The 72,089-nt window shown below is 46.8% G+C and overlaps 3 protein-coding genes across 3 annotated transcripts; 1 reads left to right on the top strand and 2 right to left on the bottom strand.

Annotated features, from left to right (window-relative positions):
* The first annotated feature begins 11,159 nt into the window (after positions 1-11,159).
* Positions 11,160-14,566, top strand: LOC123169841 (receptor kinase-like protein Xa21). Its single transcript, XM_044587706.1, has 2 exons — positions 11,160-13,935; positions 14,017-14,566. The coding sequence occupies exons 1-2, from the start codon at positions 11,193-11,195 to the stop codon at positions 14,373-14,375; spliced, it is 3,102 nt and encodes a 1,033-aa protein (XP_044443641.1). The 5' UTR covers positions 11,160-11,192; the 3' UTR covers positions 14,376-14,566.
* A 3,893-nt stretch (positions 14,567-18,459) lies between these two features.
* Positions 18,460-23,821, bottom strand: LOC123168816 (protein NRT1/ PTR FAMILY 5.1). Its single transcript, XM_044586683.1, has 3 exons — positions 23,588-23,821; positions 23,271-23,488; positions 18,460-20,132 (listed from the first exon to the last, which is right to left on the bottom strand). Exons 1-3 carry the CDS (start codon positions 23,694-23,696, stop codon positions 18,666-18,668), a joined length of 1,794 nt encoding a protein of 597 aa, XP_044442618.1. The 5' UTR covers positions 23,697-23,821; the 3' UTR covers positions 18,460-18,665.
* Positions 23,822-41,881: 18,060 nt separating this feature from the next.
* Positions 41,882-46,750, bottom strand: LOC123165591 (elongation factor 2). Its single transcript, XM_044583264.1, has 3 exons — positions 46,594-46,750; positions 45,123-45,251; positions 41,882-44,498 (listed from the first exon to the last, which is right to left on the bottom strand). Exons 2-3 carry the CDS (start codon positions 45,211-45,213, stop codon positions 42,058-42,060), a joined length of 2,532 nt encoding a protein of 843 aa, XP_044439199.1. The 5' UTR covers positions 45,214-45,251; positions 46,594-46,750; the 3' UTR covers positions 41,882-42,057.
* Between the last annotated feature and the right edge of the window lie 25,339 nt (positions 46,751-72,089).

Below are 72,089 nucleotides of genomic sequence, written 5' to 3'. Positions count from 1 at the left end.
CTGCCTACAGGGCTATGCCTGCCACGTGGCAGCCACTGGGAGGTTCTGGCATATCTATGCCGACGGCTAGATCTGTGTTTTTTCCCTGTTTTCTCTTTTTCAATTCATTTTGACAGCATTTCAAAACAGAAAATATGGGATTATGCAGAAATATGACAGTTCATCATCTAAACATACTCAAGATCATCATCATCATTTAAACATACTCAAGTTCATCATCTAAAGATCATCATCGGCAAAACTTCATGAACATAAATAGTGCAAGACATGGAAAATCGTCATCTAAAGAAACTAACAAGTAGGAACATGGAAGGTATGGCACGACGGCCACATGCAAGACCACCACAAATGAAAGGTATCATCACTGACATCAGGCAAGACCGCCGCCGCCAAGACCACCTCCGCCAAAACCACCACCGCCAAGGCCACCTCCGCCAAAACCACCACCGCCAAGACCACCTCCGCCAAAACCGCCACCGCCAAGACCAGCACCACTCTGACAGATCGGAGTGACTGGGGTCGACGAAGCAGGAGTCGAGCCACCGGTCCCCTACATGTTTGAGAGAAGATTCTAACGGTAAATATGATATGATAGTGTTGAATGAACGAGAACTAGTTTGTCAGTAGTTAGGCAAATGTACTAACCGGACTATCACTGCCTAGTGCCACCCATTCATCGAACGTGGGCACGTGTGGGGGTTCTCCCGCAGGTGGTGGTGGTGGCCCCATTTGTGGTGGATCCATGCGGTTACTCCAAGACGCCAACATGGCCTGGATGTTAGTTAAACAAGCAAACTAGAAGATCAGAAGGAATGAAAGTGCAAAAATTTAGCTTGGTTTTAAGAGGGCAAAACTAACTGTCATCATCTGACGGTTGTAATCATTGTTTGCCTTCACTCGTTGCAAGTACTCCTGCACCTCGAGATTCCTATGCTCGACAAAGGCCTTATATGCCTACAAAATTTAGGTTGTTTCGAAGTGAGCAATGCTGAAAATAAATTGAGAAAGTTAGAGAGAAAGAAGATAAAGGGGAAGTACTTACAGCATGCTGGCGGGCTAAGGGAGGCTGCGAACGACCTGTACTCTCTAACGGGCTCGGGTTGGTAGCCCGAAGCCATGTGTACGAGACCGAAGGAGTGATCAAGCCATCGAAACATGGATACCGGCCATGGGGCTCTTCCCCTGGATGGCCACCACAGCTGTGTCGTCGATCTGAGACTGGGCGACGTCAGGAACATCCGGATGCAACCTCTGAAACTGCTGAGTGTAAGACTCCAGGTGCTCCTCGGTCTTGCCGTAGTACTGGCTCTCGCCGTCCTTGCAATCACTCCGCTCGCGGGCCAGCTTCCATGACTCAATGTTTGAGAGCGGCCTCTTCAACTTGTCCTCCTGCAACGTCAAACAGAAGTTAGCCATACACAAAGAACATGACGGTAAAGAAGAACAAAAATGCATCATGCATATAGATATACCTTCATGGCCTTGAAGCCCCAGTGGTTCCTATTTCCTTGGCCGTGTGTCCCGTCTTTTCCATGGTTAGCTCGGGCCTTGCTGCTCTTGGCAGCAAACTCTGCATCATCGCCGAGCCACCTATCCACCAAACTCGCCCATCCGTCATCCTTTCCATAGCACCAACGAGGAATAACCTATGCAAATTTTGGAAGCATGACATGTGAGCACGAATCATATACTTGACTGCTTGAAACAATGAAAAGTCAGTAATAGTTACCTTCATGAACTGCTCCCTGCTCAAGGTAAGTCGTTGCCTCTGCGCTTGAGTTTTGGTCATCTTTTGATGAAGGTAGTTGTGGTAGTACTGCGAGATGGCAACCCAGCGCACCTTGTACCGCAACTGACGAGCTTTCTTCTTCGCAGCCGCCAGCAACACCACGTCGGCTCTGGCCATGTGCTCATCAAGAACTCTATAGAGTTGCTGCAATCATGCATAAAACCAGAAGCAAACAAGGCATGAGTTGAGTGATTCAATGATAAACTATGAACGAAACTGAAGAAAAGTGATTCAGAAGAGAACTTACCCAAAATTTGGTGATCACGGCCTTAGCGGCCGTCCCGTACTCCGCGTGGCTGTAAGCCTCATAGTGGGCCCAGCTCGTGGCCAAAACCCGCAGCTCCGGGTCCCTGTCTGGCCACGGGAAGAATAGGCCCGGCCAAAACTCCTTCAATAGGACAGTGATAAGGTTGTTCGGTTTACGGCCCTTTCCGTGAAGGATCCAGTTCCTGCAAAAGAATCAAAGAATTGCCATGTGTACAATAAGAAAATGTTGTCATGTGTTGAAAATATGATTGAGAGGCACTTACTCTGTCCCCGCATGTTCAACAAGCCACTTGTGCGCCTCGATAGAAGGTGGTGTAGGTACTCCGGCAGTACCACGCAGCCACCCCTTCGGAGCACCCGGTGGCAACCCAACCCACAACTCGGGGTCAACCTCCCCTCCACCACCCTCCTCGCCCTCCTCCTCACCCTCCTCCTCGGCCTCCTCCTCCTCGCCATCAGGAACATACTCCTCCTCCTCGGACTCGGAAGGTGCCTCAGTATAGGAGGGCATCGAAGAAGATCCTCCTATTTCGGACATGGCCCGGAGTTTTTTGCCCCGGGTGCCTCTCCCCCCCCCCACCTCCTCCTCCTCTAGGGGCTCTCCCCCACCCCCTCCTCCTCTAGGGTCTCCTCCCCCGACCCCTCCACCTCCCTGTGAGGTGTCATCCTCTCGTAGTCGGGAGGGAACCTTGTGGGCTCGTCCACTCCGAGTAAGTCCTTTGAATTTACTGAGGAAACTGGTGCCGCTGGACTTGCCCATGATTAGCAAACCTGCATTGAGAAGAGAATAAAGAATTAGTAAGGATATCAAATAAACAAGCATAGAAGAAAGAACATTAATAACAGAAGAGCACATTAAGCATACAGGAAAGAACATTAATAACAGAAGAGCACATTAAGTATACTATTGTGATGATCATTGAAAGGACTTACATTTTCTAGAACCCATATGAATCATCGCTATTGTAATCTATTTGTCAACCGGTCTCATCATCACTATCACGCATATCTTCTTCGTTGTCTGGCGGAGGTGGAGGCTCTTCTGTTGGGGAACGTAGCAGAAATTCAAAATTTTCTACGCATCACCAAGATCAATCTATGGAGTAATCCAGCAACGAGGGAAGGGGAGTGCATCTACATACCCTTGTAGATCGCGAGCGGAAGCGTTCAAGAGAACGGGGTTGATGGAGTCGTACTCGTCGTGATCCAAATCACCGATGATCCTAGCGCCGAACGGACGGCACCTCCGCGTTCAACACACGTACGGAGCAGCGACGTCTCCTCCTTCTTGATCCAGCAAGGGGGGAGGAGAGGTTGATGGAGATCCAGCAGCACGACGGCGTGGTGGTGGAAGTAGCGGGATTCCAACAGGGCTTCGCCAAGCGCTGCGGGAGGAGGGAGGTGTGTCACGGGAGGGAGAGGGAGGCGCCAGAGCTTGGATTGCTGCTGCCCTCCCTCCCCCCCACTATATATAGGGCCAAGGGAGAGGGGGGGCGCAGCCTTGGCCCTTCCTCCAAGGAAGGGTGCGGCCAGGGAGGAGTCCTTCCTCCCCAAGGCACCTCGGAGGTGCCTTCCCCCTTTAGGACTCTCCGTTTATCTTATCTCTTGGCGCATGGGCCTCTTGGGGCTGGTTCCCTTGGCCCATATAGGCCAAGGCGCACCCCCCACAGCCCATGTGGCCCCCCCGGGGCTGGTGGACCCCTTGGTGGACCCCCGGACCCCTTTCGGCACTCCTGGTACAATACCGATAAAGTGCGAAACTTTTCCGGCGACCAAAATAAGACTTCCCATATATAAATCTTTACCTCCGGACCATTCCGGAACTCCTCGTGACGTCCGGGATCTCATCCGGGACTCCGAACAACTTTCGGGTTACCGCATACTAATATCTCTACAACCCTAGCGTCACCGAACCTTAAGTGTGTAGACCCTACGGGTTCGGGAGACACGCAGACATGACCGAGACGACTCTCCGGTCAATAACCAACAGCGGGATCTGGATACCCATGTTGGCTCCCACATGCTCCTCGATGATCTCATCGGATGAACCACGATATCGAGGATTCAATCAATCCCGTACCCAATTCCTTTTGTCAATCGGTATGTTACTTGCCCGAGATTCGATCGTCGGTATCCCGATACCTTGTTCAATCTCGTTACCGGCAAGTCTCTTTACTCGTTCCGTAACTCACATCATCCCGTGATCAACTCCTTGGTCACATTGTGCACATTATGATGATGTCCTACCGAGTGGGCCCAGAGATACCTCTCCGTTTACACGGAGTGACAAATCCCAGTCTCGATTCGTGCCAACCCAACAGACACTTTCGGAGATACCTGTAGTGCACCTTTATAGCCACCCAGTTACGTTGTGACATTTGGTACACCCAAAGCATTCCTACGGTATCCGGGAGTTGCACAATCTCATGGTCTAAGGAAATGATACTTGCCATTAGAAAAGCTCTTAGCAAACGAACTACACGATCTTGTGCTAGGCTTAGGATTGGGTCTTGTCCATCACATCATTCTCCTAATGATGTGATCCCGTTATCAACGACATCCAATGTCCATGGTCAGGAAACTGTAACCATCTATTGATCAACGAGCTAGTCAACTAGAGGCTTACTAGGGACATGGTGTTGTCTATGTATCCACACATGTATCTGAGTTTCCTATCAATACAATTTTAGCATGGATAATAAACGATTATCATGAACAAGGAAATATAATAACAACCAATTTATTATTGCCTCTAGGGCATATTTCCAACATCTTCCTCATCGTCAGCGTCTTCATTTAACTTTTCAAGCATAATTATGTCTCTTTGATTCACAACTGCCTCACCATCAATCCGTGCGTCGTCGTCGTTTGGGTCCAGGTCAACATAACCCAAGTAATCATCCTCCTTGTTTCGGACCACGTCATCATGTTCCTCTTGAAAGAACACTCCCTCGTATGTCATGGGGTTTATGTTGTAGTAATCATCATCGTTCGGGTCCGGTAGCTTACCATGTGGCCACACCTTGAACACAACTTCCCAACCCTTTAGGTACTCTTTCTGGCATGGGTAAGGCAGATAATATAATTGTGTGGCTTGGGTAGCGGCGATAAAGAGATCAGCTCCGGCATAGACGGTTGATGGTTTAACTTCAACTAAACCAACAGAAGGCGTATGTCTCAGACCCTTTTTGGGGTCGAACCATCGGCATTTGAACACAGTGAGACTTAGGTGTTCGCGGCCACGTTTGAATGTAAGCTCGTATATTTTTCCTACCCTTCCGTAGTAATCTACTTTATTATCTCCTTCGGTGAAGACTCCAGTATTTATAGTTTTGGGATCAGGCCGACTGTTCTGGTGCTCCTCTGTATGGAAGCGATATCCATTCACATCATACTTTTCGCATGTCATGACGGCAGGGTCAAAACCCATGGAAACCCATCTCAATTCTTCATCCATTGATTCGTTCGGATCATTTCCCTACAAGTTTAATTGAAATTATAGGGTGCATGAGTTTAATTGGAATTGTACGGTGAAATAGGTAATAGGGAAGTGTGAAAATTTACTTTCTCCATGAACCACGCAATGAAATTTTTCCTTCCATCAGCACCCTTTCGGAGAAGAGCAAGTGCCTCTGCTTTAGTAGGAGGCAGCATTCCCGTCCACTGTTCATCAACGAATCGACTACAATAAGAAAAGCGGTATAAGAACTAGGCAAAGTGAACATAACGATTGACTAAAAGAATGGTGCAAAGGTATTACCTCACCCACTCATCCTCAACTTCCTTGATGTTGTGCAAGATATAGAACATGACATCCTCCCACTCATCTCGTGGCATGATATAAGGTGTCAGCATCCAGCCCTGCCACCTTGCCCGATGAATAGAGGCAGCTTGGGTTTATACTTGGGTTCTTTTGTATTGTATCGAGACACCTTATTGTGCAGCGTGGGAACATGATCCGGATAGTAGGCTGTCCTGAGGTCTTCCACCTCCTCTAGGATAACTGCCTCAGCTATGGAAGCTTCAATCTTAGCTTTGTTTCCACATTTCTGTCTCAGATGCTTGTTCTGTCTCTCAGGGCCGTACTGCCAACGATTATGCATAGGGCCCCCCAACAATACCTCGTTCGCGAGGTGCAAAATGAGATGTGTCATCGGAGTAAAGAAGCCTGGCGGGAAGATCTTATCTAGTTTGCATATCAACTCCGGCGCCTTCTTATGCATTTCTTTTATCATCTCAGGACATACTTCTTTAGCACAAAGCGTGCGAAAGAAATGGCTTAACTCCGCAAGCACGCGCCAGACACGCTCGGGAACATAGCCCCGAACCATCACCGGCATGATCCGCTCAATCCATACATGATAGTCATGACTCTTGAACCCGGTCACTTTGCCCGTTGAAAGATTGAACCCCTTACTTATATTCGACACATAACCATCAGTGAACTTCACGACGTGTTTCAGCCACTTGAATGCCTCCATCTTATGATTCTTTTTAAGTACGAAGTCATCATCGTGCTTGAACCAAGATTTTTGACTGCCTGTGGGAGGCTGCATGTGTAGACGTGGTCTATCACAAATATTCTGTTGATCGACTCTAGCATTAACATTATCCTTTGTCTTATCAGGAATGTTGAGGATCGTGCGAAAAAGGGACTCCGCGACATTCTTTTCGATGTGCATCACGTCGATGTTGTATGGAAGTTTGAGGTCCTTAAAATAGGGAAGCTGCGTGAAGGGGGTAATGTGAGTCCAGTTGTGCGTCTCACCATATCCTTCAAAACATTTTTTTCCCTTTACCTTTTCCTTTGCCCTCACCCTCGTCTTTGCCTGTGGCTTTGCCTTTGCCTTTGCCTTTCCCTTCGCCGGCAGGCTTAAGAGCTTTCAGCTGAGCAAGCACATCCGCACCAGAAAACGTTGGAATCTCGTTTACTTCACGGACAAACTTTGCCTTTTGTGAAGTTCTTCTTGTCTTCCCTATCAGGATGGTCTGGAGGGAGGAACTATCGATGCAGGTCAAAGGCAACATGCTTGCCACCCTTCTTCAGCCAAATGAAAATCAAGGCCTGCATGCACACTGGGCAAGGAATCTTCCCACTTGTACACCATCCGCAGAACAGGGCATAGCCGGGAAAGTCATGCATGCAATACTGTAGCCAAACTTTCATCAAGAAATTTTCTCGCAGATGCCGGTCGTATGTCAACCTTGGGAAGTACCAAGAATGGTGCAAATCATCCACCAACGGCTGCATAAACACACTCAAATTCTTCCCCAGATATTCAGGCCCCGGAATTATACGCGACAGGAACATGGTCTTGCGTTGCATTATGGCGCCGGGAGGGAGATTGAGCGGAATAACAAATACGGGCCAGCAGCTGTATGGATTAGACGACATACCATATGGATTGAACCCATTTAGCTCCTTGTGGGTTCGACACTCCATACTTATCACTTCCACCTTTGGAAATTGCTACGTTGATTCCCTGCACTTGGGGATTATCAGGCGGCGGCGACAAGGGGCGGGGAGTCGGCGACGGCAGCGAGCAGTTGGGGTCGTCGGGGCTGGGCGCTAGGGGAGAATGAGTGGACACGGGCAACCGCGAGGGGATAAGGCGATCTATGCCGACGGCTGCCGTCGGCATAGACGCCACAACATCGATCCGTGTCACCCCGTCCCTATGGCCACAACTATGTCGACGGCTTTGCCGTCGGCATAATTATATTTTTCCTTTTTTATTTCATATAGAATTTTTTATGTATTATTATTTGATTAACTTACATGTAGCATGTGTAAATATAAGTACGGCGTCTCTAGAGTGTGCAAACGCCCGTCAGGCATCTCCGGAGTGTGACCCCCTCATGTTCGGGGTTACCGCAGAACGTCCAGTACCGTGCCATCGCCGTCCGTGAGGAGGGCCACACCTTGGAGACGCGTGCCGCCTCTTCAGACATGCCACAACACCACCCAGCATGTATGAGGGCCCGGTACGACGCTCTGGTGGCATTGCTACCCCCTAGGGCCCCCGTCCCACCTAACCCTGGAGCGGTTGACCACGAGATCTAGCCTTTTGACTTCACACGGACGGGCTTTGACCAGTGGACCTCTCCACCCGGTTGTGTTAGGTCAGCCCAGAGGGACACCTGGGAGCAACATCCGGGCCAAACCCACAGCTACATCCCCTCCGTGTAGACTCGACGTGTTCGTTTCCCCCTCTAGATACCGGCGGCGGTGCCGTCCGTGAGGGGGCACACCCCGGAGACGCGTGCCGGGCGTTTGCAACCGCCACAACACTTTCACACTTGTGAGAGGCCACGTACGCAAGATTGCCGGCATGTTAGCCCCCGGAGGCCGCCGACCACAGTCGTAGACATGCGAAGGGCAATCCGCGTAGAGGGAAGTGTTCGGATACTTCTCCATCACCAAAAACTATGAAAAATTACCATCATTCCTATAGCACATGTGCCCACGTCGTGTAAAAAACTCATGATTTAATCGCGATCCAAGTATTTAATAATATTCATGCCGCACCGTTACCGTAGAACGTCTACTACTGTGTCATCGCCGTCCGTGAGGGGGGGGCACACCCCGGAGCCGCGTGCCGCCTCTTTACACATGCCACCACACCGTACGACATGTATGAGGGCCCGGTACGACCCTCCGGTGGCATTGCTATCCCCCAGGGCCCCGTCCCGCCTAACCCTGGAGCGGTTGACCACGAGATCTAGCCCTTTGACTTCCCACGGACGGGCTTTGACCAGTGGACCTCTCCACATGGTTGTGTTAGGTCAGCCCAGAGGGACACCTGGGAGCAACATCCGGGCCAAACCCACAGCTACCTCCCCTCCGTGTAGACCCGACGCGTCCATTTCCCCCCTTCAGGTGCCGGCGGCGGCGCCGTCCGTGAGGGGGGGCACACCCCGGAGACGCGTGCTAGGCGTTTGCAACCGCCACAACACTTTCAGACTTGTGAGAGGCCGTGTACGCAAGATTGGCGGCATGTTAGCCCCCAAAGGCCGCCGACCACAGTCGTAGACATGCGAAGGGCAATCCGCGTAGAGGGAAGTGTTCGGATACTTCTCCATCACCAAAAATTATGAAAAAATACCATCATTCCTATAGCACATGTGCCCACGTCATGTAAAAAACTCATGATTTTATCGCGATCCGAGTATTTAATAATATTCACGCCGTACTGCCACCGCAGAACGTCTACTATTGTGTCATCGCCGTCCGTGAGGGGGGCCACACCCCAGAGACGCATGTCGCCTCTTCAGACATGCCACAACACCACCCGGCATGTATGAGGGCCCGGTACGACGCTCCAGTGGCATTGCTACCCCCCAGGGCCCCCGTCCCGCCTAAACCTGGAGCGGTTGACCACGAGATCTAGCCCTTTGACTTCCCATGGACGGGCTTTGACCAGTGGACCTCTCCACCCGGTTGTGTTAGGTCAGCCCAGAGGGACACCTGGGAGCAACATCCAGGGCCAAACCCACAGCTACATCCCCTCCGTGTAGACCCGACGCGTCCGTTTCCCCCCTCCAGGTGCCGTCGGCGGCGCCGTCCGTAAGGGGGGGCACACCCCGGAGACGTGTGCCGCCTCTTCAGACATGCCACAACACCACCCCGCATGTATGAGGGGCCGGTGCGACGCTCCGGTGGCATTGCTACCCCCGAGGGCCCCTGTCATGCCTAACCCTGGAGCGGTTGACCACGAGATCTAGCCTTTGACTTCCCATGGACGTGCTTTGACCAGTGGACCTCTCCACCCGGTTGTGTTAGGTCAGCCCAGAGGGACACCTGGGAGCAACTTCCGGGCCAAACCCACAGCTACATCTCCTCCGTGTAGACCCGATGCGTCTGTTTCCCCCCTCCAGGTGCCGGCGGCGGCGCCGTCCGTGAACTCATATTCGCCGAATTAACTAATTATTGGAAGCCTCTTTGGCTTAGCATACACTGCTCATTTCTTTTCTTAAGATTCATGGTAAATGAAACTATCTATTTTTGTAGAAATACGTTGAATTCAGAGTGATTTTAGGTTTAAAACTAAGAGCACTGGCAGTTAGTGATCTCCTCAAACTACAAAAGTAGTTTGAGACTTTCAGTTATTATTAATAGCAAAGGTTCTGAAACATGAAAAATATTACTGTTAGATGCTATGATATTTACACCACGCATCCATCTATTGAGAAATTTAACACAAACAAAAACACATGCTCTCCTCAGATCATGTATGAGAATTTCAACAAACGAGATGCCAATAAAACATCCTAAAAAGTCGCTAAATATGGCAAAAAATGTTAACCTCCCGAACTGTTAGCAGTACAACAACCCGATATATCAATTTAGTTTACCAACTGTTTACATAACAATGGCACAAAAAAAAAGAACTGTATACATAACAACATCGACATACATGACTCTGTATGGACTAACATATATCGCTAACATGAAAAGTGAGTGCATATATCACCCCAATCTCAGTATGCAGCAATTAAGTAAAGCTAGTTGCAAACATATACTGTCAAGGCATGAGGTTACTGCTGTTCTGTTCAACCCCGTTGTAATCATGCAGAAATGGACGCCGCTTCAAAGCAGAAACCTTGAGCTTTTTCCCTTCATAGTATTCTGAAGGAACAACCCAGGTGGACGCAAGAGTACCTATGGATCCATCATTCTACCCACATCAGTTCTGAAACAGAAAATCATTCTACCCACTGGATTTCAAACCGAGTAGCCAAACTCAGATACAATCACATTGCTACAAAGGAATCTAAGATTAACCAACCTACCATCTTATCATATTTGTCTACACTTACCGACGAAAACCATCTCACCAACTGCCATGCTGATTGACATTATCCTATTTAGCAACCATTGTTGACGGGTGGATAACACCTTTGAAAACGTCTGCATGTTGGACAGTTTTGAGATTTAGGAACTGTCAAGTTGTCAAAAGAGGACAAAAGGTCTAAATTATTGCTGGAAAATGAAAGTGACGGGACATAAACAGCGATTTAGGAGTTGTTGGAATATTAGCACACCGCTTGCAACTGGCAGAAGGCAATAATGCAAGACCAAAAATTGTATATATGGAGCAGGCTACTGCTACTTGCCAACCAAACCAAGAGGGGCATGGCAATGGGGGTCATGAGTTTCCTATGGTCATTACCAGCCGTCCTGATGATCGTCATGGTGATCGCCAGCGATGAGGCCGCGTTGCTTGCTTTTAAAGCACAAGTCAGCGATGGCAGCTCGCTGGCCTCCTGGAACAGCAGTGCTGATTTCTGCAGCTGGGAAGGCGTGACATGCAGCCACCGGAGGCCCGCGCGGGTGGTGGAGCTGAGCTTGGACAGCAGAGCGCTCGTCGGAGTACTCTCCCCAGCCCTAGGGAACCTCACGTTCCTGCGGATGCTCAACCTGAGCTTCAACTGGTTCCATGGGGAGATTCCAGCAAGCCTCGGCCGCCTCCGTCGCCTACAGAGGCTAGACTTGAACGACAACTCCTTCTCCGGCAAGTTCCCTGTAAACCTGAGCTCCTGCATCAGGCTGAACAAAATGGGACTACACAACAACAAGATTGGCGGCCACATCCCAGCTGAGCTCGGCGAAAAGTTCATATCCCTGGCAGTGATCTCGCTGAGGAACAACAGTTTCACAGGTCCCATCCCGGGGTCATTGGCCAATCTGTCCTATCTACGATATCTTGATTTCTCTGCCAACCAGCTAGTTGGCTCAATCCCACCAGTGCTCGGAAGCATCCAGACCATGCGGTTTTTCAGTCTCTCCCAAAACAACCTCTCTGGTATGCTTCCACCTTCTCTCTACAACTTGTCGTCGCTGGAAATTTTTGATATAAGTCACAATATGTTGTATGGAAGCATTCTGGATGATATCGACAACAAGTTCCCCAAGATAAATGGTCTTTACTTGGGTAATAATTACTTCGCGGGGACCATCCCTTCCTCAATATCTAATCTATCTAACCTCATACAACTCAGCCTGGGGTTCAATAGATTTAGTGGGTATGTGCCTCCCACATTGGGGAAGTTGCAAGCTCTCCAACATCTCCACTTGTCTGACACTAAGCTTGAAGCAAATGATAACAAAGGGTGGGAATTCATCACTTCTTTGGCAAACTGCAGCCAGTTGGGCTTCTTGTCACTCGGCGGCTACTCTTTCGAAGGATTGCTGCCAGCTTCAGTTACTAACCTCTCGACGACTCTTCAAGAGTTATACTTACTGGACAGTCGGGTCTCTGGAGTTATTCCTGCAGACATAGGCAATTTGGTTGGTCTCACCAGGCTTGCAATAGCAAACAATTATATCTCCGGAGTGATCCCAGAGAGCATCGGTAAGCTGGAAAACTTGGTTGAGCTAGCCTTGTATAACAATAGCTTGTCTGGCCTCATACCGCCGTCAATAGGGAACCTTTCACAGTTAAACAGGCTTTATGCATACTACGGAAACTTGGAGGGGCCCATTCCAGCAAGCCTGGGGGAGCTGAAAAACCTATTCTTACTTGATTTGTCAACAAACTACAGACTTAACGGTTCAATACCCAGAGAGATTTTGAAATTATCTGGCCTTTCTTGGTACTTGGACTTGTCATACAATTCCCTTTCAGGACCCCTTCCTAATGAGGTTGGTAGCTTGGCAAACCTCAACCAACTGATTCTATCAGGAAATCAGTTGTCTGGCAAGATACCGGATAGTATTCAGAATTGCAGAGTCTTGGACTGGTTATTATTAGACAATAATTTGTTCGAGGGGAGCATACCTCGATCACTGACAAATATAAAGGGGCTCAGTAAACTGAATCTGACCATGAATAAGCTCTCTGGTAATATTCCCGAGGCCCTTGCTAGTATTGGAAACCTGCAGGAACTGTACCTAGCACACAATGACTTTTCTGGATCAATCCCGGCAGTTCTACAGAATTTGACTTCATTGTCCAAATTGGATCTATCCTTTAATAATTTGCAAGGTGAGGTGCCAGATGGAGGTGTTTTCAGAAACATCACTTATGTAGCAGTTGTTGCTGGGAATATCAATCTGTGTGGTGGTAGACCTCAACTTCACTTGGTTCCATGTTCCACAAGCCGCATTAGCAAGAATAGAAAAAGGATGTTGAAGTCTCTTGTAATTTCTCTAGCAACAGCTGGAACAATCTTGTTGTCACTTTTGGTTATTGTTCTTGTTTGGATACTTCGTAGGAAGCTCAGACAAAGCCAGAAGACACTAGTGCAGTACTCAGTTGCTGAGAACCATTATGAAAGAATCCCCTATCATGCATTATTGAGAGGAACTAACGAATTTTCAGATATTAACTTGCTTGGGAGAGGAAGTTACGGTGCAGTTTATAAGTGTGTTTTGGAAAATGAGGACAGAACATTGGCTATCAAGGTGTTTAACCTCGGTCAATCCAGGTATTCCAAGAGTTTCGAGGTTGAATGTGAAGCCATGAGAAGGATACGACATCGTTGTCTCATAAAGATCATTACTTCTTGTTCAAGCGTCGACCACCAAGGTCAAGAGTTCAAGGCATTGGTGTTTGAGTTCATGCCAAATGGTAACTTGGATGGTTGGCTCCACCCAAAATCTCAAGAGCCCACTACAAACAACACGCTCAGCCTTGCCCAGAGGCTTGATATTGCTATCAATATTGTGGACGCAGTAGAATATCTGCACATCTATTGTCAACCATTGGTAATCCATTGTGATCTTAAGCCAAGCAACATTCTTCTTGCTGACGACATGAGCGCCCGCGTTGGAGACTTTGGCATATCAAGGATCCTTCAAGAAAATACAAGCGAGAGGGTGCAAACTTCATATAGCACAATTGGGATAAAAGGTTCCATTGGCTATGTTGCTCCAGGTAATTGAAATATCTTCTGATTTTATCTTTACTTCGCACGCAAATATGGCATTCTAACCACGAAATGTTGCATAATTGCAGAGTATGGAGAAGGCTCTGTGGTCTCAACTCACGGTGATATTTATAGTCTTGGCATATTGCTGCTTGAGATGTTTACCGGAAAGCGCCCAACAGATGACAGGTTCATAGATTCACTGGATCTGCATAAGTTTGTCGAGGATGCTCTTCTAGATAGAACCTTGGAGGTAGCTGACCCAACAATCTGGCTGCACAACGAACAACATGAGAACAATAGTATTAGAACACAGAAGTGCTTGGTTTCAGTGTTGAGGCTTGGCATATCCTGCTCAAAGCAACAGCCTCGAGAACGGACATTGACCGGAGATGCAGCAGCAGAGATGCATGCAATTAGAGATGCATACCTCGCGTTTGTTAGCTAGGTTACAGGGGAACCTGAAGCAGGGAAAGAAGCCCTGAATCAATAAATTCAGAACAGGATTGAAAAAACAAGTTTGTACAAGACACGATCCTGCAATTTATATGTAGCGCCTTAGTTAGTACTATAATTGTTCTCATTCTGGGAATTGTGTTTCTTTACATCTGTATCAAATAAATGCAAAGTGCAGAACCATTTTTTGTTGTTGCAATAATAGCAAGTTCTAGTCATGCCAGAAATGATTTCATTCTCAAAACGGCACACATGCTGGGAACATCAGTTCATGATTAAGATAGACCAGTAGACAACAACTGAGACTGCACTACAGAGCATGGTTCATCTGTAGAAAAACAGTAGACGTGGAATCCAGTAACAGCAAATGGATACATACTAGATTATACGATAAGCAAGCAGAGCAGCATAGATTCAGACACCACAAAAAAGCTGTCCAAAAGAAAGAAAAACGCTCACGCACTGCAAACGCATCAGTACTATTCAGACATACACCAGGCAATAATTTCATAAGTAGCAGCACATCAATGCATAAATTCCCAGAATCACTAACGATACTACAAGGCTCACGAGTCACGAGCGGCAGTAATTAACACCGACGGTCAACCAGACGAAACCTAAGACAAGAGGGTGTGATCTTGGTGCGGCGTGCTTGGCGAGCTCGCCGGGTAGGGTGAGGCGAGCGGAGGTCCGGATCTTGCGAGAGAGATGCGGAGGACTGGTGGAGGGATTCACTGGCGGAGGGGGCGCTAGAAGGCAATCTCCGGGGATCGAACTAAAATATGCACATCTGGGGCGGTTCTCCATTGGGGGCCAAAGAACATTTTTTTTTTAACGATAACAGGAGAGCGAAAATTCCTTTCGGAGGCCGAGCTCCAATGAGGCTGGTTTTTGAAAAATTCAAAATTCATATTTTTTCATTTCAAAAAATTCCAAAAAACATAGATATAGATGAAGGCATAATGCATAAGAGGACGAAATACATTGAAATGAGGGCTGTGCAAAAAAGACAAATCTCATTTCAAGGTCATGAATTTGTCTTTTTTACGCTGAAATGAGTACGAAACACATGACAATATTCATTCTTCCAGGCCATGAATTTGTCTTTTTTACAGATCGCATTTCAAGGTATTTTATCCTAAAATTTTACACACATACGAATACCATCCTTATTTATTGTACATTTTTTTTTAGATTTTTTTAAATTGAAAAGTTTAAATTTTAAATTTTTCAAAAAAGGACCTCCATGGAGGCCGAGAGCCAAAATGCCTCACTCACAGGAGAGCATTTATATACTCCCTCCGTATGAAATACTTGGCGGAGAAATGGATGATCTAGATGTATTTTAATTCTACATACATCCATTTCTATTCATATCTCCGACAAGTATTTTTGGACGGAGAGAGTACATTGTAAGGAGAAAGACGGTACATGAACCTGATTGCTCGGTTTATTAAAGGAAAACAGGGCAAAAACCTAAACAACGACAAGCCACATGGAGGGTGGTGAAACCACGAGGGCTTGGTCGGATAACTGGATATCCAGTAATGAAATGTTGCGCCTTTATGGTAGCTGCTCGAACAACCCCCGGGAACATGTCTCTGAGCTAATTGATGACAACTCCGCGACCTGGAACTTGGAGCGCCTTCAGGAGGTTTGCCTCCCAATGGACGTGCCAGCTATCCTGAGCCGCTCTATGCACCATCAACATGGCAGATTCATGGGCATGGCATTTTGAGAAAAACAGAATTTTTTTAGTACATTCGGCATATAGAATGATGATTGACACAAAGATAAGAAGGGAAGCATGGCTCGACGGGACAACATGGTCATCAAGTAATGATCTAGACACGGCCTCCTGGAAGCTCCTTTGGAAAATGCAAGTGCCTGGCAAAATTCGTATGTTCTTATGGCGTTTGGCAAAACAATCTCTTCCTACTGAGGATGTGAGAGCTTATCCGGACATGTCCATGACGAGCACTTGTGGACTATGTGGTGCAGAAGACTCATGGCGTCATTCCCTGCTTGAGTGTTTCATTGGCACGATGCATCTGGGCATTGGTCAATGGGGAACTGGCGGAACATCTATGTGCAACAACTGAGCCGAACGCGAAGCAGTGGATTTTCTCCATGTTCGACTCGGCATCGCATGCAACGTTTACCCGGTTGGCAGTGACACCATGGGTGATTTGGTGGGCGAGAAGGAAGGCAATACATGATGAAATCTTTCAAAGCCCCTCGGCCACTCACCAGTTCATCACACGTTTTATTTCCAAGCTTGAGATGTTACCAAGCAACACAAAGATAACACGAGGTGTGCGAATTCCAGCAAGGGTCAGACCAAAGGTGAAAGGTTCCTCCGCCAGGTTTCTCGAAGGTCCATGTAGATGCTGCAGTATCAAGGGCTCATAACAAAGGAGCTGCCGCGGCGGTTCTGTCGAGATGACATGGGAAATTATGTTGGTAGTTGGGCGCTGGTGATAGAAGGGATAACCGATGTAGCAACTTTGGAGGCTATAGCGTGACGCAAAGGACTTGCTCTTGCATAAGATCACGCAGGCTCAAATTGTGAGAGTCGTACCCCTCGGGTCGCCCCCGCGGGCGACCAGGGGGAAACCCTAGCCGCCGGCGCCCGGACTCCCCCGCATCTCCTCCATCCTCGCCGCCGCCAGCAGCGCCGCCGGGCGAAGCCAGGCCGGCAGGGGCGGCGGCGGGGCTCCCTTCTCCTTCCCCCGAATGGGCTGGCGCGGGACGGCCGTTCGAGAGGAGGCGCCGTACTTTTGCGGGGTGCGGCGGCGCTGTAGATGGATCCTGGTCGCGACGTGCGCAGCGCGCCGGCGGTTGGGGTTCGTGCTCGCGGCGTGGTGCGGCCGCTGGATCTGGTGGTCGCGTGCGCCGTCGGTCTCGGGTCCGATCCTTCTGGATCCGGTGCCTGATCACCGTCGGCCGGCGCAGGATGGTGGCTTTCGTCGCTGACCAGGTCGGGTCTTCTTTGATCCGGCGCCTGGATGGATCTACGCCGGAGGTGTTGAGCCTTATGGTGCTTCCCTCTCTGGAGTTTTCGGGTCTTGGCTGCTGCCAGATCCAAAGCAGATGGAGATTGGTGGTACAGGAAGAGGACCGGAGGAAACTTTGGTCGGCTAGCTCGGCCCGACATCGGCGACGGCTTTGACGTCCTTACCCATCTTGATGGCGAAGTCGAGGTCCCTCCTATCCGCCTTCGTCCCGTTCCCGGACGAAAGTCCAAAATCCGTCTTGGATTGGACGGCGGCGATGCCCTTTGCGTCGTAACCTCCATGGAGGCGCCGTCTTGGGAGGCTTGGGCGTTCGGGGGAGTTGCTATGGGTGAAGGGCTTCGTGTGTCAGCTCCAGCTGCGGCAATGGTGTGGAGGTTGGCAGGAGGAGCGGCGTTCTAACCGCGTCAGATGCGTCTGGTAAGAGATGTCAAGTCATGCCTGGCCGACAGGTGCTACGCTGAGTCATGCCTAGTCGGCAGGTGCTACGCACGACAGATCTTTCAGAGTGTCCGCCTCGGGATGGACGAGCGCAGAGCGGTGGAGCTGTCTGGCGTCGTGGTGGCGTCGACGGTAGCTAGACCGTGCAAGGTTGATGCAACAGTACAGCTCTGAAGATGGTTTGGTGGCAGGTGGCTGCGGCGGCCTCATACCCGGCAGGCGTCCTGGTTGAGGAGTGCGCCGGACTGGTAGGTACCCCATACCCGGCAGGCGTCCTGGTTGGGACCTCAGGTCTTAGATGTTTAGGTTTGGCTGCGATGTCTGTTTGGTATTAGGCCCAGACTATCAGCGCCCCTTCATCGATTGGATAGGTATAGTGACAGTTGTTGCTTAGAAAGTGGCTTCAGTCTTACTGTTGTATGACTTTGTAAGATCTTGTGAGAATAATTAATAAAGTGGCCATATGCATCGCCCAGATGCAGAGGCCGGGGGTCATCCTCCTTTTCAAAAAAAAAAAAAGATTTGATGATCCACAATTTTATAATTGCATCGGGCTCCAAGCAGATGATCAACGACATGGACAAAGCTGCTGTGGAGGATACAGTGCGATCATTAGAGAAGTTAAACAAAGATCGTTAGCTTTTATTGTTTCCTTTACTTTCGAAAGCAGAGCAACTAATTGCAATGCCGATAGGTTAGTCAAGTTCTCACATTCGCTGGATCGAGGTCGATTGAACCTCATGATCCTTTTTTATTCAAGTACATGAGGATTTTGTTTAATAAAGCTTGGTTTAACCCCTAAAAAAAGTACTCTGTACAATATACTACTACTCCAGTATATATGCTCTGTCCCTTGTTGTGTTGTCAGGCAGACGCGGCAGGTCCGCCTTCGCCTTGCCGCCGGCCACCATCTCAGTCTCCCTCTCCGTCTCCATTGCGCCGCTGTCCTCCAAGAACTCTCTCTTGTACTTGTACCTCATGGCCACCCACACGAAGAGCGCCATGTTGGCCACGGTGAGGAGCAGCAGGAACGCGTAGTAGTAGTCGAGGTGCGAGTCATTGAGGTTGTCGCCGATCCAGCTCCCCCGGGTGGCGGTGGCCCGGTCGACGAGCGTCACGAGCAGGCTGTTGAGGAAGTTCCCGGCGCCGAGCCCGCTGGTGAAGAAGGTGGTGCCGAGGCTCCGCATCCCCTCCGGCGACTGGTTGTAGAAGAACTCGAGGATGCCCACGGAGTTGAACACGTCGCCGACGCCCAGCAGCACGTACTGCGGCAGCATCCAGAAGACGCTCATCGGCACCGTGTCGTGGGGGCCGCGGGCGCCGCGCTCCCGGATCACGCGCATGCGCCGGGCCTCCACCAGGCAGGCGCAGGCCACGACGAGCACCTGCAGCGCGCAGCCGACGCCGAGGCGCTGCAGGAGGGTGATGCCCCGCGGGTTGCCCGTGCGCCGCCGGGCCAGCGGCACCAGCACGCGGTCGTAGATCGGGATCGAGACCAGCATGGAGATGGTGACGAAGCTGCCCAGGGACGCGGCCGGGATGCGGACGCCGCCGACGGACCGGTCCAGCGTCGTCCCTTGCTTCACGAACAGGGTGTTCACCTGCGCCCAGATGGTGCAGGGCACCAGGGTCACCAGCCACACCACGATCATGCCGGCGATCAGCTTCACCTCCTCGACCTCGGTCACCGTGCACGTCTCACGCTCACGGATCGCCGCCTTGTCCAGGCACCTGAAATTACCCTCCGTGTGGAGCAGAAGCCGCTTCCCAACCGCGGCGTACCACGCCTTGTCATGCTCGTGCAGCTCGCCGGTGAGCGGGCATCCCCGGTTCGCGTACGCCACCCTGAGCACCTTGCCGATCAGCCTCGCCGGGCCGGCCGCCGTGCTCCGCGTGACCGGCTTGTGCCGGTAGAAGGGCGTGCCCACGTAGAACAACACGAGAGACAGGGCGAGGCCGACCGTGGGGATCGTGTACCCGACGCCCCAGCCGACCTCCTCCTGCACGTAGACGAGGACGAGCACGGCGACGAGGCCGCCGGCGAAGGAGCTGAACAGCCACCAGTTGAAGAAGGAGGCCTTGACCTCGCGCTCCCGCGCGTCGAAGTCGTCGAACTGGTCCGCGCCGAAGGTCGAGATGTTGGGCTTGGTCCCGCCCGCGCCGATGGCCATGGTGTAGAGCGCCGCGTACAGGAAGGCGACCTGCTGCCGCGTCGCCGGGGCGCAGTCGCCGCCCGCCGTGCACTGCGGGTGCAGCGGCTTCAGGGAGACGGCCAGGGTTATCAGAACCATTCCCTGCAACCATATGAATCATCCGACATTTACTAACCACAAAATTTTCCCTTTTAATTCCCCATGCTCTTTGAAAGAAAATGGTGAAATATTGCTTGTTTTTACAGCATGTTGAATCTTCCATTTTTGAATCACAAGCTCGTGTCCGTTACTACTAGCTTTGTGCAAGTCTATTTAGTTACCTCGCAACATTGTGTTTTCCTTTCAGAAAGTGAAATGGAACTAGTTGAAAGCCCACATTAACTTCCGTTACAAGATTTTTGCTGGAATTTTGTCGAAAGCTGAAAGCTGGGTATTTAAAGTTGTGATTCAAGTTTAGGAAAGTTGTGTACGTAAATTAGTTGAAACTTGAAAGACAAATATTCTAAAAAAGTGTGATTGATGTTTCTAAAAAGCTAGACGGCCCGATTCGCTGAGAGACGATTTTTTCATATGTGTTTGATTCATTTTGTGGAAGGCTTTTTGTACAGAGACCTTTATGTCATTAGTGGAAATCTCATTTTCAAAGTTACACTTATTTGGGATTTACTCCCTCCGTCCCATAATGTAAGACGTTTTTTGACACTACACTAACGCTTTACATTATGAGCGAGGGAGTAATTTTTATCAGTGGATTAGCAGCAACCTAGATGTAATATGTCAACTATAGGCTAGACCGCTAGAGCAGTTGTCAAGGAAGTGTCCTTTCATCCCAAAATACAATGATCACACATATTCTATATAGCGGTCAAATGTCACATATATATTGTGCGAGGGGAAATAATTGGCGCGCGGTGTCGGTAAAGGAGCGCGGGAGGCAATCTATGTGGCCACATCGAGGGCATCTCTTCGGTCTTTTTTGGCTTCGATGGTATGTACGTGGCACCACCCTAGGGAAAGTTTTGTTTCTATTTTTTTGGCTGGAAAGACATCTTTCCCTAGAGGGTCCTGTTCATTTCTTTTATATCCCTTGAGTTAGCTAATGAGCTCTAGATAAAGAGGTTGGCTCTAGGTAAAATGTGGATTTCTAGTAGTGTATGACAGACTTGACTTCGTATTTTTCTTGTGAAAGTTATGTGAAAAACGATTACACGGATACATAATAACACCTGCATTTAAAAATTAAGAGTGCTAAAAACAAGTATTTGTTAGGTGGCTTGGTTTGGGATTTTGTCCACCAATCGATCACATCAAATAAATCGCAAAAACACACGCTCGAGGATGGCTGGCAAAATGTACCTCACATACCTTTTTGTTTACATTTATCAATATTTTTGGTGTGGCCTAACATCGGATCACATATGATCCTCTTAAAAGAATTGGATCAGCCCCCGCATCGCTCTTGACGACATGGCGGCGCCTCCAGGCCGACACCACCAATGCCCTCTCCTACTTGCACCTCCCTTCACCACTGCCCGTGTGGCACTGGGCAAATCCCTTGTGGTGGGTGGTTGCGGGGCGACCACCATGGTTGCACATCGGAAGGCGGCAGCGGTTCTGGTGGGTCTATGTGGCGCAAAGGCTGGATGCGCGGAGGAGGCAGGCCAATGAGCAGGTTCCTGTCGGGAGGCTCGACGGTGGGCGTGCTGGGGTCGGGAGGCGTGGCATTGATATGGAGGTTGTGCACTCCTGATCTAGCGATAGTTGTGCTCCGCGCGGGCGTGTGTCGGCGATTATCATATGCCTTTTGTGCCCCATTTCCGGTCATGTCGGCCCCTGGGCTGACAGGCCTGGTAGGGCTTTGTCTAGGTGATATTCAGTGTTGGTCCTTGTGGTGACCACTCCATCCTGTGGCGGCTTCCTCGCTATGGATTGCGGTGGTCATCGAAAGGTCTTCGTGAGGGTTCCTTCTTTCAGGACCCGGTGGTTGAATTCAACGGTGAGATGCAAACAATAGACAACGGCTTGACACACAGAGATGGTTGTGCAGTGTTTACGGTCGCACGTCGCATGTAGCTGCTGGGATAGCTGAAAAGTGGCGGCGACAACCCATGATTGACGTTGATAGTGGTGCTACTCGAGCACCCGGTCTCGAGCTTCAGGGTGAAAGCCTAGGTCTGGCCCATGGTTATACATGGCAATGAGGATATTTTTACGTCGTTACCTTGTTAATTCCATTGCTCGGATATGCTCGGACTGATTCTACAGGGTGAAAACTTATATTCTGGCCTTGGGTGGCTAGATCCTGAAGACGTTGTTGTTTAAGAACCGTGTCGTCCATATAGTGTCATTAGATGGTTTGTACGATGCGGTCATTGTTGTAGTTTGCCGATCGCGGATTTGATCGCTTTGAGTTTTTTTTTCTCGTATACACATAGCTTTGGTTTTACATGACTTTGATATTTGCTGGCGTACTTTTTTGTGCGCGCGCGTTGGTGTTAGTTATGTGCATCATATAACTATGCAGAGGCCGGGTGTGTGCTTATTGTGTTTGTATCCTCTTGATGCTTCATTTTAAGCCAATAAAATTCATCGGCTGTTCAAAAAATATTATTATTGATGTTTGTACTAAGATATATGAATACTACTAGTTTCGTCTCAAAATGTAAGATATTTTTCTAGGCTAGTTCTTGCCAGTAGTATTATTGTCATGGACGGTGACGCATGTGAAGAGTTTTCCAGCTGTACTAAATCTGGGTTCTGGATTGGCATGGACATGATAGCCTTTTGCCATGCCTGGGTACAGCGATCGGCATACGTCTTGTGTGATGGATGCCGGTGGGGCCGCCGTACGTGTAGCGCAGAAACAGAACAGCGAAAGCAGAGTAGTAGTGGCTTTTGCCCACGCCTCTGCCACGTCTTCCAGCCGAAAGATCCCGGAATCCAAATGCGGTTTTCTTCTCAGGTCGCAATCCTAACTGCCATGACAAAACACTGGTCCTGGTTGGTTGGCCCGAGCTGACAACGATTGTCCGTAAGAATCTTCTACCTCTACCCATTTTACTTCGTGATTTCTGCTAGTCTTCTAGTATTACACTGTGTTGTTTTGGGTCATGAGAGTTGCTACTAATAATGCGCTGTGAGTGAAACCATGTCTGAGGATGAGCTCCCAGTTTCAAGGACGCGTCGATTGAACATGCTGGACCGCGCGATTGAACTGGACTCATCTATATCGGACTGAAGATCAATCTAGGAGATGATTTTTGCTAGCCTGGTACTGACCGAGAGGTAGATGAGGGAGGAGACGGTGAAGGTCCAGAAGCGGCCGAGGAAGGCGTCGGCGACGTAGGCTCCGGCGATGGGCGTCATCCACACCGTGCCCGTCCAGTTGTTGACGCTGCGCACCGACGGCACCGTCTCCTGCCGCATCTGCGTCGTCAGGTACACCACCAGGTTCGACGCCACCCCGTAGAACGCCATCCGCTCGAACGCCTCGTACCCTGCACCCATCCATATGCGCGCGGCGCGGGTTCATCAGAAGGAGAGTCGGACTAGATCGATCCATGGTGGACGGAGGCTGGCACTGACTGACCACTTACCGACTAGGAAGGAGCAGGCCTTCCAGCGGCCGGTCCGGGCGGCGACGACCGGCCGGCCGCGGAGGTCGACGGAGCCGTCCTTTGTGAACTCCGGCTTGAGCTCCTCCATCGATGGCCGATCCGACGATGTATGCTGTAGACTCTAGTGCGCGCCTCGTGGTGTGTCGAAATGGGCTTGGCTGGGGCAAAATGATCAGAGTTTATGTGGAGTGGCGGATGGCTACTTGCTTCACCTCCGCCTTTCGCACATGTCGTTGTCAGGAAAATGCTAAACTTATGGGAGATTACCTCTACAATTTATTTATTTATTTTGCATCTAAGATTACCTCTACAATTGAATCCCTCAAATCCTATCTATACATCCACAGACCCGGCCACGAAATTGCCATCCAACTAGCCCCTTAAACCGGCCCTTTATGTCCGGGTTATCCGGCACATCTCAAACCCAATCTACATATGGGACAGATATGAAGAGACCCGGACGTGCCCGACATGTAAGACTGACAGCCGGGGCCATGTAGGAAGTCACGTGTCTGTCGGACGTCTCCTCCAATTCAGTGAGGACGCATTCATGAGCCACTCTGGTGCGCCGCCCGAGAGGTCAAGCCCGGCTATTTAAGCCGAACGGCGAGGCAACCCTAGCCTCGTCGTCATTCTCCTCCTCTCGCTTCCATCCACACCGTCGCTGCTCCCTCCCCTTCCTCTTCCACCTCCAATTTGAGCTCGCCATCTGCCAGCCGCCACGGTCCGCACCATGGTGATGTACTACAAGTTGCTGACTCCGGAGCGCCGGGTGGAGATCCAGGTGAAGATGCGCGTCGTTGAGTCACACCGCACCGCGCGCATTGTGGTTGGCCTGCCTCCAAACTCCCCGGAGGAGGAGGTGCTAGACGAGGAGATGGAAGAGGCGGAGGTGTGGGAGGAGGAGGAGCTTACGTCAGACGAGGAGGAGGTGGCGTCAATGCTGGAGCAGGCCGAGTTGAGCAATGGGGGAAGCGTTGGTGGAGTTCAAGCTCGCCCAAGCGAAGGAGACGATGGAGCAGCAGGCCATCCTCGAGTTCATCCAGTCTGAGGCGAAGGTGGCGGCGAACCGCCGCTTCATCCACGAGGCGGGCGTGAAGCTTGAGCAGCTTTTCACGGATGAGGAAGACTAGGACGAGGAGTCGGCATTTCGCCGGGCCGCCAATGACGACGAGGCCGGCGGCTCCGGCAAGGAGGTCATCGATGACGAGTAACTAGTTTGCTAGTTTATTTTATATATGTACATCAAATGGATGTTGCTGGACGTTGCATAAAAATGAGGATTTGAAAATGGCGAATGTGGTTACAATGTGTGAGCAATGAGGGATGACCGGGGCTGTCCGTGAACGCATCCGCAGACATTTAGGAGCTCACTTTTGCTAAGTACGGTTGTAAATGCTCTTATTGGGTGGATTTACGAATATATATGTACTCTTTTTAATCGACTCCTGATTCTTGATGTGCACACAACCCTCCCACTGTGGATGTATCAAGTGCACCGGTCTAATTCATGCACGAAATGCACAGGTGCTAAATAAGCCATTGGGTAGAGGGACACGGTCTGACCTAAGAAATTGATAGTTGGTAATCAACCCGCACTCCATATGTCACGATCTCGCTCTCCCATCAACAATTGTGTTTGTTTATTATTTTTGTCCAAACAAAATGGGGTCAAATATTTTTGAACCAATTGTTTTGACTGCCATCTCTGTTTTTATGAGAACTTTAAAACAAGATCAATGTAGTATATGTTTTAAAAAATTATCATTATTTTGCTTTCTGAAACTTGACTACAACATTTGTAAGATTTGTATGCTTTGTAGCTTGTTGGTGATAAATATCTGCCTTCCCTTCCCGAGCATGTACATGCTTATGACCGGCACATCAAGTTTCGAGTATAGTTTAAGCAAGAAAATTATTTTTCGAAAATATTCAACTATTATTTTGTTTCAAAGATCTCATCAAGACCAAGATGACGGTCAAAACGGATCCATAATCGAACATTCAATTCAAAATATATTACTTTTTTATGTTTTAACCAAAAAAGATAAGAACAAAGGTTTGCTAGTGGGAGTAAACGATGTGAAGTATGGGTTGATTTTATAAAGTGAAGGGTTATCTCTGCAAAAATGATACAGTCTAAGGGAATCTCCAAAGCGGTAATGCAAAGCTTACATAGAGATCCAGACCACGTGGTCCGAACACTTTTTGCCATCCAATGCAATCCTCTAAACATTTGCGGACTACTTTGCATATCCGTTTTTCTACGAATTGGAACTAACCTTGTAGACATCATGCGGAGATCGGCTTGTCCCACTGTCAGTTGGACCACATGTCCTCACAGCCCCTGTGGTTTGCCCCTTAGGTCCGCCTGGCCCACCATTGTTGTCCGGATTTGACGTGGCCCGTGGATGAATAGTGTGTCCAAATATAAGGATAGCGTTGGAGATGCCCTAACATGTGACCAAAATTTGGGCCATGTGCATACAGTCTCCAAACTAACTCCTACCTCACATGGGTTGTTGCCACGTGTCCAATTTGTTGATTCCATGGTCGCCTGGGACAGAAGCTGTTTGGTTTGTGACTATGATTGCCACATGTTGCCACACCTACAGTTAGGCAACTTTGACCAACTTAGGAGGGTGTTTGGTTCAAGCCTTACCTTAGGCAATATACTTTTTGCCACACTAGGGCCCCACATGACATACACTCAAAAAGTGTGGCAAGATTCCCTTAGGCTTGCCAACTTGTGGCTCTCATTTTGAAAAACTAACCTTAGGCAAGTGTGGCAAAAGATGTGTGGAAAAATGTGGCACTCCTAGGCCTTGAACCAAACAGCCCCTACACCTTCGAAGCTCACTCGCTCCCACGACTCCACTCCAACATCACCTCATCTTTTGGGGCAGTACTCCTGCACACAACCTTCTTCTTGCTGCCGAGCACGCTGCACAAGAGACGTTGTCTTGAAGTTGGTCCAGTTGCCAAGCAGCATGTCGATGAGGACGCAGAGGAGGAGGAGCATGCCGATGACACAGTCTTCGTCTGGCCGCCGACACTCGACGCCAACAGCGACGACCAAATTATTTTCTCATCATTAGCGGCCACCAAACCATTTACGACGCGTTGGAGTTGGGGAGGATGAGTCGATGACATTGGAGCCAAGCCAACCCTGGGAGCTTTTGATGCAAAGGGGGTGTTCTAGGCCGGCGTGGCATCAACAACTTGGACACATGGCAGCAATACGCGTCAGGTACGCACAGGGGTTGGTCCGGAGAAGGTATACACAATTTATCTATTGTATAGTGAAGCTCAGCGGGCAGTCGGTATCTTTTTTTAACAGAGGATCTCGAAGGATCCAGACTTTTCCATTAGATAAGCATCTGCACACTTTATATTTAGGCCTCCAAGAGAATCAAAAATTCAACTTAGTCTGTGACTGCAAAGAGGAACCCCAATAGAGAAGAGAAAACACGATTGGGTGCAAGACAACTCCTTCATGGTTCCAGTCTCGCCATCGCCAGGGACTGAGCCACTTGGGATGACGGGACCTTCATAGCTCTATTTCGGAAGCGGCGCATGCCTGAGAATTGAGACCACTGATACCGCCACACCAGAGTTGCAGTACCTCCCCTTGGGCATCAAGGCCAAGAGGAATAATAGTGGTCGCCCTTCAGCCAGAAGAGTCGATTGTGAGGCCGTGGAGGGTGGCAGCCGGCGTGCGTCGTAGCTCTACCACAAAGACCTCGATAAAGAACACCAACCTTGTCTGCAGCTTCCATCTCCCTTCTCCGGTTCTCCCCCATCTTCTTAGAGCATATCCAACAGCCGCGCTAAATAAGCGTCGCGCCGCAAATTTGTCTTTTTTAGCGCGCGCGCAATCAGTAGGGGGCAGTGGCGGAGCTACGTGGGGGCGAACCTGGGCCATCGCCCCCCAGCAAAAACAAAATTTTTTACCACCCCTATATGTTTTACATACAGCCCACAACCAGAGGCCCATTTATCAACTAGTACTAGTAGTCTTCGTTGCCTGGAGCCCTGTTACCCTGTAGAACGAATCCAGCGACCTAATCCATTTCCCCTTTGACCTACTGCTGCTTGCGACCACGGACGCCTGAGTGTGGGGGTGCCGCCGCGCCGGCGTCCGGCAGACTGGCCGTTGTGGCTTGCTGGCGAGGCCGCATGGGGGTGATCGCTGGCCGCTGGCGGGCGGCCGGCTAGGGCTAGCCGCTGCTGCATCCACTCCTCCACTCCTCCACTCCAGCCTCCTTCCCTGTGGTGCCTCAGTGAGCCGGTGAGCAGCTGCCCTTGCTGGATCTCTCTCCAGTTGTCTCTCTCTATATCTCCCCTCTGCAAATTGTAGAAAGTTCAATTGTTTTAATTCTGAATCTTATTTCACCTTGGTTGAGGAAAATTCTAATTAGGTCATCTCGCCATGGATTTATTCAGTTGCATTTTGTACTGAATAAAAAATGTTCTTTACAGTGAGAGGGAGGCAGCGATGCTTAAGGGGGAAACGATTGCTGCATTTTTCAAAAGAAAGAGACGTAATTCACCTGATGAACCAACAACAACTGAAGTAATGCTTGTTCAGCCAACGGACTGTGTTCAGCCTCCTTTGCTATTTCTCGAATTTGAGCAACACAGACCACATCCTTCGATGCCTCAACATCAAGGACAGAGCCATCAAACTCAAACAGATGAAGTACTCTTTCAAGGGATTGAATTCTTGCAGCGGGATCCAGCACTACGTCCACATACTTGGCAATATCCACCTAATCAAAGAGACGATGTGCGGTGAGCATATTTGAAGCTTGGTATTATGCAGCCCCGTTTGAAGAATTACAAAGCTTATGGTCCAGAAGGTCGCAAACGGCGCTTTAAGTATGACTGGTTCAAGGATTTCCCATCATGGTTGGTGCTACCTCTTGAGCACTGCGTTGGTTTTTCCTTGAAGAGGAAAGGGTGATGCAGCAAAGTAGCGTAAGTATTTCCCTCAGTTTTTGAGAACCAAGGTATCAATCTAGTAGGAGGCCACGCACGAGTCCCTCGCACCTACACAAACAAATAAATCCTCGCAACCAACGCAATAAATGGGTTGTCAATCCCTTCACGGTCACTTACGAGAGTGAGATCTGATAGATATGATAAGATAATATTTTTGGTATTTTTATGATAAAGATGCAAAGCAAAAGTAAAAGGCAATAAAAATAGCTAAGTGTTGGAAGATTAATATAATGGAAAATAGACCCGGGGGCCATAGGTTTCACTAGTGGCTTCTCTCAAGAGCATAAGTATTACGGTGGGAAGAGCATAAGTATTACGGTGGGTGAACAAATTACTGTTGAGCAATTGACAGAATTGAGCATAGTTATGAGAATATCTAGGTATGATCATGTATATAGGCATAACGTTCGAGACAAGTAGACCGACTCCTGCCTGCATCTACTACTATTACTCCACACATCGACCACTATCCAGCATGTATCTAGAGTATTAAGTTCATAAGAATAGAGTGACGCTTTAAGTAAGTTGACATGATGTAGAGGGATAAACTCATGCAACATGATATAAACCCCATCTTGTTATGCTCGATGGCAACAATACAATACGTGCCTTGCTGCCCCTACTGTCACTGGGAAAGGACACCGCAAGATTGAACCCAAAGCTAAGCACTTCTCCCATTGCAAGAAAGATCAATCTAGTAGGCCAAACCAAACTGATAATTCAAAGAGACTTGCAAAGATAACCAATCATACATAAAAGAATTCAGAGAAGATTCAAATATTGTTCATAGATAATCTTGATCATAAACCCACAATTCATCGGTCTCAACAAACGCACCGCAAAAGAAGATTACATCGAATAGATCTCCACAAGAGAGGGGGAGAACATTGTATTGAGATACAAAAAGAGAGAAGAAGCCATCTAGCTAATAACTATGGACCCGAAGGTCTGAGGTAAACTACTCACACATCATCGGAGAGGCTATGGTGTTGATGTAGAAGCCCTCCGTGATCGATGCCCCCTCCGGCGGAGCTCCGGAAAGGCCCCAAGATGGGATCTCACGGGTACAGAAGGTTGCGGCGGTGGAATTAGGTTTTTGGCTCCGTATCTGGTAGTTTGGGGGTACGTGGGTATATATAGGAGGAAGAAGTATGTCGGTGGAGCAACGTGGGGCCCACGAGGGTGGATGGCGCGCCCAGGGGGTAGGCACTCCCCCCTACCTCGTGCCCTCCTGGTTGATGTCTTGACGTAGGGTCCAAGTCCTCTGGATCACGTTCGTTCCGAAAATCACGTTCCCGAAGGTTTCATTCCGTTTGGACTCCGTTTGATATTCTTTTTCTGCGAAACTCTGAAATAGGCAAAAAAACAGCAATTCTGGGCTGGGCCTCCGGTTAATAGGTTAGTCCCAAAAATAATATAAAAGTGTATAATAAAGCCAATAATGTCCAAAAAAGAATATAATATAGCATGGAACAATCAAAAATTATAGATACGTTGGAGACGTATCAAGCATCCCCAAGCTTAATTCCTGCTCGTCCTCGAGTAGGTAAATGATAAAAACAGAATTTTTGATGTGGAATGCTACTTGGCATAATTTGAATGTAATTCTCCTAATTGTGGTATGAATATTCAGATCCGAAAGATTCAAGATAAAGGTTTAATATTGACATAAAAGTAATAATACTTCAAGCATACTAACTAAGCAATTATGTCCTCTGAAAATAACATGGCCAAAGAAAGTTCATCCCTACAAAATCATATAGTTTAGTCATGCTCCATTTCCGTCACACAAGAATGCTCTCATCATGCACAACCCCGATGACAAGCCAAGCAATTGTTTCATACTTTAGTAATCTCAATCTTTTTTCAACCTTCACGCAATACATGAGCGTGAGCCATGGATATAGCACTATGGGTGGAATAGAATATAATGATGGGGGTTATGTGGAGAAGACAAAAAAGGAGAAAGTCTCACATCAACGCGGCTAATAAATGAGCTATGGAGATGCCCATCGATTGATGTTAATGCAAGGAGTAGGGATTGCCATGCAACGGATGCACTAGAGCTATAAATGCATTAAAGCTCAACAAAAGAAACTAAGTGGGTGTACATCCAACTTGCTTGCTCACGAAGACCTAGGGCATTTGAGGAAGCCCATTGTTAGAATATACAAGCCAAGTTCTATAATGAAAAATTCCCACTAGTATATGAAAGTGACAAAATAAGAGACTTTCTATCATGAAGATCATGGTGCTACTTTGAAGCACAAGTATGGAAAAAAAGGATAGTAGCATTGTCCCTTTTTTCTTCTTTTTTCCTTCTTTTTTTGGCCTTTCTCTCTCTTTTTTTTTGGGACAATGCTCTATGAATGACGATCATCACACTTCTATTTATTTACATCTCAATGATTACAACTCGATACTACAACAAAGTATGACTCTATATGAATGCCTCCGGTGGTATACCGGGATAGCAATGAATCAAAAGTGACATGTATGAAAAATTATGAACGGTGGTTTTGCCACAAATACGATGTCAACTACATGATCATGCAAAGCAATATGACAGTGATGAGCGTGTCATAATAAAAAAAACGGTGGAAAGTTGCATGGCAATATATCTCGGAATGGCTATGGAAATGCCATAATAGGTAGGTATGGTGGCTGTTTTGAGGAAGATATAAGGAGGTTTATGTGTGAAAGAGCGTATCATATCACGGGGTTTGGATGCACCGGCGAAGTTTGCACCAACTCTCAATGTGAGAAAGGGCAATGCACGGTACCGAAGAGGCTAGCAATGATGGAAGGGTAAGAGTGCGTATAATCCATGGACTCAACATTAGTCATAAAGAACTCACATACTTATTGCAAAAATCTACAAGGCATCAAAAACCAAGCACTACGCGCATGCTCCTAGGGGGATAGATTGGTAGGAAAAGACCATCGCTCGTCCCCGACCGCCAGTCATAAGGAGGACAATCAAAGAACACCTCATGTTTCAAATTTGTTACATAATGTTCACCATACGTGCATGCTACGGGACTTGCAAACTTCAACACAAGTATTTCTCAAATTCACAACTGCTCAACTAGCACAACTTTAATATCACTACCTCCATATCTCAAAACAATCATCAAGCATCAAACTTCTCTTAGTATTCAGCACACTCATAAGAAAGTTTTTACTAGTCTTGAATACCTGGCATATTAGGATTAATTTCCCAGTTTAAGCAAATTACCATGCTGTTTAAGACTCTCAAAATAATATGAGTGAAGCATGAGTGAATAAAAATATAGCTCCAAGTAAAGTTACCGATGGAAGTAGACGAAAGAGGGGATGCCTTCCAGGGCATCCCCAAGCTTTGGCTTTTTGGTGTCCTTAGATTATCTTGGGGTGCCATGGTCATCCCCAAGCGTAGGCTCTTGCCACTCCTTGTTCCATAATCCATCAAATCTTTTACCCAAAACTTGAAAACTTCACAACACAAAACTTAACAGAAAATCTCGTGAGCTCCGTTAGCGAAAGAAAACAAAACACCACTTCAAGGTACTGTAATGAACTCATTATTTATTTATATTGGTGTTAAACCTACTGTATTATAACTTCTCTATAGTTTATAAACTATTTTACTAGCCATAGATTCATCAAAATAAGCAAACAACACACGAAAAACAGAATCTGTCAAAAACAGAACAGTCTGTAGTAATCTGTAACTAACGCAAACTTCTGGAACTCCAAAAATTCAGCCAAAATAGGAAGACCTAGAAAATTTGTTTATTGATCAGCATCAATTTGAATCAATATTTTATCACGTTCTGGTGATTTTTAACAATTATTTTCGTGAACAGAAAGTTTCTGCAATTTTCAGCAAGATCAAATAACTATCATCCAAGAAGATCCTATAGGTTAAACTTGGCACAAACACTAATTAAAACATAAAAAAAAATAACCAGAGGCTAGATAAAATATTTATTCCTAAATAGAAGCAAAAAGCAAAATAAATAAAAATAAAATTGGGTTGCCTCCCAACAAGCGCTATCATTTAACGCCCCTAGCTAGTCATAATAGCAAGGATAGACCTAGGTATTGCCATCTTTGGTAGGCAATCCATAAGTGGCTCTCATGATAGATTCATATGGTAATTTTATTTTCTTTGTAGGAAAGTGTTCCATGCCTTTCCTTAACGGAAATTGGAATCTAATATTTCCTTCCTTCATATCAATAATTGCACCAATCGTTCTAAGGAAAGGTCTACCAAGAATAATAGGACATGAAGGATTGCAATCTATATCAAGAACAACAAAATCTACGGGCACATAATTCCTATTTGCAATAATAAGAACATCATTAATTCTTTCCATAGGTTTCTTAATGGTAGAATCCGCAAGGTGCAGATTTAAAGAGCAATCTTCAAAATCACGGAAACCTAGCAAATCGCACAAAGTTTTTGGGATCGTGGAAACACTAGCACCCAAATCACATAAAGCATAGAACTAATGATCCTTAATTTTCATTTTAATAGTAGGTTCCCACTCATCATAAAGTTTTCTAGGGATAGAAACTTCCAACTCAAGTTTTTCTACGTAAGATTGCATTAACGCATCTACGATATGTTTAGTAAAAGCTTTATGTTGACTATAAGCATGTGGAGAATTTAGCACGGATTGCAACAAGGAAATACAATCTATCAAAGAGCAATTATCATAATTAAATTCCTTGAAATCCAAAATAGTGGGTTCATTGATATCTAGAGTTTTGATCTCTTCAATCCCACTTTTACCAATTTTTGCATCAAGATCTAAAAACTCCGAATTTTTGGAACGCCTTCTAGGTAAAGGTGGATCATATTCAGTCCCATCATTATCAAGATTCATATTGCAAAAAAAAGATTTAATAGGGGACACATCAATAACTTTTAGATCTTCATCTTTATTTTCATAGAAATTAGAAGAACACGCTTTCATAAAGCAATCTTTCTTAGCACGCATCCTAGCGGTTCTTTCTTTGCACTCATCAATGGAAATTCTCATGGATTTGAGAGACTCATTGATATCATGCTTTTGTGGAATAGATCTAAGTTTAAAGAATCAACATCAAGAGAAATTCTATCAACGCTCCTAGCCAATTCATCAACTTTAAGCAATTTTTCCTCAAGCAAAGCATTGAAATTCTTTTGCGAATTCATAAACTCCTTAACACTAGTCTCAAATTCAGAAGGCATCTTATTAAAGTTCCCATAAGAATTGTTGTAGGAATTACCATAATTATTAGAGGAATTACTAGGATAAGGCCTAGGATTAAAGTTTCCTCTATACGCGTTGTTACCAAAATTATTCCTACCAACAAAATTCACATCCATAGATTCATTATTATTCTGAATCAAAGTAGACAAAGGCATATCATTAGGATCAGAAGAAACATTTTTATTAGCAAATAATTTCATAAGTTCATCCATCTTTCCACTCAAAACATTAATTTCTTCTATCGCATGCACTTTTTTATTAGTAGATCTTTCAGTGTGCCATTGAGAATAATTAACCATAATATTATCTAGGAGTTTAGTAGCTTCTCCTAAAGTGATTTCCATAAAAGTGCCTCCCGCGGCCGAATCTAAAAGATTTCTAAAAGCAAAATTCAATCCGGCATAAAAAAATTGTATGATAATCCATAAATTCAAACCATGTGTAGGACAATTACGTATCATTAATTTCATCCTCTCCCAAGCTTGTGCAACATGTTCATGGTCAAGTTGCTTAAAATTCATAATATCGTTTCTAAGAGAGATGATCTTAGCGGGAGGAAAATACTTAGAGATAAAAGCATCTTTGCACTTATTCCAAGAATCAATACTATTTTTAGGCAAAGATGAAAACCAAGCTTTAGCACGATCTCTAAGCGAAAAAGGAAATAGCTTCAATTTAACAATATCATTATCCACATCTTTCTTCTTTTGCATATCACACAAATCAACGAAGCTATTTAGATGGGTAGCGGCATCTTCACTAGGAAGGCCGGCGAATTGATCTTTCATGACAAGATTCAACAAAGCAGCATTGATTTCACAAGATTCAGTATCGGTAAGAGGAGCAATCGGAGTGCTAAGAAAATCATTATTGTTGGTATTGGTAAATTCACACAACTTAGTATTATCTTGAGCCATCGTGACAAGCAAGCAATCCAACACACGAGCGAGCGAAAAAGAGGCGAACGAAAAAGAGAGGGAGAATAAAACGGCAAGGGTGAAGTGGGGGGAGGAAACCGAGAGGCAAATGGCAAAGAATGTAATGCGGGAGATAAGGGTTTGTGATGGGTACTTGGTATGTTGACTTTTGCATAGACTCCCCGGCAACGGCGCCAGAAATCCTTCTTGCTACCTCTTGAGCACTGCGTTGGTTTTCCCTTGAAGAGGAAAGGGTGATGCAGCAAAGTAGCGTAAGTATTTCCCTCAGTTTTTTAGAACCAAGGTATCAATCCAGTAGGAGGCCACGCACAAGTCCCTCGCACCTACACAAACAAATAAATCCTCGCAACCAACGCAATAAAGGGGTTGTCAATCCCTTCACGGTCACTTACGAGAGTGAGATCTGATAGATATGATAAGATAATATTTTTAGTATTTTTATGATAAAGATGCAAAGTAAAAGTAAAAGGCAATAAAAATAGCTAAGTGTTGGAAGATTAATATAATGGAAAATAGACCCGGGGGCCATAGGTTTCACTAGTGGCTTCTCTCAAGAGCATAAGTATTACGGTGGGTGAACAAATTACTGTTGAGCAATTGACAGAATTGAGCATAGTTATGAGAATATCTAGGTATGATCATGTATATAGGCATAACGTCCGAGACAAGTAGACCGACTCCTGCCTGCATCTACTACTATTACTCCACACATCGACCGCTATCCAGCATGCATCTAGAGTATTAAGTTCATAAGAACAGAGTAACGCTTTAAGTAAGATGACATGATGTAGAGGGATAAACCCATGCAATATGATATAAACCCCATCTTGTTATCCTCGATGGCAACAATACAATACGTGCCTTGCTGCCCCTGCTGTCACTGGGAAAGGACACCGCAAGATTGAACCCAAAGCTAAGCACTTCTCCCATTGCAAGAAAGATCAATCTAGTAGGCCAAACCAAGCTGATAATTCGAAGAGACTTGCAAAGATAACCAATCATACATAAAAGAATTCAGAGAAGATTCAAATATTGTTAATAGATAAACTTGATCATAAACCCACAATTCATCGGTCTCAACAAACACACCGCAAAAGAAGATTACATCGAATAGATCTCCATAAGAGAGGGGGAGAACATTGTATTGAGATCCAAAAAGAGAGAAGAAGCCATCTTGCTAATAACTATGGACCCGAAGGTCTGAGGTAAACTACTCACACATCATCGGAGAGGCTGTGGTGTTGATGTAGAAGCCCTCCGTGATCGATGCCCCCTCCGGCGGAGCTCCGGAAAAGGCCCCAAGATGGGATCTCACGGGTACAGAAGGTTGCGGCGGTGGAATTAGGTTTTTGGCTCCGTATCTGGTAGTTTGGGGGTACGTGGGTATATATAGGAGGAAGAAGTATGTCGGTGGAGCAACGTGGGGCCCACGAGGATGGAGGGCGCACCCAGGGGGTAGGCACGCCCCCCTACCTCGTGCCCTCCTGGTTGATGTCTTGACGTAGGGTCCAAGTCCTCTGGATCACGTTCGTTCCGAAAATCACGTTCCCGAAGGTTTCATTCCGTTTGGACTCTGTTTGATATTCTTTTTCTGCGAAACTCTGAAATAGGCAAAAAACAGCAATTCTGGGTTGGGCCTCCGGTTAATAGGTTAGTCCCAAAAATAATATAAAAGTGTATAATAAAGCCCAATAATGTCCAAAACAGAATATAATATAGCATGGAACAATCAAAAATTATAGATACGTTGGAGACGTATCAGTTGGAGTACTCGGAGGACAGTCACCGTGCATACATATTGCTTCTATTGTTTCTTGTTCGACAAAAACAAAAACAAGAGAGGTGGTTCAGATGTCTTTATAGTGCGAGGATTTGTAAATTGGAAGAAGGTCCATGATGGAAAGAAATGTGCTTTCTTAAACCACATAGGTTCTGAACCTTGCTCTGAACATAACAATGCAACCAAAGCATGCCATGGCTTCTTGAATTAGCAAGGCCATTTAGAAAATGTTGTAGCAGTGGGCAACCAAAGGGATATAGAAAGAAACCAGCTAAGGGTGAAAGTATCAATTGCAGCTGTTAAGTGGCTTACATCACAATCTTGTGCATTTAGAGGCCATGATGAAACTCCAGGGTCAAAGAACACAGGGAACTTTATTGAATTGTTGAAGCTCCTTGCAGAATTCAATCATGAGATTGCTGAAGTTATTTTGGAGAATGCTCCATACAGTTCAAAGTACACATCGCATGAAATCCAACAAGAGATTTTGGGCATTTATGCATTGAAAGTTAGGAAACATATCCGTGAAGAGATCAGGGATTCTAAGTTTTCTATTCTAGTGGACGAGACATGTGATGTAGCAAAAAGAGAGCAGGTGGCATTGGTTCCCAGATTTGTTGATGAATATCGTATATTGCAAGAGCGGTTCTTTTCCTTGATACATGTGACGAACACCAAAGCCGCAACACTTAAAGAGGTATTGAGTTCTTTGTTATCCAAACATGCTTTTGATGTTCAGAACCTTCGTGGGCAGGGGTACGACGGGGCTAGTAATATGAGGGGGAGTTCAATGGCTTGCAAGCTCTTTTTCTTAGAGAATGTCCATATGCGTATTATGTCCACTGCTATGCTCATCGCTTGCAACTTGCGCTAGTGTCTGCATCGAAGGAAGTGGTCACCGTTGCTCAATTCTTTCAGAAACTTCTTTTTTATTGTAAACACCGTTGACTCCTCTGCAAAGCGCCATGATGAGCTTCATGATGCCCGGTTGGAGGAACTAGCTCGGTTACTAGCTATTGATGACATTGAAACTGGTACAGGGGCAAACCAGATCTGCACACTAAAAAGACCCGGAGACACTAGATGGGGGTCTCACTTAGGTTCTATATCCAGCCTGAAGAAAATGTTTAATGCAGTAAATTCAGTGCTTCAAAATATAGCATCAGATGGGTCAGCTGGCTCAGTTCGTGCAGATGGAGACACTGCTTTCAACTATTTGTCCTCTTTTGAGTTCATATTTGTCTTATGTCTGATGGAAGAAATATTGGAGATAACTAAAGATCTTGGTCAAGCTTTGCTTGCAAAAGAAATCACAGGACATAGTAAATGCCATGCGTCTAGTGTTCACAACAAAGGTTCTTCTTGATGAAATGAGATCAGATGATGGTTGGGAGGCCTTTTTTGATAGGGTTGTTGAGTTCTGTGTAAATCATTCCATTGATATTCCAGATCTGGGAGAAACTTACATTATGCATGGTGGTCGTGCTCGTCGCCAACCAGATCATTTTACTAAGGAGCATTATTTCCTGGTGGAAGTATTTCGTGCAACACTTGATACTCAGCTACATGAATTATAATTCAGGTCCAATGACAAGGTACTGGATCTATTGACCACTAGTGCTACCCTGATACCTAAAAATAAATTCAGATCTTTCAAAGCTGATGATATTTGTGAGTTAGTGAAGAAATATTATCCAGCTGATTTCACCCAACAGGAAATCTATGGATTGGAGCAGCAACTAAAACACTTTGTTGTGGATGCCTCCAATGACAAAGAGTTGAAAAATGTGTCAACCTTAACAAATCTTTGTCGATATCTTTTCGAGACAGGGAGACATTCTATCTACAATTTGATTGATCGATTGTTGCGATTGCTTCTAACTCTTCCAGTTTCTACAGCAAGTGCCGAGCGAGCATTCTCAACCTTAAAGATCATTAAGACAAGGCTACGTAATACCATGGAAGATGATTATCTAGCCAATAGCTTGCTAGTAAAAATAGAGAGTGAAATCACGGAGAAGTACAGCTATGAAGATGTTCTTATGCACTTTAAGGGTGCAAAGAAACGAAAAGCTAATCTGTAGTGCAGTCTTGCTGTAGTGAACCGAATGATCCATGGTTAAATGGTATTTTGGCATAGTTCCTTTTGTTATGGAGTAGGTTATATATATAACTAAATTAGAAATGTATTTTGTAAAGCTACTCTGGAGAAGATCAATATAATTGTCTTGGTTTCTCGATATTTGCAATATCTAACTTGTTGTGTTCTTATGATTTTGTATTTGGTTTTTCTTTGCAGCTTCGCCCCTCCTGAGATTTCTTTCAAGCTCCGCCACTGGTAGAGGGGCTCCAGCGGGCGCGCAATAACCGCGTGCACGGCATATAGAGTTAGGCGCGCGGTCCGAATCGCCATCGCGCGCTATGTATTTGGGGCGCTCGCTTCCGCGCGCGGCACACACGAGCGCTCGCGCTGCACTCTCTCCACCACGCCACCTTCACCCCGCACGCGCCGGCTCCGGCGAATTGACCCGATGGACGCCTGCGCCGGCACCCCCCTCACCCCTTTCCACCTCCGTGACCCCTCCACCGCCGCCGCCGCAAACCCTAGCGCGGGGAGCTTTGGCCTCGCCTCCGCCGGAGCTCCTCCGAGCATCGGCATCGCGCGCGGCCTCTTCATGCCGCCGCGGATGACCTCGGCGGCGGGTGGCGTCGCGCTGGCGCCCGCCGTGAAGCCACGTGCCCCCCTCCCTCCTCGAAGCTCCCAAATGCGGCGCCGCCGAAGAAGGGCAAGGCATCCACGAAGAAGAACAAGGCGGCGGACGGCTCCGACACCTCGAAGGCGTCGAGGAAGAAGCTTGAAGGGCGTGTGACGGGCGCGGCGGCTACTGAAGCGCCGGCGGACGGCGTGCACAATGTGTTTGAGGAAATGCCCCAAAGGTAGAAGATTTCCCCAACTTTTTTTGTTGTTATTTTTGAATGCATACATATAGATAGCTTATTTGCATTGTTCTATATACTTTGTAGTCTCAACGATGATGCATACATGTCAACTATGGGTGTTGGCTCCAATAATTTGCATCGGTCTCAAACCAATGACATGCATTTCGATGACCATGAGTTCGAGGTGGACGAGGACGGTGAGGGCATTGCCGATGCACCAAAAGGAAGAGGAGGCAATTACACTAACGTTGAAGACATCTTACTATGCAATACTTCGTTGCAAGTGTTGAGGGATCCATCCATTGGAGGTGACCAAAGTAGAGATGCTTATTGCCTTCGGATGAAGGAACACTTTGATGTACGCAACGAGAGTGGAATTGACCGCTCCGCTCGATCTCTTCGCTCCCGGTGGTCGACAATCAACAAGGATTGTCAAAAGTGGGCGGCCGCACACAAGTTGAACCCAAGTGGCACTAATGATGATGATAGAGTAAGTGTCATTTCATCCATGTTCATCATGCTTGTTGTTGGTGTTTGAGTGCTAACTTGTTTTGTTTTCATGTAGTACAATATTGCACAAAACTTGTTCAAAGGAGAGGAGAAGAGGACCAAGAAGGGGAAGATCAAGAAAGGAAGGCCATTTACCTTGCCTCATTGCTATGACGTATTGAAGGATGATGAGAAATGGAAGAAGCGTGATGATATAGATGATTTGGTGAGCAACAAACGCAAGTGAACAATTGAGTTGGATGATGATGAGGAGGAGGAGGCATCAAGTGATGACGGCAAGAGAAGCCCCACACCCAACTCGGTTTCATACTCAAAGCCAAAAAACGACTGGATGGAACCAAAAAAGACGCAAAAGAAAAGAAAAGGAGGAAAGGAGATGACGAGCTCAAAAATGCTATGGAAGCTATTGTGAAGGCAAGAAAAAAAGCCAATGGGGTGAGGAAAATGGCAAGGAACCAAGATGCCGCGGCCGAGGAAAGGAGGGTGGCGGCTGAGGAGAGGAAGGTGGGCATGGAGGAGCGATCTAGATTGTTGGATTGGGAGAAGCACGTGTTCTTGGACACATCTATCCTCAATGAGGCGCAAAAGGAGTATGTCATCTTACCCGTGAAGAAGTCTTGATCCAAAAAAGAGCCATGATTTGCGCCATGGGTGGCGGTGGCCTTGGCGGCATGAGAGACATGGGTGGCTTTGAAGCTACCATGGAGACCATGGGAGGCATGGGTGGCTTTGGAGCACCTCCGGGCGCCATGGCCGGCATGGGAGGCATGAGTTTAGCGTCTCTCATGGGAGGCATGGGTGCACCTCTGGCCGCCATGGGCGGAACGTCTTCCGGTGTGCCTCACACACCTTTCCATGAAGGTGCCGTTGAAGATCTTGCCAACACCGTCCGAGCTTCACATGATGCGGCGCACGAGAATGATGAAGAGGAAGAGAAAGAATCGTCTTCGGAGGAGTCGGATGAATCGGAGGAAGATGAGGATGAAGACGAGGACGAGGCTTGATTGTTGATGTGCCTTTCGTTTGTGTCATGAACTTAGTTTACATTTTGAACTTGGTTGGATGATCTTGTGGGCATGAATTTGAATTTGTGGACACTTTTAGTCATCAACTTGTTTGTGTGAAATTATTTATGCCATGTTCATTGCATTTTGAATGTTCGAAATTCATTTTGTGTCCAAAATGCAACATATGGCATGTATCGGCGAGTCGTGCGCGCTGTATTTTTGCGTGCTGCTGGAGCTACACGCGCGCTGCATTTTAGCACGGCTGCTGGAGCCAGCGCTGCCCGCAAGCGATGGGCACGCTGCAAAGTAGTTTTTAGCACGCCACCGCGTTGGGCGGCTCATGGAGATGCTCTTATCCACCACCATGATGGCTTTTGAAGTAGGAGCTAAGCAGAGGGTCCTCTTGTACAAGCAATCGACGGGATTAGGAAGGGGGGGAGTGAAATCAGACGGGTCTAAGCTTCGCCATGGAACCGGCTGGGGGTAAACCTTCTCTCAGCCTCTTTACCACCGGCATGGAAGAAGATGCCCCACCGACGAGACCACCAGATCTGGGCGCCACCTTACTGGCCGTGGAGAAAACTTCACCTAAATCCAAACCACCATGCCACCGAACACAGACACCATGGCTGCGAGAAGGGGAGGATGGAGGGACTCGCAAGGTGACAGAACGCCAATCCTAGAGGAAAGAAGCTGCATGCTCGGATAGAGGAAATAATGCAAACAAAAAAGTTTCTAAATCGTCAACGAACGAGAATAGTGACCAGAATGTGACGCAACTTTTTCATGAGAAAGCAAGATTATACCGACTAAGAATCAGGCAAATCTAAAGATCAAGCACAAGAGCAAAAGAACCAGTGGACAACAGATAGATAATCTAAGTAAAACATCCGTTACATCACCAGACATCAAAACATAGTTCCCAGTATCACGACAAGTAGGTCATAACAGCAAGACTCATCGATACAAAATAGTGCAGCTCTCTTTAACAACACAAGACCAGGTAAGGGATAACAGCACCAAAAATTTAGAGCTTGTCCTCGAAATCGGATAGAGGGGTCATCTGCTCCTTGAGGCCCTTCCTCTTGCGGATATCCGTGACGAGCGTCGCCGACTGGGTGCCTGGGTCCAAAGGATCAGAAGCCATGATGTCCCAGTGGTCAAACACACACTGGGGGAAGGCCTGGCCGGACGTCGCGGCCCTCAGGGTGCTTGAGAACCCAAAGGATTCAATGACGGGGAGGTAGGCCTTGATGTTGTAGAGCGGGGTACCTTGCCTCTGCATCTCCTCGAACACGTGCCCTCTCTTCTGATTCAGAACACCATAGATACCACCAAGCGCATTCTCCGGGGCCTGGATCTCAACCAGGTACACAGGCTCCAGCAGCCTTGGCTTGGCAGTCAGCTGAGAAGCATAAATGACCCTCCTGGCCGTGGGAATGACCTGACCACCACCCCTGTGGATAGCATCAGTGTGGAGAACAACATCACAGACCTCAAAGCAAATGCCACGCATGTTCTCCTCAGCCAACGCGCCTTCCTTTGACGCCCACTGGAAACCAGCCACAACAGAGTCCTTGATTTCATTAAGATACTGCACTCCCTTACACATGTCGACGACCATGTTGGGGCCAGTCGTCTCAGGTCCAAAGCACCAAATCTTCTTGGCAAGATCCTTGTCCCACCCAAACTCCTCAGACAGGATCTTGGACCGCACCTTAGGATCATCACGTGGGCCAATGCGACCATCATCAATGGCCTCAGCCAGTCCCTCCTCCAAGGGGCGAGCTTCCATGTAAAGACGGTTGTGCTTGTTCGGGGACTTGCTCATGACAGTACGGCAGGACTTCTCCAGAACAGTCTCACGGAAGGAGACAACGGGAGGGGAAACAATGATTTCAGCACCACCCATGAAGTCATCCTGAAGATCCTTCAAACAGATTTCAAGGTGAAGCTCTCCAGCTCCAGCAATGATATGCTCACCAGACTCCTCAATGGTACAGAGAACCATAGGATCTGACTTTGCCAGACGCTTCAAACCCTCAACAAGCTTGGGAAGATCAGAGGCCACCTTGCACTGAACAGCAACACGCACAACAGGGGACACAGAGAACTTCATTGCCCTGATTGGGCAGGCATCAACTTCCTTCTCATTTGTCAGGGTTGCATTCTTTGTGATGAACTGATCCAAACCAACCAAAGCAACAGTGTTACCACAGGGAACATCCTCAACAGACTCTTGCTTCTTTCCCATCCAGATAACAGTACGCTGGACACTCTTCACATACAGATCCTTCTTCTGGCCAGGAACAAAGTTGGGACCCATGATACGGACCTTCATGCCAGTTGCAACCCTCCCGGCAAAAACACGTCCAAAGGCAAAGAATCTACCCTTGTCAGATGCTGGAATCATCTTGGAGACATACAGCATAAGAGGACCGTCAGGGTCACAGTTTCTGATAGCATTTGCATATATGTCATCAAGGGGGCCCTCGTATAAGTTCTCCACACGATACCTCTGTGCCTTTGAAGGAGAGGGGAGGTGAAATATCATCATCTCAAGCAGAGCACGACTGGCAGGCAGCCAAGTCTGCATCACACGCTTCATGAGAGCCTTTCCCATCAAGTCCTTCTCATCATTCTTCATGGTCACACCAAGCTTCTTCAACATAGGCCACAACTTATCCTTCTGATCATTCATGCAGGTGGCTATGATTTGCTTGATTGGCTCATAGCAGAACTGAACGAAACCTCTCTTGCAGGTAGCTGTCCCAGTGTTCTTGGAGGTCCATTTCTTTGTGGCTGGGTCAAAGAAGTTCTCACCCCACAGCCTCTCCATCATCTTTGCCTCATCAACTCCAAACTTGGAGGCATACATCTTAGCAAAGTTTGTAAGGGTGAAAGCCCACCCATGCAAACCAGCAGAGAATGCAACAGTCCCCTTCTCTGGGTACACTTGGACATCACCAAGGAGCACATCTTCATATGTTGCCATGATGACATTGGCATTTTCGATGACACGGGAGAAAGTCTGATATGCTTCCTCACCTTCCACCTGAAGCTCAAGGAAGCATCTGTCCATCTTGTTCACAGTAAGGACTGGCCTAATCCTCTCACCAAGAGCTTGGCGCAGCACAGTTTCAGTCTGCACACAGACACCCTCAATACAGTCAACAACCACCAAAGCTCCATCAGTGATACGAAGAGCAGCTGTGACTTCCGAAGAAAAGTCAACGTGGCCAGGTGAATCAATAAGGTTGATCAGGTATTCGTCCCCATCGCGATCGCCCTTGTACATCTCGAGTGATTCAGGAGTCATCTGATAGAAAAGAGAGATACCCGTGGATTTGATTGTGATACCACGCTCTGCCTCATCTGCACGGGTATCGGTCATCCGAACATCACCAGCAACTTCCTGGGCAATAATCCCAGCAGCTGCCACAAGGGAATCCGTAAGGGTAGACTTGCCTGCAAATATGTAAATAATCTGTGAGAACAGTGCGCAAACATATTGTTTGACAGTTGAACACAATCGATATAATTACAAATCAACACATGAACTTAAAAGACGGAAGTAGAACACAACAGTACAGTGCATTCAAACAATCCAGAAATAAAAAGGTCATAAGGCAAACCAGCTATTTAGTAACATGGTTAAACAAAATCTAGTGGGACATTGCAAACAACACAAATATCAGGCTATCAATTTAAAAGTAACTAAGTACAACCGCATGAATTCAAGATCTTATAAATTGTAATACAATCAACAACTAACATGAGCATGCACCAAACTGGTGAGATTCTGAGCCCTGGGATGATGTGCCAACAGTTACATTTAAGCTTATTAAAGCAGAAATCAATCATACAATAAACCGTAACAGTATATTCCAAGAATAGGATCAATCGGTTTTCCGGGATGAAAACTAGTTATTATTTCAAAACAATGCAAAAGCAGCTAATTAAATTTAACCAATTCAAAGAGATTCAGTTTTTAGAATTATTAGACTTACAGTAGAATGAGCAGGCTACAAAATAATCAATCAACAAGATCCTACTGAATGAACTCGATAGTGTCACTGTTCAGGCACATACCGTGATCAACATGGGCAATAACAGACATGTTTCTGATATTGTTCTTCTTGTCCATGATTCCGCGGAGCTCCTCCGCTGTAAACTTCACCATCTTGACTGTGTTTGAATGTCACGGCAGGAATATAGTTCCTGTTCAAAGAATAGTAAGCTATCAGAATCTAAGAAGAATCAAGTGAATAGATCTGACACTAATATAATATAGTTGTATACCCAAAAGTCTAAGTAATACTCAAAATTGCAACTAATATAGTTTTATACCCAAAAGTCATATACACTGCCACCTTAATACTTTAAACAACACTTCAACCAACAATACCCGGTAAAGCAAAATAAATAATATGGACAACCTAGCATAATAAAACAAAAATACTTCACCTAACACTAGCATCAACAAACCATGACCTGAAATTTTAACTGTCCAGAGGGTAATAGCCACAAAGCAATACGACCAACCAAAATTAAAGAAATAAATGAATAAATCATGAGAAGTGTAGATGCAAAAGCTGGTGCTCCACAATTGAAGGGGCTACACAACTATGAAGCAAAACCGGTAACCGATTCACTTACTAAACCTTCAAGAACTTACAGGACTGCGAAACTTGTAAAGGGATCGATCATAGAGAAACTTCACCAGAATAAATCAGGTAGGAATTGCAAAACAGCGTATAAGATGATTAGAGACTAAGGCTGGACTTGGGTAAATGGGATGGAGCAAAAGTTGACTTGTAACGGAATGACAGTTTTATGCACAACTGTTCACTGCAATATCATGTAATTACCAACATATAAACACTAAAAACAATGGCACATAACAGTCATTGAGTTGAACTCTGCAGAGGTGCAACCATCCATATATGGGGATGACTTTGGAAAACACACAGAAAATACTCATATAAACGAAATGGTCCGGTCAGAGTAATTCATGCAGAATGGCTGAACTAAATAACATAAAACGCTGATGCACACAGAGAAGTTCATGCAGAACGCATGTAAAGGCAGCTGAACAAACCTGACCAGGTGCCACAGACAGGCAAGCGAGCAAAAACCCTAATATACTAACTAACCCCGTGAACAAACAGCGTGGCGAAATAGCCAAAACCAGCACCCGAACGACAGATCCGCGCCCTTAGGGGCCGCACATAAACCAGTCGGTGCATCTACTCGCGTCAGAACGAAATCGGTCCCCGGAACAAGCAAGCATGACGAACAAAACAGCAGATCTAAAGCGCTTGGGGACAGGTAAAAGTACAGACGAACGACGACGAATCCAGCGAAGGGAACTGGAGCGCATCCGGCTAGCGAGGGGACTTGAACTGGGGAAATCAATCAATCCATCGACTAGGTAGCGGCTTAGTACGGACTTCGGAGAAGCGACGCGCAGGCTAAGCAGCCGGAGAAGCGACGCGCAGGCCAAGCAACCGGAGAAGCGAGGAGGGCTGGGGGGGAAGGGGAGAGCGGAGGTCCGGCTCACCTTGGGGTTTCGCTTCCGCCTCCCGAGCCGAGAGGCGAGAGTCTGGGGGATGAGGAAGCGGCGGCGCTCCCGGAGAGAATGGGAGGGGTGAGGGGAGGAAGGCTAGGGCGGCTTCGCTTGCCGGTATATATAGTCGTACTGTGACGGGCCAGATACGCGAATGGGGAGGCGGCTATCACGCGATTACGGCCCAGAAGCCCTGGGCGGGTGGAGTCAGACAAGCGGCCTGGCCCAAGGTATGACTCTTTTTTTTTTTGTAACACCCCAAGGGATAACTTTTTTTTTGAAGGGGAAAGAGAGCTCTTTCATTCATTCATAGCAAGTTCTACAGTCATTCTCAATTACATGAAAGACATTCTGCACTATATAAAAATCTCCATGAGCTCTAGCATGAGCTGCTATCTCATGTGGGGCCACGTTGCACTCTCTTCCAATTTTACTCATCATGCACGAACTGAACTCCCGCATTATAGTCTTTGCTTCTTCATAAGTAGCCCACCACTTAGTATTGTTTCTTTCTTCTGCACTCACAACCGCAACAACAACAGCACAGTCTGATTCCACTCGTACCTGAACCTTGTTTATATCCCGCAAACACTTGAGTCCCAAACGCAGAGCGTTTGCTTCAACTTCCTCTGCATCAGTACACATATGAAAGTGACGGCCTACAAAGGAAACAACTGAGCCGGTGCTATCCCTGGCGACTGCCCCTGCCCAAGCTGATCCCAAAGCAGATACAAAGGAGGCATCAACATTTAGCTTCGCCTTGGGGTCTGGACCAGTGCCCTATTGGTTTCATTTTCTCAGCAGTGGTCAATTGTTTTTGTATATCATACAAAGGTTTTTTCCCTTTCACATCACTTTCACTTGGATTGTTTGAGTTCAAAGTTTCTCAATAATTCTTCAGGAAAAGGACTGAGTCTGAAACCTTTGTTGTACCTTTGTTATGCACAATGTCATCCCTAAGATGTTAGGAACGCCATAGTACCAAGAGCAATTTTTCTCGCATGTCTCCAGAACAAAGACTGAGCGCATTTAGAAGCCAGTCCGGGTCACGGGTAACAAGCGACAATTCAATTGGCAAGGCCCAATGCTCTCTCATATTCTCTCGAAGAGCTCTAGATTTTGTACAGTTCAGAACAGCATGTTGAGCATCCTCTGTATCTCTACCACATATATTGCATATGTGGCATGTTCAGAACAGCATGAGACTGGTTCTACTGACTGACATGCAACTTGTTTTGCATAAAGGTGGCTGGCGGGTGTCTGTTTCTCCTGCTTTAGTTGAATCGGATTTGACTACGGCGGTCCTTGCAGAAGGTTAAATAGCAACTTGATAATCACCGTTGTGGTTTTGCGTAGGTAAGAACGGTTCTTGCTAGTTGCCCGTAGCAGCCACGTAAAACTTGGAACAACAAAGTAGAGGACATCTAACTTGTTGGATCAAGAAGGCGAGGATGTCTTCGAGCTAAACGTGTGCTGAACGCGGAGGTGCCGTACGTTCGGTACTTGATCGGGACGGATTGTAAGGCGTACGACTACATCAACCGCGTTGATAAACGCTTCCGCTTTGCGATCTACAAGGGTATGTAGATGCTCTCCCCGTCTCGTAGCTATACATCTCCATGGATAGATCTTGCGTGTGCATAGAAAATTTTTGTTTTCCATGCAACGTTCCCCAACAGTACTCCTATTGGTTCGAGAAACCTTACACTACAAAAAAAATACACTTCCATGATGATACGTGTTTGTCACAGTAGGGCGCGTTTTTTGTCATGCATGTACATCCATGACAAATTTATGACAGAATCAAGATAGTCATACCTGTGCTGTCGTAGAAGTGTTCCATGACATTCACTACAGGAATCAGCTATTTTGCCGTCTGCCACGGCGGACGGCAAAGGCATGAACGGCGGACGGCAAAGGCCTTTGCCGTCAGCCGCGGACGGCAAAAGGCTCCGGCAAAGTAAGGTCCGGCAAAGAGCTACTTTGCCGTCTGCTTCCGGGCGGCTGACGGCAAAGGGCCTTTGCCGTCTGCAGCGGACGATAAAGAGAGCAGACGGCAATAGTTGCGCTGTCAGTCCGTTAAGTGGCTAACGGCAGGCCTTTGCCGCCCGCCGCTGACGGCAAGTCTTTGCCGTCTGCCACTGATGGCAAACTTTCTAGTGTCTTTGCCGTCTGCCACTGTAGGCAAACTTTCTAGTGTCTTTGTCGTCCGCCACTGTAGGCAAACTTTCTAGTGTCTTTGTCGTCTGCCACTGTAGGCAAACTGACCAAATGGGTCAGCTCCCAGGAAGCACAGTTGGCTGCCACGTGGCTTCTTTGCCGTCTGCGGCTGACGGCAAAGAGCCCATTGCCGTCGGTGGCAGACGGCAAAGAGCCTGCATAATGGCTCTTTTTTCTGTTTTTTATTAAATCCAACAATTTTCACATCAAATATATATGACATATATAGATATATTTCACAGGCCTATTTAACAGCAAACATATCACATATATCCAGCACATAAGTTCCATCCATTCATACATAAGCAAGTTCCATCCATTCATACATAAGCAAGTTCCATCCATTCATACATAAGCAAGTTCCATCCATACATATTACATAAGCAAGTTCCATCCATCCATTCATACATAAGCAAGTTCCATCCATACATAAACAAGCACTCCATAGCAAGCTAGCTTCCATGAAGTGAATGAAATCTGCAAAATGGCAAAATAAGAAAGTTAGAAATAGGTGACTAGAATAAGAAGACTAGAACAAGAAGAGTAGAACAAGAAGAAGACTAGAACAAGAAGTATATGTCATTTATGAGCTAACTTACGTGAAATGGATCATATATGAGCTAACTAAGTTGAAATGGGTCGTTTATGAGCTAGCTAAGGTGAAATGGATCATTTATGAGCTAACTTAGTTGAAATGGGTCGTTTATGAGCTAACTAAGGTCAAATGGATCGTTTTTGAGGTAACTAAGGTGAAATGGATCGTTTTTTAGCTAACTTAGGTGAAATGGATCATTTATGAGCTAATTTAGTTGAAATGGATCGTTTTTGAGCTAACTTAGGTGAAATGGATCATTTATGAGCTAATTTAGTTGAAATGGATCTTTTTGAGCTAACTTAGGTGAAATGGATCATTTAAGAGCTAATTTAGGTGAAATGGATCGTTTTTTAGCTAACTTGGTGAAATGGATCGTTTATGAGCTAAATTAGTTGAAATGGATCGTTTATGAGATAACCTAGGTAAGATGGGTCATTTTGGAGCTAACCTAGGTGAAATGGGTCATTTTAAAGCTAACGTAGGTAAAATGGATCATTTAGGAGCTAATCTAGGTAAAATGGGTCATTTTTGAGCTAACTTGGATGAACTGGATCATTTATAAGCTAACCAAGGTAAAATGGGTCATTTTAGAGCTAACTTAGGTAAAATGGATCGTTTATGAGCTAACTAAGCTAATTATGCAATTTTTGACATAAGTAAGCTAAGTACAGATCGTTTTAGAGCTAACTTAGGTAAAATGGATGGTTTTGGAGGTCAGTAAGCTTATTAAGTCATTTTGGAGGAGAAGAAGCTAAGTCTATGTCATTATGGTAAGCACTGGAGGAAATAAAGCTAAGTCTAGGTCTTTATGCATGTGTTAAGCAAAACACTAGATAAACTTACCATGATCCAGGAGGTGTAGGAGCGGGCTGGCTCGTGTCGGTAGCTGGAGAAGGATCGTGCGATGCTTGTCTGGAGTTATGCTGCACCAAAGATCATTTCCAATGTCTTGTTAGCATGATGACACTCAAATGTTAAGACTAGCAAGTAATGTCCATTCAAATTAAACTCACCATGGTCCCAGGAGCAATCACTGGCATCGGCGGAGCGGTCTGACCGGTCTTCTCGCACACAGACTGCACATTTGGTTTTGACGACTCAGTCATACTAGTTAGTAATGAGACAAACACTACATGAATGTTTTGGCTAATCTGCAGAAGAAACTTACCACAAGGAGCTCGTACATGGCCCTTGCCTGCATGTCATTCCGTGCCCTCTCCTCCTCCAACATCTTTGTCGTCCTCTCCTCCAACTCCCGCTGCCTCTCCGCCGCCTCCGCCAGAAGTTTCTCCGTTCTATCTCTCTCACTCTGTATAGCAGCCTGCAACACCACTCACATGACCATTTGTAATCATTGATGGAAGCGCACACAATGTAATGGAGAAAGATAGCTGAGTACGTATCACTAGCCTTGATGGCGAGTTGGACTGGCCGTTCACGAGGCCTTATCTCAGGAGCGGAGCTCGACTGGCATGCCTTGATCTCCGGGAGAGTGCTAGGACAACGGATAAGTCCATCTCCAATGGCTATGGAGCCATGGGACCTCCCGCCACCAGATATCATCACCAGCTCTGGATCAATGGGACCCTGGCTCGGGTTAAAGTCCTCCCCTTTCCTCGCCTTCCCCTCATCTCTATATCTCACGAGCTTGTTGTGGGAGGAGATGTTGGTGAAGTTGTTTGCATCATCGAGGTCAGACGGAGAGAATGCCTTGACTTTCTTGAAAGAGGCACCTTATCCACCTTATTGTAGCGTGCCTGAAAGAGAGAAACAATGTAAATTAGTAATTAAAGGGCTCAAGCTAGCATGATGAATGAATTGCATGAATCATGAAGCAAACCACATACCCAGTTCCGCCCGAACTGATATAAGTTGGAGCTGCCTTGATGGTGTGGCACACCTTCCATTTGGGCACGTTTGTCCTTGGCCTCGTTGTGGAGGGCTAGCCATTCTTTTGAGCACCACTCATTGACCAACACCTCCCAACAATCCATCCGATCTGCACACCATCTCGGAGGCGCCTAAGTTAGCAAATAGAAACTTGAGCGCTATGGCTAAGAATTACTAAATGAAGGAACTTAAGTAGAAGGCCTTAAGAATTACCTTCATGTACTGCTCCTTACTCAGGAACTTATCGCGGCACGCCGGCTTGGTCTTCTTGATACCACGCAAGGCGTAGTAGTCTCGAACAGCCTGCACCCGAGCCTCGTGCCGTAAGTTCTGTAGTAGGCGCTTGCAGACGTTCTCGATAACATTTGCCGCATCCTCCTCGTATCCCTCCTCACACCTGTAGAATGTCTGCAATCAAATGAGACAATATTGATTAGTACAATTAATAACTAGCTAGTTGAAGATTTTTAAATGTGTAAAGGAGAAATTACCCAGAACTTTCTGATCACCACGTCTGCCCTCGTGTCGCACAAGACACCGTCGATAATCTCATCCGGCGGGGCCGGGGCAGCCAAGTAGTGCTCCCAGCTCAATCTAAGCTTTGGAAGCCGACCCTCACCAGGCAACGTGACAAACCCCGGGAAGTTTTGCCGGCAAAGAACTCCAAGGACGGAGTTGGGCCGGCGGACACTATGATGGTGGTCCCAACCCCTGCAGCATGACAAGGCCAACGCATTAGTTATTTGAAGAAACGTGAATGCAGAAGGTACAAAAATATTAAATGCACTTACCTCTCCCCATCAGGGAAAATCAACCACCTCTGCTCGCGGGTCACCGGCACGGACAGGAGTCGTGTACAACCACGCTGGTAGACGGTGCCCCCCTCCTCCTCAATATCAGTCGGCTCCCCGCCATCATCAGCATGGCCACTCGGCTCCTCGGGCTGATCCGGCCAGGTACCCCATCCAGACGTGTGCTCCTCCGGGGTCTCGTGGGCCGAACTCTCGTGGGCCGAAGGCCCGTCGACCCGAGGCTCATGGGCCCAAGACTCGTGGACCGGAGGCTCGTGGACCGGAGTCCGTGTAGCCTCCTCCTCGGATGAGTCCACCCTAGCAGTCACGTGCTCGGGTGAAACAGCTGGGGGTGGCGGCGAGGAAGGCACCGTAGCAGTCACCCTACCTCCTCTCCCGCGACCACGTGCCCCACCTCCTCTCTTCTTACCTCGTCCCCTGCTGGGCACCGCGGTCGACGAAGAAGGGCCCAGCGGTGTCGCCATACTGTCCAGCAACGCTCGGCGGAGAGGTGTGTGTGGAATGGAAGACCTCACACCACGCGCCGACGAAGAAGGGGCCTTGGCGCGCTCCCGACCAGCGCCCACCATCTTTCAACACCTGCCATGACAAACAGTAAACGAAATTAGTACAACATAAAAAAGACCGACATGAATAATAATATGTGTATCACTTAAGTGTATGATCATCAAGTACAACATAAAAAAATTTAATACCTGACACTACTAATAATCTCGATCAGTATCATCAATAAATGCATAATCATCATCATCACTATAATCAATGACGGGCTCATAAGGTTCAGTGGCATCAACATGTGGAAGGCCACCTTGACGTAATCGGTCAAGCAATGACAGGTCATCCGCAGCAGTAACCTCTTCTTGTTCCTCCTCTGGGGTGATGTCGGATTCACTGTCGCTGTCTACTTCAATGTTTTGGGGTGAAGTATAGCGGTTCTTGAAACGCTTTTTGGAAAGACGTGTCTCTTGGAAGAATTCTCCTTCATATGTGTTTGGGTTAACGCACTTCTATCAGGTTGTTGAAGATATACAACGAAATGGTCCGCCATTCTTCGTTATCCAAAGATACTGGATTTGAAACACTGGCTGGTGCGAGATTCCCTTTGAATAGGCTGAGGTTGGATCCACCCTTTTTAGGGTCGTCAGCATTGTACCGAGGCTTCGGATTATGCAAATGACGATTTTTGGCTTCGTAGTGTGCTGTCACGAAGTTTGCCGCCTCCTAAGTGATGAATGCCTCAGCCATCGATGCTTCAATTCTACGTTTATTTTTACATTTTTGTCGAAGCGTCTTCTGCATCCTCTCAGTTGGGTAGCACCAACGATTTTGCACGGGCCCCCCCAATCTTGCCTCGGTCGGGAGATGCAAAATCAAATGCTGCATTGGATTAAAGAAGCTCGGTGGAAAGATCTTCTCTAACTTGCAGATCAACTCCGGCGCCAACTCTTCCATTTCTTCTAGCACGCCAGGCGATAGTTCTTTCGCACAAAGAACACGGAAGAAATAGCTGAGTTCTGCCAGTACTAGCCATTCATCCTCAGGGATGAAGCCATGCAACATCACCGGCATTACCCGCTCAATCCATATGTGCCAATCATGACTCTTGAGACCAAATATCTTCAATTTATCAAGACTGGCTCCCCTCTTTAGATTCGCTGCATACCCATCGGGGAACATCAATTGCATTTTCACCCACAAGATAATTTCCCTCATAGCTGGCCTTCCAAGATTGAACCATGCCTTTGGCTTCATCCAGTTCTGCTTTCCTTTCGGTTCTTTCATGTTTTGTAACGGCCTATCACATAGCGCCTCCAGATCGACTCTAGCCTTAGTATTATCCTTTGACTTCCCATCTATGCCGAACAATGTACCAAAAAGTGCCTCGGCGATATTCTTCTCAGTGTGCATCACGTCGATGTTGTGTGGGCAAAGGAGGTCTTTGAAGTAAGGCAGATCCCATAAGCATGTTTTGTGAGTCCAGGCGTGCTTAGAATTATACCCCTTGAAGTACCCTGGACGCTCTGGATCTGGCTCGAGAGCGTTTAACTGATCTAGGGTCTGTTGGCCTGTCAATGCAGGTGGTGTAGAGTTTTTGACAACTCTACCTCTGATGAAGTTCTTCTTGTCTTTCCTGAACTTATGGCGAGGATTCAGGAACTGTCTATGCATGTCGAAGCAAGAAAACTTGCGACCGGCCTGAAGCCAACGAAACTCAAGAGCTCCCTTGCATGTGGGGCACGGGAACCTTCCATGCACACACCAGCCAACGAATAGCGCATACGCCGGCAAGTCATGCGTCGAGTACATGTACCAGACACACATTATGAAGTTCCGTTTGCTATAGGCGTCGTATGTCTTGAACCCATTATCCCAGGCTTCTTGCAATTCGTCCTTAAGCGGCTGCATGTACACATTCATATTTTTCCCCGAATAGTTGGGCCCTGGAATTATCAACGTCAGGAAAATGTTCTTTCTTTGCATAATCTGTCTGGGGGGGGAGATTGAGTGGAAAGACAAATACGGGCCAACAACTGTATTGGGCTGCCGTCATACCAAACACACTGAACCCATCCGTGCTGATGCCGACTCGAGGATGCCTCGGATCTGCCGCTTTGTCAGCATGTAATTCATCAAACTTTTTCCACGCAACACCATCCGATGTGTGTACGATCATCAGATTCCCATCTGCATCTAGTTCGGTTCTTTTGCCCGTTTTGTGCCATGTCATCTGTCTGGCCGTCTCTTCGACCATGAAAAGACGTTGAAGTCTTGGTACGATTGGCATATACTGAAGAACACTAACGGGGATTTTGGTCTGTGTCTTCTCACCCATACCGTTGTCTACCACAACATACCTGGAAGACTTGCAAATGGGACAATAGTTCAAGTCCGCATAGTCAAGCCTAAACAAGACACATCCTTTCTCACAGGCATGTATCTTCTCATAGGGCATCTTCAGTGCACGGAGGATTTTGTCCGACTGGTACAGGTTTGCAGGCATTACATGGCCTTTGGGTAGAAAGCGTCCAAATACTGTCATCATTGCATCGTAGCATTCTCTGCCCAAGTTGAACTGAGCCTTCAGAGCCATTACTTGTGAGATGGCATCCAACTGACAAAGCTCAGTGTGCTCATGGAGCGGACGTTTTGAAGACTCCAACATTTCATTGAAGGCCTTTGCAGATTCCTCCATCTCCTCGTCCGAATCCCGAGCATCATCGAAGTCTTGCACCATGTTTTCCATCCCGGTACCATGCTCGTCGGTGCGACGACGATCCACCTCAACTCGGTCACGTTGGGCAGACTCACCATGAAATGTCCACACCGTATAATCGGGCGTAAAACCACTCTTCTGCAGGTGTTTGCCCATTTCAGCCTCTGTCCTCTTTTCCCAATTGCCGCACCGTAAACAGGGGCACCAGGTTTTCCTCTGGCCATTTGCAAATGCGGCTTGCACAAACCCCTTGGTTTTTGTGAACCATTCAGTGCTCCATTTGTTCTGACCAGTGTGACCGGTGTACATCCACGCACGATCACTCATCTTGACTTTCAGAGCTACTAGACACACAACAAATATATATATATATATATATATATATAATTCACCATGTATATATTCATCAGTTGATCTACTTTGTCAATTTTATTACGTCCATGCAACCTACACTCTAATAGGTAATGATAGGTCCTAATCCCACCCGAGTATGTTTAGATTGGGTTCATTTTCCCATGCTATGCTCTGGATCCTACGCAAAATTTCGGCAGCACCTCCCCGCTGTTCTCCTGATATACGTCTCTGCAATAAACAGAGAGGATGTGTACCCGGAGAACAACAGGGGAGGCACTGACGAAACTTATGCGTCAGATCCGGAGCAAAGCATATGGGAAAACGAACCCAATCTAAACATACTCGGGCTGTCCATGGGTAGCGTTGGACAATTCGAAAGAATCAAGGTTATAAATATGCAAATGCATGCATATTTATAACTATGACGCTTTCGAACGGGAGACACATATTGGTTACGCATACTGATGATTCAAGACACATATATAGCTAGCTATCAAGTTTCATCGGCACGAACACCGGAACAAAGCAAATAATTAACGGGGGAGGAGGACATGTCGTTTGTGCTCACCCACGAACGAAGGGGCAGAGCTCGTCAAACGCACGGCGAGGTCGTCGACCACCAAACCTCGCAGCGATGAAACAACTGCACATTTAAATCTACCCGATCAACACAATTATATATGATGTTTTCATAACAAAATCAAAAAAATATGACCTAACTAATAATTCACAAATATATGACCCCATCGGCCTCTGCAAGGCCAAAGAACACCTTTTCGGGAGGTGTCGGGGGTTGGGGTGTCGTGTCGGTGTCTGGGTGCTGTTTCGGGGTCGGGGGGTCGGGGTGTCGTGTCGGGGTCAGGGGGTTAGGGGGTCGGGTGTCGGGGTGGAGTCAGGGTTGGGTGTCGGGGTGTGGTGTCGGGGTTGGGGGGTCAGGGGGTCGGGGGGTCGGGTGTCGGGGTGTCGTGTCGGGGTCGGGGTGTCGGGGTGTGGTGTCGGAGTCGGGGTGTCGGGGTCAGGGGGTCAGGGTGTCGTGTCGGGGTCGGGGTGTGGTGTCGGGGTCGGGGTGTCGGGGTCAGGGGTCAGGGGGTCGGGGTCAAGGGGTCGGGGTGTTTCCTTCTATCCTTCTTCTTCTTTCTTTCTCTTCTTCTTCTTCTTCTTCTTCTTTCCTTTCTTCTTCTTCTTCTTTCATCTTTTTTCTACTTTTTTACTTCTTTTCGTTTCTTCCTTTCTTCTTCTTCTACTTCTTCTACTTCTTTTCTTCTTCTTCTTTTTACATCTTTTTTGTACTTCTTTTCTTTTCTTCCTTTCTTCTTCTTCTACTTCTTTTCTTCTTTTTCTTTTTTCATCTTTTTTCTACTTCTTCTCTTTTCTTCTTCTTCTACTTCTTCTACTACTTCTACTTCTTCTCATTCTTTTCTAACACTAACACTAACACGATCTAGCACTAACAATTAAACAGAAAAAAAATGAAAAAACAGAAAAAAGAAGTAGTCCTCACCGGAGCAATGGGACGGTCGGCGGGGGCGGTGGCGGGGGGGCGCCGGGCGGCGGGGCGTCGGGGGCGGTGGCGGGGGCGGCGCCGGGCGGCGGGGGCGGCGACGGGGCGTCGGCGGGTGGGGTGGGGGCGGAGGGGTGGTGGGGCGACGTGCCAAGCGGGTGCGGGGGAGAGGGCGGCGGGGGGCGGCGGCGGGGGCGGTGGATGTGGGATCTGGTGGCAGGGCACGTCGGGGAGGAGAGACGGAGAGAAGAGAGAGTAACGGGCGGGGGTGTGGGGGCCGTTAGTTAGTCTGCTCTTTGCCGTCCGCCAATCTTTGTCGTCCGCCTTTATCTCTCTTTGCCGTGTGCTAGCAGATGGCAAAGAGGTGGGGCGTTAAGTTTTTCTAAACGGGCGGGGGGGGTGGGGGCCACCTCTCTCTTTGCCGTCAGCCAGCGGACGGCAAAGATTCTTTGCCATCCGGCAGATGGCAAAGGCCTGTTTTGTCGTCTGTCGTTTCTTTGTCGTCTGCTTTTGGGTAGCTGATGGCAAAGAGCTTCTTTGCCATCAGCTAGCAGACGGCAAAGAGCTGGCAGATGGCAAATTAGCTGATTCCAGTAGTGATTACCAAAATTATCATCACGGAAGTGTCCACTTCCATGATGATAAATCGTGCGTCACAGAAGTGCTTTCGTCAAGGGTGACCGACACGTGGCATCCACCTTAACGGAACACCGTTAAGCTATCGGGTCAGATTTTGGATCCGATAACCCGTTAACAGCCCTGACCAATGGGAAATTTCCACATGTAAAATTCTGATTGGCCGAAGGGAACACCTGTCAGCTCGTCAGTGGGCCAGATGTCGCCCGTCCATTGGAGGAGACATGCCTATGATACGTCGACACGTGGCCGGGCCCAACAGAGGCCCATATAGGTTAAAAAGGCCGGCCCAGTCAAAGGCCCGTAGAACTTAATCAGGTACTAGTGGGCCAGCCCAATAACGGCCTGCTTAATAAAGTCCCATTTACGGCCCGAAGCCAGATCTGGCCCGTTAATTGTTCGCCGAATATTTGGGCCCATTTGCGGCCCGAAGCCAGATCTGGCCCGTTAATTGTTCGCCGAATATTTGGGCCCAACTACAGCCCAGTGACTTTCGGCCTGTTAGAGGCCTGATGTAGACATGGGCCCATTTCAGTCCGGTGTGACTTTCGGCCTGGGAATGGCCCGTGCTGCCCATGGGCCATATATGGTCCGACGGGACATCGGGCCCACTAACGGCCCGTGCTAAAGGTGGCAACAGTTAAGCCCAACGTGACTTTGGGCCTGTTAAAGGTCTGTCGCGTAATTCGGCCCGTTGATGCCTGTGCTAAGCTTTCGGCCTCTTAAAGGCCCATGATATCAGTGGGCCAACTAAGGCCCGAGATATGTTTCGGCCTGGTAACGGCCCGTGAGCTAACTGGGCCCAAAACAGCTCGGTCTACATTTCGGCCTGCTGAAGGCCCGTCGACGACTAGTAAAAATTGAGGCCCAACATGCATTTTGGCCTGCTAAAGGCCCGTGGTTTCATCTCGGCCATAACAGGCCAGTACAATATTCAACCTGTTAATGGCCCAATGCTACCTGGGCCAAACTAAGCGCTGGGTCGACAAAAGGCCCAACTAAAATATAGGCCGGTGTAAGTTTGGGCCTGGCGCAATGTGTGAAGGCCCCAATCATTCGGGCCCAAGAAAGACGCAGGCCGGCCCAATTGTGGCCCGCTAAAAACCTGGCCCGTTAGAGTCGAATGTTTCGGTCCGGTCGACTATATCTAATTTTTTTTCAGATAGCGAATGATGGCAGTAACTAGTAGGAATTAAGAACAAACCTACTCTATACAATAAAGAAATTACGGCATAGTAACTAAGAATAAACCTACACTATACAATAAAGGATTTAAGGTATATTACATCCACTGGGCATCGAAGTTCGCCACCAGTGATCATAAAGCGCAACGAAGAAGCAGATTACAAAAACTGGGCACCATTGCAGCGTAACAAAATAATACTGAACCGAGACCACTTCCAAGACAGTTCAAGAAAGGTTAGCCTTGCGGGGGAACTGTTGGCAAGCTGCTGAGCAAGGCTGTGAGATCGGCCTAGCATGTCGGTCATAGCTTCCAGGTGTAGCTGTTTAGCGATGAGGTTCTCATTGGTGTTCTCCGCAATCTTTCTTAGAGATAGGACTTCAAGTCGAAGTTGAGTTGCAGAATGCCTTTCTGCTAGAACTTGGGACTGAAGAAGTCGAACTGATTCAGACAACGAATTCTGTGAGCTTGTCTGACTGTTAGTCTCAAGTAACTTGAACACTGCATCAAGACAAGACTTTGGGGTTGTCTCGCTATCTTCAAGATGTTTTGCCTTCTTTGCTGCAATATATGTTGGGTTTGTCTCACAGCCTTCAGCAGACTTGTGCATGCCATCAGGCATATCACCCTGAAACAAAGCAGAGAGATGACAGGTTTTGCACGTGTATAAACAAAGATGATAACTGTTCTGTCAATTCTATCCAATTTCAAATTAGAAAATAAAGAGTAAGTTCAAAATATCAATAGCATAATTTGGCATTGTTCATAATGCGGGGAGCTTCACCACACTACTGGATTACCATGTCAACATAACAAGCATAGATGAAGGGCAAAGAAAATCATTGTATCTATTTTGGATAATGTGCATGGCATGTTGTTCATATCATCAGCCACATCAGTAAGATAAAACAGGAGATGACAATGTGCAAACGTGGGCTGCTTCACCACACACTGGATTATAGATCCACAAAAACAAGCATACATATAGGGAGTATTAAGTAATGTGCATGGTATGAATAAGGAATTTGGTTTTACAAGTAAAACTTAGAACTTACGGTTCTTACGAACATGCATTTTGGTAGAAACAGCAAACTAAACAGCAGTAAACAATAGGGAGTATGAGCAAATTAAATAGCAGTTGAGGATATAGGCTTTAGAAGGACTGACTTACATTAACAGTTAACACCGGCTTTATAATGCCCTTCTCCATGTCAAGGGAAGGATAACTCAAGAATTTCAGCACAAAATCTTCTTCATAAGCATTGCCTGTACTCTACATTTTGTAGAGAGTAATTATATATATGATAATACTGGAAGGGATAGAGGATAATGAAGATAAGATGCAGATTGATGCTACATAATCAACTACCAATCCCTGGAAGTACAAGCGTTACAGGACAAAATGTACTGACAAGAGCAATGAGCTACACTTCTGCACTGGCGTTGTCTGTGTATTCTACTTGTTGGTAAGATTAAATATAGATCTGATCTTTTTTAGTAAATGGTGGGCGAGGGAGATAAGATGCAGAATGCTACAAAATGAACCAATCCCTCTTCCCATAATACAAGAGTGTTTTGAACACTGGTGTACTGTACAAAACATTCTTATATTATGGGACGGAGGGAGTAGCTGTTAATGTAAGTACAGTGATAGACCACGTTCAGTCCTTACAAGAGGACTGCAGAGCTAAACCTCTTCAAAAGCATTGGGTTGATTCTAAATTTATGTAAGAGTCCATACGGATCTTATAATGTCCACCAAATGGACGATTACGAAGCTAATATGTGCAGTGATGCTACATAATCAAACAGCTATGAAAGTAAGTATGGTCATACAGGGCAAGAGGTACTCACAAGAGCAATGCAGTGTGCAGTATAGTTGCGAGATTCTGTGGTCCCTTGAGAATGAATGTTCTTCTGCTAACAGTTTTCTTACAAGTGAGACATTAAGGCAAATGCAGAAATGTAGTTCAAATTGTGATGTGATATCATAGACAATACCTTACGCTGCAGCCGAGACCAATGTGTAACAAGATTATTCCAGTCACCGTCGGATAAATGTAGCACCGGAGACTTTACAGAAATTTCGTTCAGAGGCTTGCCATCGAAGTGCGCTTGCCTCAGGTAGGAACGATACTTCATCAACGAGTGCTTGAAAAGCGCAACCAACCCTTGCTCGTCATCACAATCTAGTTTGCTCCTCGCCTATTTAAAAGAATGAAATCTTGTGTCTTCTGTCAGCAGAAACATATGCAGTAATGACCATGAATAACATTAGTACATTACTTACGCGTAAGTTGCGGAGGAAGACTGGAAATTGTTCTGTGTCTGCGGTATAATCTTTCCATGAAGGAAAGATGCGCACAAAGTTCCTGACAACAACATAAGCTTCGTCTTCTAAACTGGGAAGAAATGGAACAGGGGTCCTATTTGCTGCAATTGGGGCTCTCTCTGGTTCGAAAAGGGATTTGGCAACTGGATTTGGTGTACTCTTTGCTGGAATGGGGGTTTTGCGTCATACAGCTGGTGCTATGTCAACTGGCATAATCATACTGTTTGCTGCAGTTGGGGTCTGCTGAGTTGGGGCATCAGAAATGACCAGTGTAGTAGGGCTAGAGTCTGCTAGAGTTGGGGTATTTTGTGGGTCAGGTGATATTGCAACTACACCTAATGGGCTATTTGATTTATCAGGTGCCACTACCTTTTCCAAATACTTTGCTTGTGCTCCTCCACGATCAGCAATCGCCCTCTTCCTTTTGAACGTCTGATACACAAGAACAGCATTTGAATGGATAAATATGGTATGATGACAGATGGAATATGTACTGAAAATGGATAGGCAGGGCGTATTCACATACACGATGTGTAAACTAAGCTAATGGCAGTTCAACAAAGTAGAAGCAATGCAAAGCATCAGTTGCAAGATATGTGCGAGCAATGTAACCTTGGAAAGTTAGAGCAAGTACCTTGATGGGTGAATAAGATAGGGCATCTTCCTCTGACTCCTCCACTAGGGAGCTACATTGACTTAGGTCTCCCTCTAGCTCAGAATCACTGTTAGGATCATATTCTGAGCATGAATCTGTAGGCGGAGAGCGTTTGCATTGCATTGCATCCAGACTTGATTTCAGTCCCTTAATGCCAAGTTTGACAGCCATGGCATTGTTCTGCTTTATTCTTTTCATGCGTGCAAGCTCATAATCATTATGATGCTGTTCAGAATCTGAGATTCATGAAAACATAAAAAGTAGTCAGATTATCTATGGAATGCATTACGGATTCAACTCGGAGAGTGTCTCCCTATAAACCCCTGCATATGCAAAGTTCACCTCCCCAACCGTGCTGACCAGACCACACACAGAAATACAAACCCCTTATGTCTCTATAACAGGCAGGCACACATTTCAAAACTGAAGTAGGAACATTAGAATCATATGAAATTCGTATTTGAACAAATAAACTAAGCAATTATGAGTGGCGTAATGTTTAGCTTCAAGGGTGGAGTGTTGGTAGTGCGACACAAAGCAAGTAGGCAGATTGTATTCCATGTAAAAGATCGAAACCTATGTAAAAGCTGGAAATGACACTTTCTTTCTATACAATGCAGTGTTCGTTACCCACACATGATGGAAGAGATCACATAGAGAAATACTATTCACTCATGTCTACGGTTCCAGTATTTAGAAACAGGGTGGTCCACCCTAAAAGAATATTGACAACAAATATGACAAGGCAAGCATAGATGTAGTGAATCAATCATTTACTTGTGAGCTTACTAGGACAAGTATGCAGAATTGTAACTGCAGTAAGAGACCGTCCAAAATCTGAATGAAGAAGTTTGTCTAGCACTTATTGTTTGCAACTAATCGACGTGAATAATTGGATATTATATCGAATGAGTAAGAAAGACAAGTAAAATTGTCAACAAACCTGGCTTGCAGTAGTAATCTGGGTCAATGTCACTACGACCAACAATCCAAAATGACTAGTTTCTGTTCCGAGGGCCGGAATTTTGAAAACCCTGTGAACTTTAGAGGTACTAAAGATTACCGAAATACATCTGAACCATTAAGTGTAGGTAGCACTGAGCACACAACAAACCCTAATGACAGTCCTGCCTAATGAGTAATGAATCAATTAGAAAATGGGTGATGAGGAGTGGCTGCTGAGTGTTGAGGACGTATCTCAGGATAAATCGGGTTGGCTTGGTGGGTGCTGCACGCCTGAGCCCTGAACGGACTGGGAAGGTAGGCACGGCGGCGCGCCCGGGCAGCGGTGACGCTGTTGGGCGAGCGGCTCCTGGCCTCCTGTTAGCCCGGCGTCTCCTCCTAGAGTCATGCCGTCCGGGGACGGCAAGTCGCCGGCGAGGCAGGCGGCTGGGGGCGAGTAGAGATCGGAAGCACGTAGCAGAACAGAGGGGAATCGGGGCCTGGGACGACCCAAAATCCCAGGGTGGGCCGGCCCACCGTGGGCACCCTGTAGAGATACACACCCGAGCGGCGAACGTGCATTTTCGAAACTAATTTAGGAACATTTAGCTGACCAATTAAACAACTCTGTTTTAATAATATCAGATTCGTATTTGAACAACTAAGCTTGTTTAGCTTGATGGGTGGAGCAGTGTTATTATGACACGAAGCACGTATTCTGATCGTATAGTGATCATAAAAGGGGGAAACTCTAAGCATATTTTTTTAGCAAAAGAGGGTTTGCCCTCCGATTTCTATTAAAGAAACCACCACGGAACCAACATGATCAATTAAACCCTAAGCATGATCAATTATACAGCTGTGCCATGGCAGATTTGAAGCTGCAAACCGGAGAAATGATATTTAGCATCCATTGTTTGCTTCGAACTAAGAACTAAATTCTAAGAGCTGAAAAGAAAGTAGAGTAACCAAGTTAAGATCTATTTTCTGGTTGAGATCAAAAAGTTGAGGAGATATGAAGTACCACCTTTCTTGCGGCGCCGTGTAGGCATCGGGGGTGCGATGGCTGTCGGTGGCGTTGAAGCAGATCTGCGACGGTAGACGGGTGCATCGGGGGATAAGTCTCGTTGCGGTGGAAGAGAAGGTCATGTGAGCAGCCCCGGCAAAGAGGACGACGGCGCCGATGAAGCGAGAGGACGCGATGCAAGGCTATTGGTCCGTCACCGTGGATGAGAAACGTCCATCTCTAGCAGTGGACGACGCGGTCTTGGTAGGCGCTCCGGCATGGTGGAGGACAGTGGCGATGGATGTGGTGGAGGACGGCGGTGATGGATGGGGTGGCGGATGGGGGCTGGTGTGGGGATGGGGTGTTCTAGCGCGGACGGTGTATGAATGGGAAAATGGAGGGAGATGTACGGGGAACCATGTTTTTGGGACGCGCCTGTCTGAAATATGGGAAAGTTACGAACTTAGCCCCCGTTTAAAATTTGGACGTCTCGTCGGTTGGGGATAGGACGGTAATCTCGCATCTCGCCAATATTTGCCCAGAGCGATTTCGGGCGAGGAGAGGGTGGTTGGCGCCCATGGTTGGCGCCCACGGTGTATGAACGGGGCTGACAGGTAGGGCGGTTGTGTCACGTATGAGTGAAGTTACAAACCTGCCCCTATTGAAAATATTTGCCTACATCGATTTCGGCCGAGTCGAGTTTGTTTTGCCGCCCACCGTGTATGAATGGGGAATGGAGGGAGAAACAGAGGTCTTTCGGACGAGCTTGAATCAAATGAGTTTTGCCGCCCATGTTTGACGCCCACCGTGTCGGATTGGGCTCAGAGGCGGTCGTGTCACGTCTAATTGAAGTTACTAACCTACCCCTATCTAGAGCAGTGGAAATCGGGCCGATGGATTGTCCGTGTAATGGGTAGACAGTAATTTCCATCTCCCAAACACTTGGCTTCGGGCAGCCGACGTGGGAGTGGACATTTTGCTACTTCTTTCGAATTTTGGGACAATAAGCATCCACGTTTACCCTGGCAACTAAATTCGAATCTATTTTGTATTCCTATATGAATCTTTATAAATCATTCTATGTGTTTTTATATATCTTCAAAAGGACGACAAAGATGTATTCCACTGTCATCTATGAATATGGTTTACAAATGCCGATACTCAAATTCAGAAACTAGAATCCAGTTTAAGGTGAATTCGAATATTTGGAACACTTCATGGCCAACTCAAATGTCACACGCAGCATAATGTGTACTCCCATTTAGATATGTACACAAGCGATGTATCAAGATTCAAATACCGAGTCAATCTACCAAGAATGTACAGAACTAACAGACATATAAACACTTATAGAGTATATGGATCAATAATATCAACTAACATACATAAGCCAGGCCGCTGTACTTTTTTTTGGCTACAACATCATCCTTTTTTTAGCCAGCATCTTGGCCCTTTCCGATGTGTGCCACTTATGGTCCATCTATACTACTACTATTGCTGAATGCACATTCAGCCCGATTGGCATATTTGTAGGTCTGGCACAACAATCCAAATGAAATGTCTCCGAGTCTTATCAATTAATACAGACTTGTGCTCAAATAAAATTACAAACCAAAAAACAAAAAAAAACAATTATTACATGATCTCTAAAACAAATGGTTTGATTGATTACATGAACAGACAACACAAAGGTTATTCAACTATGGAAAGAACATTTCACCTATGATTTACCAAGTAGGAATTTAATTTCCTTTTTTCCTTCAGGACCTTAACAATCTGGTCAGTCTCAGCTTGCTTCATTTTGAAATCCACCAAATATTTAATGGTTGTCTTGAGTACTGCTTGTGATTGTGCTGTTTGCTTCCTCAACATGTCAACTTCATCTCTAAGTGCAGAAGCAGAATCTCTTTCTACCACTAGTTTAGCCTCTAGAGCATCAGCAGTTGGCAATTCATAATGCACGATTGGGCCGGTGCCACTGCTGTGGGATAATGCAACGTCCATGGGGACCTCGCTCTTTGATCTTGGGCTAACCTGTTTTGCCATTAAAGTTCCGATTGAATTCAGAAAAGTTGAAGTTAGCAAAACATCTCAACTGGGAGTTATAACAGCAAACCAGTTAAACAAACAAGGATTTAAAGAGTTTCAATTGGATGCTGAAAAGTAGTTATTAACATCATTGTAACCCGTTGTTGCAGCAGCAAAGCAGTTAAACAAACAAGTAGATATTTAAGTTAAGGCAAACAGGTAATTCTTAACAGTAAGTATCAAACACATAGATAGGCGCAGTCTACAATATGATTAACAGGCTGTGCCATTATGTAATCACACTACAAGAATACCCCTTATAAAGCAACGCACATTCTACAACATTTTAGCTATACGTTGTAAAATTCATAACAGATACGCATATGAAAGGTTGCACGTATGCGTTGCAGAATGCAGATTTACATCTCTTTGACCCTATCGTGGGACATATACCAAAAAAACAGGGAAGGAGAGAGGGATGCGTGAGAAACAGATCCCCCGATGCCCCTCCTCTCTCCCAAGTCGCCGCCACCAACCGCCTCATCACCCTCCTCTCCCCCTTGCCGCCGGCCCTCCCCTGCCCTCCTCCCACCTCGCAGCTCCGGAGGCTACCGGATCCGCCGCATCACCCACCCACCCACCCACTTATCCCTCTCACATCCCATCTCTCTCTCTCTCTTGATGCGACTCCTCATTGCGCCACCTGCGGCGGCTGATTCAGGCGATGTCCGGCGAATCCCGCCATCGCGAAGCACAGCCCGACGTCCCCTCACACCGTGGCGCCCTTCCATGCGGCTAGATCCGGCGGTAGCGGCCACCAAAGCCCACCCGGCCGCGACCTTTCCCCGATGGCTAGGGCTTCGGGCGTCGGCTCAGGCGCCGGTGGCCATGGCGTCGTCTCGTCCGGTGAGTGAATCCCCTCCCCTGGCTTTGGCCTCTCTCTCTTCCCTTTTCTCTAACCTCTGTTCTTCTCTTCTCCTGAGACGTCTTGGTATACCCCCCCCGATTCTATTGCTGCTAATCCCTGTCAAAAAAGTTTGACCCTTGTGCAATTCATTGACGAACACTGATAGGCCTATAGACTGACTTCCGATCTCCGTTGATTTACATTTATGCACTGATTGCTACTCTATTAAATTAGTAATTATTAGATATCAATGGAGCATCAAATTTTTAAAAATTCTTATACGCTGCTAAGTGCTAACTCATCCATCCTTGGTAGATGAGTCGTTAATCCTTTCTATTTTTTTATGTAGAGAAGCACTACTTCTTATATGCGGACCCCATGTTAAATAGTCTATTACAAGAGTTACAATATTTAAAGAGGGATCCAGTCTTAATAGATCTCTGTATTGCAGTTTTGATGAGTTACTAATCAAAGTTTTTGTTGCAATTTCACACTTTTTGGGAGTCTGATGGTCAGGTTATTCAGGTGGAGGTAGTAGCTTGCTAATGGTGGCTTTCACGTCCAGCGCAAATACTAGTGGACGTGGACCTGTTGGGGAAAGCACGTACATCTTTGTGTTTAGTGAGCAGGTGAATTAATAATCCAAATTGTTTCTTCTATGATGTTGCTTTGATGCTGTTGATATGATTCAGAACACTGATAAATAAGACAGTACACATTTTCTTTGTCATTTGGTTATGTGATTGTCCTCTCATACACTGGAGGAGGGTAGTGGAGGCGAAACTGGGCCACGACCTCGCTTCCAAAATTACAAAAAGAATTTTATACAAAGTTTATTCACTACTTTAGCACAGCCCAGGAGATAATGCCCAGTAGCAGTCTAGGAACAGCGTCCATCCCCGATTCTCCACGGCTCCGATAGACTGCTCCTGCAGGGCTAGATCACTACCAGGCCACAGCTATTGTGAACCATCCTCCGCTGACATGATTTGAGTGACCGACCATTGCGAACTCGTCCGTTCGTCTGATGACCTCCTTGGCTCCTCCTCTTTATCGACTTGTCTATCCCCTTCTTATCGGTCGGAGGCTTGGAGCTGCATGCCGCAGACGCCGGCAAGCCACCACGCCGGACGGATGACGCACCAGCACTTGTGCGCACTGGACCTTAATCCTCTTGCTGGGTTGCGGCTCCTTGTTGATTGAAACCAAACGCCTTGGACACTGCTGGTTGGTGCTTCGTGCTTGCCTGGCTAATCGCTTGGTTAGTTTACTACAGAAAGTGTATGATGGGTCCTGTTGTAGTGCAGTAGCAAACTAAATTAAGCCAAGCAACGTAATTGAATTTTTTTGCAATAAGTGGCTAACTAAAATTCCGAGAAGCAGGTAACTGAACTTACGCTAGTTCTTTGTACAGGCACACTGCAACTTCTTTTTCGCTTACAAGGTTGTACGAAGGAGTCCATGGCATCAATTGCTTGGATACGCAGTCCCAATACTTCTTTCTTCCCACACTGCATGGGTAAGTCGAATGATTAATCTGGTAAGATGGTGCGTCCTTGATATGTTATATGAGGACGTGTAGTCAGACTAGTTGTAGCCAAACACATCACACTGGCTTTTACTGTATATTTCATGCGATTACTTTTGGCATATCGAGATCTAAGCAATCTACAATAGGATGAAAAGACTGGCATCCTTCACATTATTGGCGAACTCAGTTCATAGAAACAAGCAATTCAACCATTCTGTGGGTAAATCAAAAGCGCCACTGGAATATTTTTCACTATCCAATCATACACGCAAAAAGGGGCGACGCCACCATAGGGGCTGGTATGGGCGGCCGCCTCAGGTGGCTGGAAAGTGTGCACCTAGTTTGAGTCGTCCAGGTTGGCCCACGCTAGTTTTGTTCGTCCCAACGCACGAGCAGGCAATGTAAAAAATGAAGAAAAATGTTTCAATTTGGATGGGCCAATAACATAAGTGCAAGGCAGGCCCTATAGCAGGCTCGCGGCCCAAACGAGCGCCTCCCATATCGATCGACAGCAGGAAAAATCCCAATTCATTCGCTCCAGCCTCCAGTCTGGTTCGCTCCTAACCTAGCCGCCGCTGGACAGACCGACACAGCACTTCCTCGCGCCCTCGTTGGAGGGCGGTCGCCGGGCTTCAAGCGAACGGAAGGACAAGAAGATGAAGATCCAACCCTGGGTGTAGCCTGCGTGGGAGGCAGCGGCGGCAGCACGGGCATGGCATCGAGCTTGCGCAAACGGACAGTCGCAGCTTGCAAGAGTAGCATGCGCAACGAGCAGGTACATCACATCCCTGATTATATCTAATTCAACTCTTCAATTTCTGGCCAATAGTTAAACCTGACGGTGTTGTAAAACTGCTTGTATGTAGGGAATCTATGAGAAAATGAAACCAATTTCTACTTATTTTATAACTCCCCCAATCAATACTGAACTGACTGAATCTGATGTATCTAATCAAGTTTCCGGTGCAAACATACAAGCTCATGTTGTTCTTGAGCCTGAAGTGTCTAATGAACAGACTGCTAATGAAGGATTTGATGCAAACATTTTACATGCTCCTGGTGATGAACATATAGTGTCTAATGAGGGATCTAATGCAAGCATTTTGCAAGCTCATTGAAGGATTTAGTGTCTAATGATGATCTACTATGTTGAGAGAGACAGAGATTTGCAGGCATTGATGACAAGCAAATTATAGTGCATTTTCATAGCTTGAGGAAACGTCGAGGCCATCTACCAGAAAGTCCCCGTATCATGACAACATAGCATAAATACTTTTCTAATCTGTTGTTTGAAACTATTGGCATACTTGTGCAGGATAGATATATTGATATGCAGTTTGCGCACTGGTTATACGTGCAATTACACTTCGATATTTTCAGCCAGAGAACGAATAATTCAAGCAGGTACAGACCATGTTTGTAGTCCTTGTACACCATGTTGCATTTTGTGTTTTTTGGTGCTTGCATCATTTAGTGTTTATAATCTGAACTACTTTGGATCATTAGCTGGTTTTCAAAGTGCATGTAGCTTCACATTTCTCAAGTTATGTTGATTTCCGGAGTGCAAGTGCCTTCGTATTTTTTAAGTTAAATGTTCGCCCCTGGTAACTTGAATTCGTGGATCAGCCACTGCACACAAATCATACACGAATGCCAGTACGAATTAAATGAAATGCAGGGACTTACGCTAGCTCGTTGTACAGGCTCACTGCAGCTCTGCTTGCGCTTGGGATGTTCCATGTACAAGTCCATGTTACCACTTGCTTGGATGTGCAGGCCTTGTGCTCCTTGCATCCCCCTCTGCATTTTTGACACGGCGAATGGTTGATCAAATAAGAGGAATCGACCTTGATGTTGTACCGGAGGACAGATACTTACAAGGTTATACGGGTGTGCAGGATGTGTACCAGATCCCGTAGCGCCGTCATGCTTCGCTAAAAAATGGATTTGCTTGTTTCAGATGATATCTCCAGAAGAAATAAGAGTTAAAGTCAGAGTTGCATAGGCGTGTAAGCTAAGAGAGCAGTGAAAGGATATCCAAACATCGTCGGAACAGTGCACAAGGGAGTGATGTGTGGATACCTAGTTCGGGCCGGCGTTTGGGCATGCTCGCCTAGCTAGAGTGCGGGTCACTTCAGAGCCGTTGAGGGTGATGCGCTGGCGTTGGCTGGCCGCGCACGGATGCAGATCTTGAGTGGCAGCGGAGCGCTACGATGCGGTGGACGAGACCGTTGGTGAAGCCCCAACGGCCTCGGGGGGCGGAGGTGCGACGATGTGCTCGGTGAAGTAGCCCCGGTGAGCTGGGAGACGGCGTCGGTGAAGCGCACCTGATGCGGTGGAACTCGGTGTCTGTGAGGCACGTCGGTTGCGGCGGCCGACGTTGTCGGTGGACCACCCGGTGCGGTGGACGAGGGCGTAGATGAGGTAGCTCCGGTGCGGTGGTGAAGCGCGACCGTCGTCTTCGTCGTCGTCGTCCGGCACAGAGGTGGGGAACGGTGGGGAAAGAGACGAGACGAGGGGCGATTCGAGGGTTGGCGGCGAATTAGGGATTTGAGCAATCTGGGCGCGGAAGGGGACGGTGGAGAAGAGAGATTTTGCAGGGCTGGAATTGGGGCCGCCAGATATTTCAATCCGAAACGTGGAAGCGCGAACTTATATTGTCGTCGTCCTTTTTTTGGGGGGAGGGGGGTGGGTGGCTGGGTGCTACGCGTCCGTCCGACACACGCGACCACCCCGACAGGACTATGCTTCGGTGCCTTAAGGCACCTGCCTTTGTGTCCATGACATGTGGGCCCAACAGGTGGCTGGCCCACATGTCAGTGACCCAAAGGCAGTTGCCTTTAAGGCACCGAAGCAGCGTCCACCCCGACACGACCCTGGTCTGCCTGGTGCGCCTACATTTGAGAATGCAAACGAATCTTCTTTCATTTGCAAACGAATCTGTATGTATTACCATGCCCGTGTTTTCCTTGCAATAATTAGTCATTCGAAACGAGATACTCCATCCGTTCACTTTTGTAAGTCGTTTCAGACAACTTAAAATGAACTGTTTTGCACATTGTCTGAAATGTCTTCAAGGTCTTATAAAAGTGAACAGAGGGAGTACTATAAATTAATTAATGAGGAGTTATTTGAAAAAAAATCGAAACGGTACCCACGCTAACGTGGATTAGAGTGTGTGTCACATAATTAGTTATTTGAATTAGAGTGTGTGTCACGTAGTTAGTTATTTGAATTAGAGTGTGTGTCACGTAGCGATCTCCAATTCTAACGTGGATTTCGCATTTCACTGTATCCACGCTACTTTTTTAATACAAATTCATATGTATATGATGAACACCATGGTAGTGAGAAAACTTTTGGATGGATTCAAACATATGACCTACAAAATAGCACAACAAACTGAGTCAATGTCAACTTTTCGAAACTTAGTATGGCACGAATTCGAAATAATTACCCGTATGCCTGGTCCTCGGTTCAAATCTTACAATGTACACCGAATTGAAACATCGATATTAAGTCTCGTACTATGTACATTCAAATGTTGTTTTTAGCCCCCCCCCCCCCGCACAAACGCTACATACTTCCTGTATCGGTCAATCTTCCTCTCCTAACCACCTTAGGAAGCTATCGGTTTCCAACACACGTTCATTCTTTCTCTCCATGTTTCGATCTCTAAGTCTC

The sequence above is a fragment of the Triticum aestivum genome, chromosome 7D (genome assembly GCF_018294505.1).
Source record: "Triticum aestivum cultivar Chinese Spring chromosome 7D, IWGSC CS RefSeq v2.1, whole genome shotgun sequence".
In the NCBI taxonomy this organism is placed as follows: domain Eukaryota; kingdom Viridiplantae; phylum Streptophyta; class Magnoliopsida; order Poales; family Poaceae; genus Triticum; species Triticum aestivum.
Note: the sequence above shows the minus strand (reverse complement) of the source record. Positions and strands in the feature narration are given on the sequence as shown.

Bases quoted from the DNA above. Each gene is read 5' to 3' on its own strand.
- LOC123169841 (XM_044587706.1), top strand. From the start codon at position 11,193: ATGGCAATGGGGGTCATGAGTTTCCTATGGTCATTACCAGCCGTCCTG. The intron at 13,936-14,016 runs GTAATTGAAATA...GCATAATTGCAG, and splicing joins CATTGGCTATGTTGCTCCAG to AGTATGGAGAAGGCTCTGTG.
- LOC123165591 (XM_044583264.1), bottom strand. From the start codon at position 45,213: ATGGTGAAGTTTACAGCGGAGGAGCTCCGCGGAATCATGGACAAGAAG. The intron at 44,499-45,122 runs GTATGTGCCTGA...ACATATTTGCAG, and splicing joins TATTGCCCATGTTGATCACG to GCAAGTCTACCCTTACGGAT.
- LOC123168816 (XM_044586683.1), bottom strand. From the start codon at position 23,696: ATGGAGGAGCTCAAGCCGGAGTTCACAAAGGACGGCTCCGTCGACCTC. The intron at 23,489-23,587 runs GTAAGTGGTCAG...GGATGGGTGCAG, and splicing joins GGCCTGCTCCTTCCTAGTCG to GGTACGAGGCGTTCGAGCGG. The intron at 20,133-23,270 runs GTCAGTACCAGG...ATATGGTTGCAG, and splicing joins CCTCCCTCATCTACCTCTCG to GGAATGGTTCTGATAACCCT.